Genomic DNA, 60066 nt, shown 5'->3' on the forward strand with positions numbered 1-60066 from the left:
GTACAGATTTCTTGTGGTATACTCCTTTTACCAATGAAGAGAGAATAAGGTAATCACAACCACTTTTCTTTTTAAAAGAGAAGTCAGTTACTGGTTCCTAGAGGAGGAGCTTCCATGGCACTGAAATTCAGAATATTTCTGTTTTACAGAATTCCCACCCTAATGTCTAGTTTCAAAGACAGCAGCTCTCTTTAATGGAATTATCTCTATTTTGCAAATTTCCTGCACATTCAGCTATTTCTGTCATTAAGAAAGAATGCCTGGATTATACTAGGTTATCTTTCAACTGTTTGTCTCCCACCATTGGTGAAACTTAAAACTGTTAGGTAGAATCTAGTGTCTACAGTTTCAAAGATCTGTTTGATTTCATGCTATATATATAAAATATAATTATAATTATACAGACATGTAATAATATAATTTTATATAAAATATATATAATATTTATATTTATATAATTTATATATTTATATAAAATATATACACTTCCCCAAACAGTTCTTTTTGCACTGGTTCTGCCTTATAAATGTAATTGGCAATAAGGTATAGTGAAGTCAACATTGAAATATGTTGGTATTAGGAAAAGGAAAAGGAAAACTTCCAGATTCCAACCACAGTATCACCCATAGAGCTGGTAATAGTAATAAGCTAAAATTAATGGAGCACTGCATTATGTCTTAAATGAATTATAATTTAATTACCGCATCTCAAAAGTAGGAGCTAATATTAATCCTATTTCTCATTTGAGGAAACTAGGGCTGGAAGCTGAGTAACTTGCCTAAGGCTACTACTAAGTATTGCAGCCAGACTTTGAAATTCAGGTAACCATCTCTAGAGCCTCAGCCATTTAACAACTAGGCCAGCCCACCCTCATCAGTGGCGTCTAAAGGGTTCCTCCCAAACCCTTTACAACTGGAAGAATTACTCACTCTTTCCCGCAAGCAGAGGAAGTAACTGGGGCTAAGAAGGAGTGATGAAGATGGCAGGAGAGCAGAGCCTCCTTTGTTCTGTTCTCTCTCCTTTCCTTCCTCTCCAGTGATGGAATTAATGTCCAACTGCCAGACAGTCCACAAACTCCTTACGAGCACAACTGTAGGACTGTATGGTGTTCAGCATTGTATCTCCAGCATCTAGCACAATATGGACACATCATAGGCGCTTAATATTTGTTGAATGAGTGAATGAATGAATCCTTTCAGGGTTGTGTTAAATGAGACAATGCACAGGACATGAAGAGCTTACCGCAATACCTGACACATACTAGATGCTTAACAAACGTTAGTTATTATTATTACATTATTACTATCTACTCTTACTATTATTTGTCTACAAAGTAACTTTAAGCAGATTATAAATTTTTTTTTCCTGAGAAAGTTTCACCCTGAGCTAACATTTGTTGCCAATCTTCCTCTTCCTTTTGCTCGAGGAAGATTCGTCCTAAACTAATACCTGTGCCAGTCTTCCTATATTTTGTATGTGGCTCAACACCGCAGAATGGCTGCAACAAGTGCTGTAGGTTCGTGCCTGGAAACTGAACCCAGGCCGCCCAAGTGGAGCCTGCAGAACTTAACCACTAGGCCATGGGGCCAGCCCCCAGATTATAAATGTTTTATTTCATCACTCTACTATTTATTTAATCGATCCCTTGTTACAGGACCTTTAGATTTTATATTATTCAATTGTATTAATTTTATTATTAAGCCTAGTTAATTCTGTTATTGAGCCTAGTGGTGACCATTTTATTCACCTTGTAAGCAGAAGTGTGAGGATGAGTATTCTCATTTAATCTCAACACACATGGAAAATTATTACTTTTTAATGAATTCTTGGAAGTGGAATTGCTGGGTCAAAGGTATGGAAAATTCTAAGATATTTTTTAATGGTTATTTAAGAGGACCACATTTATAAAATCTCTGATAAAAGCTCACCAATCATGACTCAGAACAGATTTGCCAATTTCTTATCCTGGAGTAAAATGACTCGATAAAAGAAAAATACTATATGCCCAAGGAGGTTTTTTCAACATCTTTTAAAATGTCAAGAAATTCAAAGCTACTAAAATATCCTGCAATAAAGAAATGTTTAAGTAAGTTATTGTAAATCAACATAATCGAATACTATGCAGCCATTAAAATAACAATTTGATGACTATACAGAAATGGGGAAAATATAGAAACGTGGAAATGTTTGACACACAATATTAAATGATTAAGGGGAACAAATAAAGAATGGAAGAGAATTTTCAAATATGATAACAGTAAAGGTGGATCATCTTTTTTCTTTTCCAAAAATAATTAAATGTGAAGAGTGACCACATTCTAGTAAACTTTTTGTTTATGGCAAACAGGAATAGATGACATAAATGGGAAATTACAATTTTAAGCTTCTTTGTTTAAAAAGCTGCCATTAACTTGTACTGGACAGTTAGTCGATATTAAATAAATATTTTTAAGACTGCTTAATACATTTTGCAATGAATTAACAATTTTTAAAAACAGAGTTTTCTACAAATTAGCAAAACTGAATTATGAATTCCTTCCTCTAGTACCTACTGAAATGAGCCTTTTGTGTTAGCACAGCATTTTTCATTAGCACATCATTCAGAAGGTAAAGATGATAGTTATAGGGCAGGCTATTAAAATATTGTATTAATGTAATGCCGAGTGTCTTTGTTCTAATCATTTTTCTTTCTAGGGAATTGCCCACAGCCCACTTGAGTCCTGCTTATCGTGTCCTCGGGGAGGGCAAAGGGATATGAATCCTTCCTCTATTTCCTCCCTTTTCTGTCCCCTAGCCTTATTGTCTATTGCCCAAACCGATTCAAGTCCTGGAAAGAGGCCTGTGAGTCAGTCTTGAAAAGAGCCACTTAAATTCTGACCCCAGAGCCACTCTGAAAGCTGGATCACCTTGGCAATTATCTAGTCTCTCCAAGTCTTCACATCCTCAAATATCAATGAAAATAACAACACCTATATCCTCTAGAGGCTGTGGGTTAAATGAGGAAACAGGGTAAAGAGCCTGCCAAATAGCAGGCAGACCCGTACACGTGCCCTCCCCCTTCTATGCTGCAAGTCTGGAGCAAATGCTCCTCAGTGGCTCTTAATCATTTTCAGATCAAGGACCCTTTGGTAATCTGAGAGGGTCTAAGGACCTACTGCGCAGAGAAAAGCAGGTCCATCCACTCAAGATGTGATAGACAAAGGGCTGGCCCGGTGGCGCAGTGGTTAAGTGCACATGTTCCACTTTGGCAGCCTGGGGTTTGCCGGTGAGGATCCCGGGTGCGGACATGGCTCCGCTTAGCACGCCATGCTGTGGTAGGCGTCCCACATATAAAGTAGAGGAAGATGGGCATGGATGTTAGCTCAGGGCCAGCCTTCCTCAGCAAAAAAAGGAGGATTGGCAGCAGTTAGCTCAGGGCTAACCTTCCCCCCCGCCCCCAAAAAAGATGTGGTAGACCACTTCAGGGGTTTCAAGGACCCTGAGGAAGACTTCCCATGGACTGCCTGGGGCTCCGCAGACCAATGGCTAGGAACTCCTAGGACAGTATAGAATCCCTAAGGAGCAATAGGGAAAGTAAACATGAAAAAGAACAAGAACAAAGAGGTCTGGAGGCTGGAGGATCAAAGGGGTTAAAAATAGCTAAAAGAAAAGCAGTAAATGAACAAAGACAGAAAAAGGAAAGAAGGGGAAACTTGGTTTGGGCAGAGAGAATACGTAAGGAATATGCATCCATTTGTAGCCAATGTCCCCAGCCTAAATTGATAGACTTCTTCGTCGCGCATTTAAGTAATTTGCACAGTGCTTAAATAGTTAATCGTGGCCTTAGAAACATTTGACAACAAACGGTACTCTAATCCTAAATATAATCAAATCATAAAAGCCAAATTGACCTTCCAGATGTCAAGGATGAATAATTCAAGTCAGTCCTTCCCCAGCCTTGCATCCAGCACATTACACTGATGAGGCTTTGCCTTTGTGCTCAGCTTCACCACTTTAGAATTGTGGGACCAGTCTCTGGAGGCTTCTTTGAACCACATTCACAAACAAATTAGCTTAATTATTTACTGCTTTCCCAACTCAGATGAAATGATTCTATTTAAAAAAAAAAAAAGAAAGAAGTGACTCCCAGAAAAGACGATCTCAGAGCCGAGCATGAGAGCTCTCTTCTGGTACTCGTCTCCTTGTTGCTCTGTGTGAGCCCTGATTCAGGGGCAGATTTCTGGCACATCTGCCATTTTGCTTCTCTTCTCTCTTCACTAAGGTTAGCTTCCCAACTAAAGGAAGGGGCCTACTTTAACGTGCATTCTCCAGGCTGGGGGCAAGCAGACCTAAAGGCACTGGAGCATCCCCTCTGGCTCTCACATGGCCTTGCCTCCTGTCTCCAGGCATAAGTAGAATTCTCTATCAGCAAGGCCACCAGGATGGGCTTTTACAAGGTTTATGTTTCAGCCCAGTGGTTCTCCACCAGGGAAGATTTGGACCCTGGGAGTCATTTGGCAATGTCTGGAGATATTTTTGATTGTCACAACTGGTGGGAAAAGGGCGGGGAGTTGTTATTGACATCTACTGAGTAGAGCCCAGGGACGCTGCTAAATATCCCACACTGCACAGACAGCCCTCCACAACAACAAATTATCAGGCCCCAAATGTTAGCAGTGCCAGGGTTGGGAAGCCCTGCTAAAACTCCGAAGTTAGAATATGGAAATTTGAGAGGACTGTTTCCATCTGTGATTCTCTTCACTCCATTCACACCACCACAGAATTTGTCTATGTGTCTTTTTCCTCAACTACACACTCAACTTTCTTATGGACCCAGAAAATCTACTTAAGTGGGCTATCTAGTAGGATGGAGGAAACAACAGAATGCTCCCACTATCCTTACCGAGTCTGGCACCCAGGAAGACAGATGGCTGGACAGAATTCCAGGAAGGAGTCCCAAGTGTACCAGCAAGGGCCACTGACTTTGAAAAGATACTTAACCTCCCTGTAACTGAATTCAGCAGTAAAATGAGAAGAAGAGGATGGATCTTGAAAGGGTGTTTGAATTAAACAATATATGTCTGTGTCTGACCCAGCATTTGCCAAAGCAGGTGCTCAATAAATGCTGTTATTGATACTTAACATCAATGCATCCCAAGCTGTATTGTGCATCATAATTAACCTGGGGAGATTATTAAAATTCACATTTCCAGTCCCATCCCCAGATATTTTGATCTCCTATGTCAGGAGTATTTATCTAGAATGTACAATTTTTAGAAGAGACCAGATTCTGATCTACATGGTCCATGGCCCATGTGTTGAGAAATACTGCTGCCTTGGGGTTGGCATTGGACTTCCTCAAATATTCTGAAGCACACCCTCTGATTCCTTGAGGCTCCAGAGAGGTTCCTTCTTGCCTTCCTCTTCTCTAGAATCTAAATTCTGGGATAATTAACCTGAAGAGCCTCACTTTCCCCAACCTTATGCCCTCCTCTCTGACAGCATCAACCCATTCATGTTTCTATCTCTTATTCTGTAAAAGAAAAAGAATTTTTGGCCAGATGGGACTGTAGATAAAAACTTAGGGGAGAGGAAAAGTGACATGAGCTGACTTACCCTTGGAGAGCATCGTGGAGTCATGGAAAAAATCTGGCTTTAGAGTCAAACAGACTGGAGTTTCGATCTTAGTCCTGCCCTTTGCTTGCCCTCTGAGCCTCAGTATCCACATGTATGAAATGGGAAGGAAAACACGTACTTCCTCCACTAGCAGGTGCTCTGAATGACCTGCTCCACATAGGTTGGTCATTCTGGGATTAACCCCTTTTGTATGTGGCAGACAATACTAGTTACCTATCCATTCTTCCCTTCTTGCTTGCTAACAGAATCTCATCTTTTGGCAGGAAGCAGCAATGCACCCAGATAAAAAGCATCATACTTCACTCTTACTTGCAGCTAGGAATGGCCCTGTGACATAGTTCTGACCAATAAGACCCAAGATGAATTCAGCTAAGGGTTTCTAGGAAAGTATTGCTTCACTTTCTTTTCTCTTCTCTTCATGTTCCTCTTCTTTTTCTTCCTCCTTCTATGAATACACTTTCTCCTAATTGGAATGAATTTGTGAGGCTGGAGGTAGAAGTTTGCGAGTGGAGGTAGACCTCTTGTATCCATGAAGATGAAGGTCTGTGCTAAGGAGGATGGAACAAGAAGCCTAGGTCTTGGTGGGGTCTTTACAGCAGCTCCACCAGCCTTGGACTGTCCACCCCTCAACTTGATGGTACATGATGAAAGTAAGCCCCCTATTTGTTTAAACATCTGTTACTAGAATATTGTGCTACACGCAAGATCCCTACCTAAAGCACTGCTCTGGAACAGAAGTGCTCCATCCCCTCCAGAAGATCGCTGACACCAGCAAGATCCATCCTCTCTAGGTTAAACCTCTGGCTTTTGTAGCTCTCCTCTTTGCTTGAAACTTTCTAACTCAGACCTGTCCTCTGGAATATTCTGCTCCAAGTTGTAGCCTGTTGGGTGACCTTCTGATCTACTTTTTCCCTAAAATCTTTGCTCTAGTTTCCTTTCTTTGATTTTTTCTCCTGGTCTCATTTACCTTCCTGGTTCTGATACCATTCTTCACCCACAATGAAATGGGTGTACCCCCATTAAGGAAACTCTTCTCATCCTCGGGGCTGGGACTAGGACGTGGAGTGAGGTGCACGAGTGCAAAATTTAAGGAGGCATTCACTCACAGGTTGAGCAAGGAAATGGTCAGTATGTTAGAGTAATTACCTCTTAAACGGCCTCACTAGCCTCTTCCAAGTGGCCCTTCCTCCCGCACTTCTCCAGCATGGCCCCTACCACCAGCTTCTGGAAGGTATCTGACTTTCAACTTCAGTGTTTGTCAAAATGCAATTTATGACCACTCTCTTTTAGTTAAATCTCTATAATGGATATGAAATTTTAAAAGATGCCATACGACAGAATAGAAAATACTGGGAAGCATGTATTACATAGAAAGCATCCTTTACAGAGTAAGGGTAAGTATCATTACTTTTGCTGCGGCTATACATATAAATACGTACGTGTGTATGCGTATCACTGGGTCATGACATAAAATGTAATACAGTGGATTGTGGTCCAATAATTTTGAAAAAAAAAAAATTCTGTTCTTTACTCCTGGCTTATTATCCCTCTTGATTCAGGTTTCTCACCTTCTACCTACCACACTAGCTATCTGCTAAATTTCACATGCAAATTTAGCTTATATAAGCTTATAGAATATTTAGCATATATTAGCCACAAGGAACTTATGTATGTGCTATATAATGATTTGCAAAGTCTAAAGTTGTTTAAAATGATGGAGTCCTTCACTAAGGTATGAGCCAACTTCTCAGGAAGATTTAGCTTACCTTCATTCTTTATATTATAAAAGATGGTTTACCTTCTTAAGACAATTAATATTCCCACATGCATTTCTTTGAAGGAGTCAACTTGATCCTTTCTAGGGTTTTGTGATCATAGAGTAGGTGAAGCCCATATTCTTCTATTAGGAGCTTCTGAGAACATCAATCTAGTTTTCCAAAATCCAATTTCTGAAAGAGCCATGCCTCAACACTTTTTCAGCGCACTTAGAAAACATAAAAAGCATCTGTGATTCTTAGAATGATTCATAGTAACAGCGACCTCTATTTCTGCTGTTTATATTGGTGCTAAGTCCTTTTCAAGGGTTTACTAGCTTGTGTGATTTATTCCACCTGAGAAGCTAAGCGTCACAGAAAGCCAATACAGATCTAGGAGACATCTACCATAATTCCATATAATGCATGAAACAAAATATGATATTAACATAAAGGCCTTAAGATTGCAACCAAGACAAGGAAGAAGAAAAATAAGTAATTGCAGTAGATATATCAGAGTTATCCAAATAGCTGATAGAACATAAAGTTCATCACTGGCTTATTTGCAAGATGATGCCTAATTGAGCTAATTTATCACTCTTGCACTTTGGCATTCTATAGCCAACCATGTCCACACAATGTTACAGGGACGAGAAGATACAAAGGATTAGAGAAGATTTTCTTAATTTGGATTTCAGATCTTCAAAGCCCTCCAGGAAAAGTTTTGTCCAGTTCCTAAATAATGACTGCTGGCTGCACTTGGCATAGTGTAGGCTCTCAAAGAATGTGTGTAGAAGGAATGAATGAATGCTTGACCAACGATATGCAAATTTAGATACAGTTTTGATCCTTCATATAGCAGGCTACTTGCAAAACTATTTGAGTCCATAAAAAATTAAAAAATATTTATGAAAGCACCTTTTCCACTCATTTTGAATCATGTGGGAATTCAGAAGATTCAGGTTCACATGTTTTGTATTCACTTATATTAATCCATTAAAATGTTATTGGTAACTAATTGCTCCAGAGAGACTCATTACATTTCAAGCCATTTGAAAAATAAGCCTTTTATCTTTCAAACAAGAAGTTTTGTTTTGCCAAGAGTAAAACTCTTGAACACAAACACATTACAAATGGACTTTTCTTTAATGATGTTCCAAATGTGATTCCTTTGCTTGTGTTATTTCTATTTTCTGCATTTGTATCTAAATTGTACTTTATGGAGTAAGGCACGGGTGGGAGAATTTTTTTCCTTACCCTGTTCAGTGTTTCCCTTCTTTGCTTTCATGTTAGAGAATTTATGAGTATAGATGGTGCAAAAATCATTACCATTGTTTTCAGTAGCGTAGCATGACTATAACATTTAATTCAACAAACATTTATCTAGCATACACTAAGTGCTTCACACATTAATTGGGAACCTATGGTATTCTAGGTGATTCTCAAAACAACCTTAGGAGATGCTTCCTATTGGCCAGTGTTTAAAACTGAATTAGACACCATTCCTACCCTTACAAAGTTCACACTAACTAATCTACCACCACATATGAGCTTTGGGACAAAGTGGTTAAATCTTTTACTGCTTCTGCTATGTTTCCTTGCTTCCAACTGAATATTAAGTAAGTTGCAAGATATTTCATCTTTAGAAACCTGTTCCATTTGTCCCCAGATTGGATGGTTACCATTGTCTTCAAAATGATCTTGGGTTATGATCACACAAGTCCTAACAAGAAATGAGTTCTTCAGAATTGTCAACACATAAAGGCAAGTAATTCTCTGCTCAGTGTCAATGTGTGAAACCTCAAATGAGATTTTTCTAGTTGTCTTGGTTTCAGTTTCCTCCTGTGTAAATGAGGTTAGAGAAGTGATACTGATCACCCCTCCAGCTCTCATTCTGTAGGTCTATTTATGCAGCTTGTTTGGTCACTGGACTCTTGTACATAAGAAGCTATGAAATAAGTTTTCTGGAGCCAAACTTCTAAAAAGTTCCTGTCCTACTACATATTGTCCTGTCTTCCCACTGGCAATTGGAATTCTTTTCTGGTCATAAAAGAATTAATGCTTTCTCCTTCTTGTCCTCGGCAGTTCACATCATCTCTGATGACATTTAAGCTATAAAAACTATCCAAAGATTCCCAGGGAAATATGCCAACTCTTTCAGGGACTGTACAAAAGGCTTAAGTCCCAAATGTGTGGGGGGTTATGTTTATGTCTATTTATCCGTATAAATGTATATGTCTATGTGTATGTCCTTATGCACAGCTGTATATTTGTGCCTTTATGTGCGTATGTATCTATAACTTGTTATGTGCTAAGTGCCAGGGCAGTGTTAAATGCTCTGTGTATTCACATATAATTCTCACAACAAACCTACAAGGTAAATATTTGTTGGCCCATTTTCCAGATTTAAAAAACAAGGTTTAGCGATGGAAGATAATTTGCCCAAAGTCATTGATGAGAAAGTGGCAGAGCTAGAATTCAAAATCCAGTTTATCCAACTCTGAAGGAAGGACGCCAACAACTTATGTTCGTAGAGAGAGAGAGATGTCATGTGGCCTATACATTGTTGGAAACTGAGTTGTCAAAATGATTCCAAAAGATGGTTTATTTCAGTAAGAAAATATACCAATCCTGGAGGCCTAAATTTGCCCCAAAAATGTCACATTGAACTCTAACATCCTTATGCTGATAGAGATGGCATCTCTGCTCAGGTAAGACTAGCCAGAATTGGAATATGTTCATTAGAAATTCACATACGATACATTGCTTACCAATTAATCATTTTCCTCCTAATAGCAAGAATGTCCTAACTAATAAAACAACTGTGATGTCATGGAAGACTAACATCTAGAAAGCATTAACCACAACCTTCAATTATGAGGGTTCCCTCACCCTGTACTTTCTTTAGTAAAATGATAGCAATTCACATTTCACATGTTCGAACACCTATACATGAAATAATGGCAAAATCTAGGTCTTATATGAAGCATCATGCATACATTACTTCTTAGTTATTCTAAAAATATATATTTATACGTACATAATCAAAATTAGTGGATTACTTTGGATAATTGTCTCGTTCACCTCATTTAGTTGGCGTCCCCCAAGTGTCTTTTTTTTTCTTTTTTAAAGATTGGCCCTGAGCTAACATCTGTTGCCAATCTTTTTTTTTCTTTTCTTCTTCTCCCCAAAGCCCCCCAGTACATAGTTGTATATTCTAGTTGTAGGTTCTTCTAGTTGTGCTATGTGGGATGTCGCCTCAGCATGACTTGATGAGTGGTGCAGGTCTGTGACCAGGATCTGAACTGGCGAAACCCTTGTCTGCTGAAGCCGAGCACGTAAACTTAACCACTCGGCTACGAGGCAGGCCCCTCCCCCAAGTATCTTGAGATACTCAAACAATGTTATTAAGTTAACAACGAGCAGATTTGAATTTTGCTATGTAATATTTTATTGCCAACCCAGGATTTCCATACTATCCTGCTCAGAATAAGTGTGCCTATTTATTGTAAGCTCAAGAATTCAATGCAGTTTTAATGTTAGCCTAAGAAATAAACAGTATATTCCATACAACGTCTAATGTGTTTAACTTTCTATGCAGTTGTATTTGTTTGGGTTATTGACAGAGATTTACCTAGCCATAAATATTATATTAGAACATAATATTTTTTTTAAGTTGAATGCTTTACTTTCCAAATTATTGAACTAGTTTCCAAAGGATTTTGCCATTCAGAAGAATAAAATCAAATATTATAAACTTTTAATATGAAGTCTCGTTAACCACAGGGTGCTGTTCCATTTGTTTCTACAATTAGGAAAGTGTTGTCCCTACCAGCTATTATATTAGGTGACCTGTGGAAGGTTGCTCAGTCTTTAGATCAGAATTTCTCAATGAGAGACAGAGATACAGTGGAAATCTGTCACATTGCTATCCATCCCTTCCTAAGCATTTTGGAATCCTGAGTTTGGAGGGAGCAGGCATATATATTTTTAAAATCACATTGAGTATTGTAATAAATGTTTTAAAAGCAAAAAAAAAATCTTCTTCTAATGAAACTACAGACTGGAAAATTGACAAAAATCTCTACTGGGTCAATATTCACAGATAGGTTTTTGGTCTCAACCAGGAGGTGGAGGACATAACATTTCTAGGAGGCCATGACATTTTTGTTTATTTTCAATAGCCAAGGACATACATGGATTTAACAAGAAGAAATAAATTTTTTGAGAAAAATGGCTTCAGATGACTTTTAAGTCATCCCTAAACTTTCTCTGTACCGTGACTTATGTTTGAGGCTCTGCACCTTGACTCCTTAGTATGCTATCAGATGTAGCTGAGCTGCTTTGCTTTTCACCCTCAGAGTTTTGCAGGAACTCTGGGAATGCCAGCCAGATGAGAAAATACACTGACTGGAGATTTCTGAGATGTTTCTAAAACCCTCCTGAAAAAAACCCAGAGCAGTACAGGAGTAGATTCAAAGATAACATCTGCCAGGGGAAAGATCTCCTTGGGACATCCTCTTACTAATAAATCTCTGTTTCATTTGAAAATGAAAGGAAAATAAGATCTGGAAGCCCAAAAAATCACAAATGTTTTGGTAGCTACTATACAGTTGTGTGCTAGGCCTGGGCCAGCTCATGCTAAATTACAAAAGTCTGATATAAACATCTCAATCCAATAGCTTGAAATCAGTCATGATGGGAGTCTTTACATCACAGAAATTAGCAAATGCTACAAATCAGTCTCCTCATTCCCACCTCCGAACATGATTGTTAAACATTTACTAACATCTATGAAGGAGAGAAGGAGGATTGCCTAAGGACCTGTATTTTTGTGTCCTCCATGTAATAAGAATGCCATGGCTTACTGTTTGTTTTAGTCAGTAAGTTTCTCCATAACATTTGTGGTGGGGATTTTGTATTCAACTTGAGTGTGATGGTGTCCCTGCAATGTTTTATGATGATTTAAGGATAGGACCTATATTTTTATGCCTGGCAGAGAAACATCTTATATAATATGAGGTAAGAGTGTTTAACCAAGTAATTACCAGCTGGTTCCATGCTCTTAGCTTTTAATACGAGCAGAGTTTCCCCAGCAGGGGTCCACTATTCATTGAAATGTGGTAGCAACACTCATGCATCCAATCTTCCTCAACTACTTGACCCTTTCTCTTTTGAGATTCATTGCATCCCTTCTCTCATCCTTAGCCACAAAATCATGCATCAAAATCACTTATACAGTTATGAACCTAATAAAGATGTTTCGGTCAACAACGGACTTCATATACGATGGTGTTCCAAAGATTAGTACCATATAGCCTAGATGTGTAGTAGGCTATATCATCTAGGTTTGTGTCAATACACTCTGTGGTGTTCCCACAATGATGAAATTACCTAATGACGCCTTTCTCAGAATGTATTCCCGTCATTAAGTGATGCATGACTGTACATCTCTCTCTTTTTTAACAGCCATACTGAGATATAGTTGATATAGAAAGAACTGCACATATTTGATGTGTACAATTTGATGAGTTTAAATACATGCCATGATACCATGATAATCAAGGTAGTAGACGTATCCAACATCTCCTGAAGTTTCCTTGTGTCCTTTTGTTTTTGTTTTTTGTTGTAAGAACATTTAACATGAGATCATCTGCCCTGCAGCGACTATAGAAAATAGTACGGAGGTTCCTCAAAAATCAAAAGTAGAACTACCATATGATCCAGCAATCCCACTTCTGGGTATATATCCAAAAGAATTGAATCAGGCTCTCAAAGAGATATCTACAATCCCATGTTCATTGCAACATTATTCACAATAACCAAGATAGGAAGACAAACCAAGTATGCATCAATAAATAAAGAGACAAACAAATGTAGTAACATACATACAGTGTAATATTATTCAGCCTTTAAAAAGAAGGAAATCCTGCCATTTGCGACAACATGGATGAACCTGGAGGAAATTATGCTATGTGAAATAAGCCAGCCACAGAAGGACAAATACTGCATGATTCCACTTATGAGACATCTAAAATAGTCAAACTCATAGAAGTAGAGAATATAACAGTGGTTTCCAGGGGCTGAGGGGTGAGGAAATGGGGAGTTGTTCAATGGGTATAAAGTTTCAGTTATGCTAGATGAGTAAGCTCTAGAGATCTGCTGTACAACATGTTACCTGTAGTTAACAATATGGTGTTGCGTACTCATCCATCTCTTATGAAATCACTCAACTTCATTCCTTTTCTGAGGGAATTGTGACTGTGTCCCATCAGGCACAGGGAAAGGACCATTGTGTAATTATTTGGTTAATTTGACTGATCTCTGTAATAGAGGTAGGGAAAAATAATCCTTCTGATCTTTACAGAGTGATGATATTGGACCTGGGAAAAATCAATTCATTCCTGACACATCCAAACTGTACAACAAAAGAAATCTAGAAAAACAAAACTCTACACAACCCTGGGCACATTCAGGAAAGATGTTAGGAACCAATAAGAAAGTTGTGAACTGCCCTCAATCAAAACATGTCTGGAACTCTGTGTGTATTTGTGCGGCTGCCCTCAGGAAAGCCAGTCCAGGGTGGAGAGCATCCAACAGGGACAACCTACCTCATGAAAGACATACACGAGGTACTGGAAGAGGCCTTCTGGGGATTGGACTCAGGAGAGCAAAGAGGAGCAAAGATCTATAGTTCCTACCTTACTAGGGCAAGGAAATAGAAAGAGTAGAAGGAAACCAAATTCAGACAACAGGTAGTAAACTTACAGCAATTTTTAGCTTGCAAGGTGATAAAAGTTGACTCAAAAAGATTTGAATAAATTAAAAAGCTGACAAAGCTACAAAGGAAGAAAATATTTCAAACATACTCTTTCTCTGAGGGGGCATTTAGAATAAATCCATCTTCTTCATAAGCTATGCTTCTCTTGCTGGAACAAACTAGGTCACAGCCCCTATGCATACATTAACTCCCGTGGTATATATGTAGAAAGGTAAGTTCACCCTTTCCTGGAACATAAAACTGAGAAACATTATCCAGAATTAAAAGCAGTCTTTATTACCTTCAGAAATGATAAGAATCTAACACTTATTCACAGGTGAGTAATGCACGATTTTTTTCCCAAAATCAACAATCAACCACAAACCCTTGGCTAGCCTAGGAAAGGTATAAAGGCTTGAGAATATTAGGATAGGCTTATAATAGCAAATGTTCCAGTTCACATGCCCATGCAAAACCAATGTATGCTTTTAGGGAAAACGACCCATACGTTGTCGAGGACAACACTTTATTCTACTTAATCTATTACATAAATCATCTCTCACATCTGTTAAATTATTTACTGTTTCTCTCTCTAAAGTAGCTTAATCTGCATCCTAATATGTCCTATCCATGCTGAGGATCTTTCTGTTCCCATTAAAATCTGACAGAGAACAGAACATACCCGTTTTGAATGAAAGTATGGGGAAAATAACATAAAAGCCCATGGGCTATACGTCTAAGGTCTTAGCCCAGAGATTGCAGAATACGGGAACAGTTAGCTCCTGTCTGTGTATGACAAAGCTAGAGCTAAGTGAGGCCAGGCAACAGAGCCAAAATGTGTACGTGGCTTCCCAAAATCCAGTGCAGCAAAGCAATTTAATGCTCTGGCCCACAGTGTTTCCTGTTGGCCCAACAGCCCACGGCACGTTGTCTACTAGGGTGGCAGCAGGGAAAATGAGTGCCTCCAAGCCTCCATCTGTTGGCAAACATCAAGATTACTACCTTTCCATTCTCCATTTTCATCTACGGTGTGGTCCTCAGGTTCAACTGCACATCGGAATCCCCTGGGGAGTTTTAGAAACTAATGATGGCTCGGCCCCAGCCCCAGAGATTCTGATGGAATTATTCTCAGGATTACCTGGGCATCAGGATTTTTAAAAGCTCCACAGTTGATTATAACAGATGGCTAAAGTTGAGAATCACTGATTTAGAGGAACTACGAGACTGTCTAGGTAGCGCTTCTCAAATTTTAACGCACAAATCACCTGAGGATCTTGTTAAAACGCAAGTTGTGATTTAGGAGGTCTGGAGTGGGGTCTAAGACTCTGCATTCCTAACAAGCTCTCAAGTGATGCTGATGCTGTCTGGGAACCAGACATTGATTAACAGGGCCTTACAGCAGAGATCACAAAGTTCTTCAAGCAGCATCCATATCACCTGGGAACTTGTTCAGAAACGCAAATTCTCGGGCCCAAGCCCAGACCTACTAAATCAGAACCTGGAGGAGAGGGAAGGAGGATGAGCAGCAGTCTGCACTTTAGCAAGCCTGCGGGTGACTGTGATGTGACTAAAGTTTGAAACCACTGGTCAGGTCCTTGCTGTTCAAAGTGTAACAGTTATCCGACCAGCAGCATCAGCATCACCAAGGACTTTGTAAGGCTAATGCAGGATTTCAGACTCCACCTCAGACTTACTGAATGAGATTATACATTTTAGTAACATCCCATGTGATTTCTATGCATTTTAAAGTGTAAGAAGCACCAGACTCTTCACAAATGTCCTCCTTAAGACCGTTCCCCAGAACAATCGATGATAAAACACTTACTTGAAAAAAATTAACAATATTGATTACAATTGTAATAACATGTGGTAGATTTATTTTTAACAATAAACAAATCTTCTCTAAAGTGACAAGTTTTAAAATATGGCAAAGTCTAATCAAGCAAATGGAAACCACACATGATACTACCATGTGGAGAAACCTATTGATAACCCTTTATTCTTCCATCCAAACAATGGTGTTTCAAAAGAGAGAATAAAAATAAATTATTGAAAGAGATGGTTTAATTCTGTTCAAACAGAAACTTGGCAGTGTTTTAACTGAAACTTACACCTATCAGATTTAGCCCAATGTGGCAAAAATATGAGTCTCTTTAGGATAATGTAGGTTACTGAAGGAGGCAATGTTACATCTGGTTCCTATGGTCATCTTGGGAAGATGAAACCTCTTTGCCATGATTCAGAATGTTGAAACCAAGCTATTCTGTTCTGCTTCTAAGTTAGAAGTTCAGAACTCACAACTTAAAAATACCAGCCACTATAAAACACAGGGCGGCCTCATTTAAAGTTACCAGCAGTGAATAAATTCCCAGAAAGCTGAAACACTGATGTGTACTGGTGACCTTTAAATGTATAATGAGGAAATAGTTTGGAAAAAAAAGTAATTCACATGATCTCAAATGGATTTTCTTTCAATCTATAACAGATCAGTTTGTCTTCTGTCAAAGAGGACAGATTGTTAAAATTTTAACAAACTTGGCTGCCTAGAACTGCTACAGCCAGAGCTATCAAATCAGAAACCTAGCAAAAGAAAGGAACTGGAACTTTCACGCAGGAACCAAGATCCGCAGCTTCTTCAGACTAAGCCAGAGCAGCAAAAGTCAAGAACTTAAATTTTTTTTAATGACCTTTCCTTTTTTTTTTGAGGAAGATTAGCCCTGAGCTAACTGCTGCCAATCTTCCTCTTTTTGCTGAGGAATACTGGCCCTGAGCTAACATCCAGGTCCATCTTCCTCTACTTTATACGTGGGATGCCTACCACAGCATGGCTTTTGCCAAGCAATGTAATGGCCCTTCCTTTAGAAGACAGTTAAAGTATTCAACAGGCACTGGCCATTATCTTAAATGACTCCGAACTATCAAAACCTTTCCCTTACCTGTATGAATACATTTGCATCAAACACCAGCATAAGAATGAAACGTTACAGGCTGTCTACCAACATTAGGAGAAGGAGCTGGAGCAACAAGTCATACCGTTTCTGCACCAAAAGAAAAACTGCACACAGTGGTGGAAAGTAGTATAGTTTGAAAACGAAAAGATGGGTAATTTGGGAGGGTTGAGATTGAGCATCATAGTGGGAAGGACATGTCACAGGCAATGCCTCTCAGAGGCAAGACTGGTCATTCTGGCACCTTCAGGAAATGTGTGTGAGACTATGATTATTTTATAGTGAAATACTGGTTGTGCATTTACATATTGGCATCCATAAGATTTTATTAGGAAGCACTTTCCTTATACTTCTTCATGTTCCTTTATATTATGGTAATAAGTATTATTTTAAATTAAATGTATAAGAAGATTTGTATATTCCATGAATTTCATTTCAGACAAGTAAAAGGGGATTACAAAATAGTGTTAGAAAAATAGGTCATTGGGTCTGTTAGAACCTATGAAAGTGATTAATTACCTTATCATTCATATAAATATGATTACATGTGTGACTACTTGATTGTTATTACCTTAATACCAAAAAAAAAAACCCAATGGTAAGTAGTTTTTCCCCAAATTTGGAAGATATGCTTGGGATACTCTAACTGAAAACCAGCCCATGTGAATGTATAATACTCACTCTTGGAAACCAAAACTGGGACAGCGCCAGAAGCTTGGGGATAGCCCAACAGGAAAGAAGTGGCATCAACATAAAATGCTATGAGCCAAAGAAAACATGGTTTCAGTACAAACTGCAAATTAAAAGTCCTAGAGGTAGGTTTTGACTTACAGCTGAGCTCCATCTCACACAGGTAACTTTATCCAGAGAGATTTACAGTTGGTATCAGGGATATACTTATTTACCATGGTTAATATGGAGGTTAGCAAGTATAAAATTAGAGTAGACTGGAAGGGTATATTTTGCAAATCAAACAGAAATATTACTCAAGTTAGTTTCAGAATAGAAAAGAGTTCAACAAGCCCTTTTTATAACTTTGGCTGGGAGGTCCTTTCACCTTGTCACCTTATCCATTTTTGTTTCTTTTCATCACTTATGTGATTAACTACCTTAATCATGCAAAATAACAACAATATGCAAAACAATATCAAACTATGCTCAAAGTCTAAAAGAAATTTTAAAAAGATGTGTCGCAGTACTGCTTTGCTGGCTTTAAGTATCCTGGAGAATATCAATGTGTGTGCCCCCTAATGGCAAACCAGCATGGCGTGGGGAACTCTGACCCACTATGGTGGTACACTTGGTTTGCATTTATATTCCCACAACTTGGCCACCTTAGGACAGGAGAATATTAGAATCTAAATAAGAACTCCTCAGGAACAGGGTCCTTAAGGGTCAAAAGGAGAAATGGAATCATCCCCTACTTTTGACACCCCTAACCCAGTAGCCCACCACATTAGCTCTGAGACACAGAGCAGAAATAGGGATTCTTAAGAGGACTGGAGCAGCAGTTGAGATTTCCAAGGGCCTGCAGTCAGCTACAGTGATGGTAACCACATTTCCTCACCCAGCGGTTCCCAACTTACAGCTACATTAGAATCACCCAGAGAACTTTCAAAATAAAATCTGATGCCCATAAGGAAACCCCAAATCAATTAAATAAAAATCTCTGTGGTTTGCACCCAGACATTTGTATTTTCAAAGTCCCCTAGATGATTCCAGTGTTCACCCAAGGTTGAAAACTACTGCCTGCCATATCCTAGAAATGAAACTCCAAGAACTGTAGTAAACTTGACAAATCACGTGTAATAATTATTATCATTATCACCTAGGGCTATCCAATACTGCTCTCATGTTCAAAATTGGCTGGCTCAGCCATCAGATCAGATGGGAAAAAATCAGCTAAACAAAACACAATTCTTTGATGGAAACTTTGCTTTCTGCCAACTGCATGTTTGAGAATTTGTGGCCCAACTTCAAATGAAAACAGAAAAGTGGTTTTTGTCCTAACTGAATCATGATATTCACAATATACAGCTTGACTGACAGTGCTTGTGGGCAACTGAACAACTTTAGAGATTCCTTTTTGCTTAAAAGTATACTGCCGACATTTATTCTATTCATTTCCAGATAGGACTCTGGAAGCTGGGCTGGATTCTTGCCTTAAACAATCTGTGGGATTTGGAGCACAACTCGAAACTATCTAGATTTTAATTTTGTTGACTCTAACTAAAATAAATTTAGACTGCATGATCTCAAAGATCTTTTCCATCTCTTAATGTTCTGATTCAACAATATATAGTTTTCTTCCTCTTCCCAAGGCATTTGCCCTCAAATCACTTAGATTCATATGGTGATATCATATATTTTTCACTACTTAGGCCACATCTTAATAGCAAAGAGTTGCACAATAACTTGACTGTTTTGTATGGTATACAAGAAGTACCAAAAGAACTAAGCTTTTCACAAAGGACAACACAAAGTTTAAAATCATCCATCTATTAAGTGTGAAGAGACATCGCCAGTAGAGACCAAGAGAATATCTGCTTTCTAATACAAACATCACTTTCCTATAAAAAATTGTTTTAGGAGGCATTCACTTAAGGGAAATTGCTGGCCCTGGAAGCAAAGATGTGATAAGATAATGATTTCTATTCTTCCATTTCAGCCAAATGGTAAATAAATAACTTTGGCACTATTAATTCTCAAAAGCAGATTTAGGCAGAGACTTCAATAAGCCTGAAATCAGCACTTAATTTTTCATTTTCTCTTTTCTGGGAGGCTTCAATGGAACAGTTTCAATTCTAAATTTAAGATATATTGCCAAAGACTGATTGAAAAAACATGGTGCATGAAAAGATATTTAGGTAGTTTTAAAAAAACAAAACAAAACCTGGATATGAACACTGCTTGAAAGGAAAATGACTTTTACACCGTAAGTTTTTATCCTTTTAATAGGAAAAGACTCCTTTCTTTAGACTTTGGAACGACTTTGTACTTAAAAATATATACTTTGTGGTGTTGATTAGATATTTTGAGAAGTGTAAGTCAAAGCTTGGAAGTTTACGAGCTACATTTCAAATGAAAATGGTTTGCATAGTTTCAACATTCTCTTTTCTGTCCCCATTTCCCTTAACTGTATTTGATTTTAAAGTTATGCTACTTTCTGTCTCCATATTCTCAGACATGGAAGTTTTTACTTTTAAATTTAGAAATTCAAAGAAATAATGTTGCAAGTGGTATGTATTTTCCAATCTCTATTCTTCTAAGATTTCAGGAAACCTCTTTGTATTTGACTGGTCAAATTATTTTATCTGGTGTTTCTCGAAATGAAATTACTATTTTAGGCTCAAAATAGATTGATGATATATATATGATAAATTTTTAAGTAAATAATTCTTTTACAGCTACAAGATCTTAAGGTGCCAAAAGAAGAAAACATTCTTCTTCCAATTTATTCCTGTTGTGTATTAAACAGGCTGCTGACTAGAACTGAGACTAGATGAAGAGAAATTGGATCTCCAATGTGAAATGTGATAGTTGTTAAAAGATAAGTTTTAACTGCTCAACCTACTTTGAATCCTTTTGAATCTGGTTTGTTAAAGTTAGAACTGAGTTGAACTAATTTATGTTGGATTAACCCATTTTCACCAATTTTCTCTTGGTCTTAGCCTTGTCCAATGCCTGCCTTTCAAATGAGACATGCCTGGAATGAACTGTCTGTAAGAATAGTACACAGATAGGGAATTTACACAATACGAAAAAGAGGGAAGGAGGTCAATATCAACTATTGTTTTGTAGATAGACTATGTGACTTGAATTCTGGGACCAAAAGTCAAGTCAGGAAAACATGTAACTAGGGCTGACAGAGGCAGGACCAGGGAAGATGAATTGGAAAACGGGGAATCTAAGAGGTGGAAGAAAATGCAAACAGGAAAGTTTTGTAGGCAAAGACTGAGCATCCACTGGGATGTTGTTCTCTGAGCAGCCTAGCTTGGAAAGACCATGGCCAGGCTTTTAAAGCAGTTAAACTAAATATTATCCTTGAATGCAGGCTGGGCAAAGATGTACCGAACAAACAATAGTTTTGAGTACGCTATACAGCCAAATGCTTCCTGTAGGAAATGTGCTGTTTTGTCTGAGATCAATAAAATGGGTGAACGGGACCCTCTTGGTTAGTCCACCACCATGATTATGATGCTGTTAAGAACTGGTGATGGAGAGAAATTAAAAATAAACTCTAACACTACTATCTCCCAATGTGCATGGGAATCAGGAATACATGTGGTTTTTCAAGCATGCTTGATCCAGAAGCATCTGAAATCCATGTTAACCTCAGCAAAGTGAGTCATGACATAGGAAGAATGCCAGTGGCCCTGGCAGTGCAGATGGCCCTTCAATACATGCTGAGTTCTGCGGCTCTTTTAGGGCAGCTCAGGAGCTCTGCCAGGCAATATTGTCACAGGGTCTGTATGGTGGCACCACCATGCCTGTTGTTTTCTCAGCTTGCAGAAGGTCCACCAATACCTCGGCTTCCCTTAGAACTGAGACCTCAAAACCAGTTTAAACCAGTTGTACTATTTTGAGATAAGCCCATCCTGGGTTTGAAATGTTAAACTAAAATAATTAACTTTAGCTAATCCTTAAGAGACAATCCTACAATTGCTGTTGTTCTTGAATGAGTAACTACTTCTGAAGACGTATTGTGGACAATATTGCTGAAATCTTGCCTCAAAGAAGGCAGTCACTAACTCAGAAATGAATGAATCGGAGAAAATAGTCAATGCTTACTTCTCCAGATAGCCTCCTTCCTGACCTTCTCCTACTAAGCAACAGGCCTTATCAATTTTGCCCAGATTTCAAGATCTTTCTAAACCACAATTGTTCTGTGTGTCACTTTCAATATGATGTCTACCATCTGTTGCCTGTTTCTGGAGACTACACGCATGTGGTACTGTTTATACACAACACGTAGGTTTACCACAACAGATTTAGTCAAATGGGAATCAAGGCAAGGTGAAATTTTATTCAAGGACATTTGCTTAATTCAAATCATTTTGCCTATGATATAATCATTGCAGGTTCATCAAATAAAATGATCTCAAGTTATTCCAAGCAAGGAAAAGCTGGGCTTTTCTTTGTTCATTGTTCATATCTCAGTGATATCAATTCCGTTCAAGAAAAGTTTGCTTTTATTTGTTCAGAGAACTAAAAGGAAAACTGATGAATTCCAGCCTTGGTAAAATTATTCATAGATTTTTGAGACCCAAACCAGTCTGCACCACCTGTATTATATAGCCAATAATGAGAAGAAAACTTCATAAATGTGAAATGAAATAAACATTAGGATTTTGTAATATGAATTGGTCCTAGCACAAAAGTGATCTAAACCAGCTTTACAAATTGGGAGGATCTAATGTGTAGAGTGATTTCTCTTGAAAATGGGAGTAAGGGCTAACTAAAATTTAGGGGCTTTTGCTGTTTGTTTCACTTTAGTCTTTCCCTTTCCCCAAAGAAACTAGTACAAAGAAATGCAAATATTTGAGTATGTGTTCAAATAAAGATTGCATCAGTCATATGTTTGGGGAGCTCTCAGGGTCAACTCCGTCTGCCTGGAAGTGATGGGTGGGGTCATGATAGGGAAAATACAAGAGGGGAGCTTCACGGCCAAAACCTCAGGGCTCCGCTCTCCTGAAATCATCCATCTGGGAGTCTTAAAGACCAGAAATCTCCGCCAACACATTCTAGCCTAGGAAGAAGAATTCAGCATGAAGCTCAGGGACTGTTCACAGTGACCCCAGACCAATGAGTCCCAGTTAATCCCTGGATGTTGTCCTCATTTATGATTCTAATCATTTTTATTATATTCTCTAAGCTAACTTACATATTCTATTTTATGACTTCATTTCATTTGCTCTCCTAGGTAATATCATTTGCTTTTTAACTCTACATTTTATTTTCTTTAATCTTTTAGTTCCTAGTTTTTATTGTCTCATCTCTAACTTTCATCATATTTTATTAATTCTTGACTTTTATTTTTGCCACTTTATAGTGCTTATTTTATGCCACCTTATCTTACTGTTTTATTATGTTATCTTGATTATTTTTATCATCTACTTTAAAAGATAGTTCTTATTTTCTTTTGAATGTTACCCAACATTTATAAACGGCAAGCAGAAACATTGGCTAAAAGGAGGCATCTGGGAGGTCGGTCTAGGCCCTAAGAAAGGAATGTTGAAAGATATTTTTTCCTGTTTTGAGTTTTATAACATCTCTTCCAGATCTCTACAGATGATTCCTAAATTTCCTCCCTAGATAAATCTTTTGATTGTGAAATCAGTCTGAAAGGAGAGTCCGACTCCTGTCATGAACCCTTTATGCTAGGTAACTGAACCAACCTACAAGCCAAAAATACACCCTTAGCATAAAGATAATGTGCCTCTATGGACAGCACACAAGAATACCTGAATTACACTGATCTTCTCTCATAAATTAGCCAGTCCATTTAAGGAAACCGTGAGAAAACCTCATGATTTCTGTTCTGCAAAACTGTTGGATTCTAGGTAAATTCTGGGAACAAACCACAGTTTACAGAAGAAAGAAGGTTACAGTCATTGGGACCAGAAGGAAGTTAGGCAGTTCAATTCGAGAGAAACTGGCTCACATTCTCACAGATTAATCTTTTTATCCTTCTATAAAGAAAATGTCTTCATTGTTTTTCTCTTGCTCTTAAATAACATGATCATTTTAAAAATTCAAATGACATAAAGCTCTAAGTAAGACATCACTTGGTATCCCACCCTGAAATGCTCACCATTAACATTAGTGCCAGGGTCAGCCCTGTGGCAAAGTAGTTAAGTTTGCACGGTCTGCTTCAGTGGCCCAGGGTTTCACCGGTTCGGATCTTAGATGCGGACATGGTACCACTCAGCAAGCCATGGTGAGGCAGTGTACCACGTAGCACAACCAGAGGCACTCACAACTAGAATATACAATTATGTACTGTGGGGCTTTGGGGAGGAGAAGCGGGGAACAAAGAAGGCTAGCGAAAGAAAAGAAGACGTTAGCTCAGGTGCCAATCTAAAACAAAAAAACAACATTCAGTGCCCGTCTTTCCAACCTTTTCATGCATCTCCTTGTGCACAAATACCCATAGACATGTCATTGTAGATAAATGACATTATATCCTATATGCTTTTCTTAAAATTTAGTGTGTTGTCTTACTATTTCCTCTTTTCACTTTTTTATCTTACCCTTCCCATTTCATTCTTTTCTCCCAACCTCTGTACACATCATTCCTGACCAGTAACCCATGTTAACAAACTAGTTGATAAACTGCCATGTTTATATATCTGCTCATAAACATATATACACACATGTGCGCACACACATGGACATCATATACATGTTGATTATGCTGCTGTAACAAATGATCCCAAAATATAAATGATGATTTATTTCTTGATCATGATACATTTCCATTTTGGGAAATTCTATTGCAAGTTGTCTATATTCCTAGATCCTTGTTGATGGAGAGGTTGTTAAAATTGTGGTGGCATAAGGAAAAATAATATGGTGACAACACTGAACTATGACCTAGGCAAGAGATATCCTGCCCTAGTCCACACCTCTTAGAAGGCACTAATCTGGCCGTTCCCTGGCCATGTGCTTCCTAATGGGGTGAGCAGGCCAAAGAGCCAAAGAGTCATGCCCCTTCTGAGTCCATGTGCCTCCCCCGACCCCAATCTGGACTGTGCTGCTGGCATTAGGATCTCAGAATTCCTGCCCAAATGGGCTATGTGAGGGCATCTTCCCTGAGTCCATCTCTCTGAGGGCAGACAAGACTGTCAGAGCACGTACCCCTTAAACACAAAAGGCAGCCAAGAATTTGATGTTTATGGGCATGTGGGTAGAGCTTGAAAATGTGGGCTAGTGTTATTCACAAAAATGAGCTCAAGTTCTTCATGGTATGGGACAGATGGAAATGAGGGGTCCTACTTTATTTTATTTCAGGAGGAGAATCAGTGTATAGCACAACTACATAAACCATATATTTCCCTCTGAATTAAAATGCGTTTCTACATATAAAGGGGACTTCTGCTTGATTCTCTGTTCTGTTACACTGATTTATTTTTCTATGTTGATGCCAAAACTACATTGATTTCATAGGCAGTTCTATTCTGTATTCTAGTATCTGGTAAGGCAGCTCCCCTGCCATTATGATTATTATTTTTCTCTTTTTCCAAAATATTACTGGCTATTCTTGGGTATTTTTCCACATAAGTTAAAAAAAATAATTTTATGCAATTTGTTACAGAAAACTATGTTGGGATTCTAATAGGAACTACATTCTGTTTACATACTTATATCAATATAACTATGATATTTTTATGTTACCAATAAGTATTCCTATCCAAGAATATAGTATGCCTTCTACTAATTAAGATTTCTTTATGACCCTTAATAAAATTCTACACGACTGGCTCTGAACCTTTCTGGTTAAGTTACTGCTAAATATTTTTATAGTTTTCATCGCTATTGTGAATAAAATGTTTTCCCATTTCATTTCCACATTTTTATTGCTAGCACATTAAAAAAAAACTACTAGTTTTGCTTATATTCATCCTGTATCCATCCTTACCAAATATATTTATTTTCCAGTGGTGTTTCTTTATAAATATATAATATCAGCAAAAAATAGAAGTTTTAGATCTTATTTCTCAATGTTTTGTTACATTTGCTAGGTCCACCAATACAATGGCAATAGCTGTCAAACTATCAAGTCCCTGATTTTAACTGAAGTATATTTTAGTATTTCACCATGTAGAAAGATGTTGGCTGTTGGTTTCTGGGGAATGGACTTTATTTCATCGAAGTAAATTATTTTTATCCCTTACTTTGAGTACTTTTTCCTAAGAGCCGTGGAACTACAGTCCTACAGTCCTTTTTCTGCATTGTATTCTATCAGGTCAAGTTCAGCTGTGAAGAGCAGATGACAAAGTCACAGTGGATGAAAAGGTATAGAACTTTTCTCTGTTGCATAAAGGTAGTAGCTCAAGGACTGGTATGACAGATCTACAATCATTTGGACTCAGGCTCATTCTCTCCTGTTCTTCTGCCACCTCAACAAGTAGCTGGTGCTGCCGTGGCTGCCTCAGGGCCAATCAGCACATTGTAATTCCAGGCAGAAGGAAGTAGAAAATAGAAAAATAAAGGGCAGGTCCCCTTCCTGTGACAAACCTTGCCAAAAGATGCACACACTACTTTTGCTTGCATTACATTGATCAGAAATTAGTCATATGGCTGTGCCTAAATGCATGGAAGCCTGGGAAATACAGTCTTTCACTCTTTTTTTCTGCCTTTTCTGATTTCAAATGAGCATTTTATAGGATTCCATTTTCTCCCCTTGCTCACCATATCAATTTTTTTTTTTTACTGTTTTTTCAATGGTTGTTCTAAAGTTTGCAATATACATTTATGGCTAACCCAAATCCATTTACAAATAGTACTATACCAATTCACAGGTAGAGTCCTTAGAAGTACAAAATAATCCTAATTTCTCTTACCTGTTCCTTGTATCATTGCTATCCTTCATTTCACTTATATAGGCTTACATAACCATATATATATGCATATACAGATTCACACAAGATCTACATAAGCATACATAATCGAATAAATTGTTGGTATTATTTTGAACAAACTGTTATCTGTTGGATTAATTAAGAATAAGAAAAACAATTTTTTTTTTTTACCTTTGCATATTCCTTCTTCAGTGCTCTTCCTCACTTTATGTAGATCTGAGTTCCCGACATACTATTTTTCTTCTCTCTAAAAAAAATTGACGTTTCTTGCAAGGTAGGTCTACAGGCAACAAATGCCCTCAGTTTTTATTTGTCTGAGAAAGTCTCTATTTCTCGTTCACTTTCGAAGGATAATTTCATGGAATTCTAGATTGGTGGGGTTTTTTTCTCTCAACACTGTTGAATATTTCACTCCACTCTTCTTATTTGCATGGTTTCTGAGAAGAAGTTAGATATTATTCTTATCTTTCTTCCTCCATAGGTAAGGTGTTTTTTTCCTGCAGCTTCTTTAGGACTTTTCTCTTTGATTTTCTGTAGGTTGAAATGATATGATTAAATGTAGTTTTTGGCATTTATTCCGCTTTATGTTCTCTGAGCTTCCTTGATCTATGGTTTGGCGTCTGGCATTAATTTAGGAGAAAATTCTCAGTCATTGTTGTTTCAAATACTTCTTCTGTTCCTGTCTCTCTTTTCCTCTGGTATTCTCATTACATATATTTTACAGCTTTTGTAGTTGCCCCCCAGGCCTTGGATGTTCTATGCTGGTTTTCAATCTTTGTTTCCTTTGCTTTTCTGTTGATATATCCTCTAGTTCAGAGATTCTTTCCTCAGCTGTGTCCACCCTACTAAGTAACCCATCAAAGTCATTCATCATTTCGATTACAGTTTTTTTTCTCTCTAGCATTCCTTTTTGGTTCTTTCTTAGAATTTCCATCTCTTTGCTTATATTGTCCATCTGTTCTTACATGCTGCTTCATCCAGTAGAGCCCTCAGCATATTAATTATAATTATTTTAAATTCCCAACCTGGTAATTCCAACATCCCTGCCATGTCTGGTTCTGATGCTTGCACTGTCTCTTCTAATTGTGTTTTCTGCCTTTTGGCATGCCTTGTAACTTTTTCTTCATAGCTAGACATGATGTACCAGGTAAAAGGAACTGTTGTAAATAGGCCTTTAGTGATGTGGTGGTGAGGTGTGGGGGGAGGGGAAGAAGTCTATCCTCCTTTGATTAGCTCTCCGTCTCTTAGTGAGCCTGTGCCCCTGGACTGTGAACTTCCCAGTGTTTCTGTGTATTTTCTCCCCCTTAGGTGAGACAGGATGGCTAGAGTAGGCCGAAGTTGGATATTTCCCTTCCCCCAGGCCAGTTAGGCTCCAGTTAACCAGTTTCCTGAATGCAGGCCTTCTTAAGAAGAACACAGTGCTCTGGTGTATTTCAAAATGGTTCCTTTTTCCTCCCCGTGCCAAATGCATGACGAGATTTTTCTCCAATATTTTCCATGGGAAGCTGGTTAGCTCCTGGAGGTAAATCTCACAAAAGTGGAGGCATGCCTGTGCCCGGATCCACTTGGAGTGTTTAACTCTTTGAGTTGTCCACACTGAGCCTCCAGCAATTCATCAATTACGGTTCAGGCTTTCTCACCCACACTGGTTCCTACAGCCTTTTCTGCTTGTGAGTCTCCGCTCAGGTAGCAGGGACACCCTGTATTCATTTGCCTGACTCTCCAACCTGGGGGCAGTGGTTTGCCCTTTATTCTCCCCTCTCTTACAGATCCAAGCAGAGTCGTTAATGTTTCAGTCTATTACTTATCAGGATGGAGTGGCAACTTCCAAGGTCCTTACTTGCAGAAACACAAAATGAAAGTTGGAAATACATTCTTTATTCTAGAAATCACGTACCCAGCTGAAATTGGGATTTTTAATATCATTGAAGATATGAACAGGTGTGAGGATAGCCAACAGTTACTTCCACAAGTATGTACTCTATGACATTTGGATTTTTATCCTTTGTTTATTGTAATGAATTATATTGATAGGTTTCCTGATATTAAGTTCTTAGAGTAAAAGTTAGTCATATTATCATTTTCATATTATTTTCAATATATATTCTCAAAAGTATAAAACACAAAATTTATCCCAAGAAGCAGCAGAAAGCATGAATTTACCATTACCAAAAAGATATTATAATACTTGTTAAAGTCCCTCTTTTAAAAAGATACCAGGACCACTTGGTTTTATGACTTAGTTCCATCTCTGCTTCAAAAAGTAAAAAGAGACAATTCAAATGTCATTTAAATCACTTCAGATCGTTAAAAAGGAAATATTCCCAAATCATTTTATAAAGACAGCATTATTTTAATACTAACCTCTTAGAGATTATAAATCTCTATGTGAATAGATCTATCTCACTTGTAAATTTACATGCAAAATTTTTAAGTTAAAATAATCACAACGTCCATAACAGAGATGTCGGTTTGGGAACGAAAGGATGCCCCCACTAGAGATTTGTCAGGTGTACATTAACGTGGTTTAAAAGAAAAGCTAGATCTCCTGAATGCTGGTGGGGTAATTTAAGCCATAGCTACTGATGCAGAGCTGCAGCCTCTCTGAAAACTTTGGAAAAGTGAATCCTATTTCTCAATTTTTTATGATATTAATTGCTGTGAACTTCAATTTCTCCATTTATAATATTGGAATAATAGTGTTCTTGGGACAATTAAATAAGATAATGGTTGTAACGTATGTATCATGTGTTTGGTGTATGATGAGCACTTAATATTAATATTAGTTAAATAATATTAATTAAATTAATTGAATATTAAATAATTAATTAATATTACAAGTGATATTTTCCATTTCTTATAACCCAGAGAAGTAGGGTTTGCAATGCAAAGGCCTTATCATATTAACCTATCTAAAACAATTTGCCAATAAGAAATTGATTCTATTGTATCTTTGTTGTGAGTTTCTTTACTTTTCTGGCTTTATGAATGAAAACCTAGCAAATCGGGATATTTTTTAAATGATTTTTACTTCACTTAAGAATTTATTTCTCACCTTTTTCCCAAAATTATAGACAGCTTTCAAGAGTGCATGAAATACAATATAATAACAAAGTAGACCTGGAAGATTTTTAAAAATAAAAAAGGGACATTAAAAGGATACAATAAAATCATGAATCATGTCAATAAAAACCCTACAATCCATAGAGTTCTATGAGCTTGCTGTGGTTGGGCCATGTACTTCACTGTAACAGTCCTTGCAGTACGTGCTGCAAGACACTAAGCTCCCACGCATTTCAAAACTGAACTTTCTGCTTTGGTTTCTATTTTTTAAAAAAATGACTTTGTATTTCTTAATAGTAAGCCTGTCTTACAAAGGCATATGAAGATTATTTTGATGTCTCGTATCAGTTCAGATTGATATCAAGTCATTGACTTCTTTAAAAAAATTAGAATAGAATATTTAACGGCATTTTCCAAAACTACCACACATAGATGATTTATATGATTTGGGTTTATTATAGGCCATTTTCCTAGGGGTGACTACATGAATTAACTAGAAATCCATTTAGCCAATGAGATTTAGAAATATAACAAATTGTATGGTAACTAACATAAAGTTCAATCAAGTTAAATCAAGAAAAATAGGTTACAGGGGCCAGCCCCGTGGCCGAGTGGTTAAGTTCGCATGCTCTGCTTTGGGGGCCCAGGGTTTTGCCGGTTCAGATCCTGGGCACAGACATGGCGTGGCTTGTCAGGCCACGCTGAGGTGGTGTCCCATATAGCACAACCAGAAGGACCCACAACTAGAATACACAACTGTATACTGGGGGGCTTTGGGGAGAATAAAAAAAAAAGATTGGCAACAGTGGTTCGCTCAGGTGTCAATCTTTAAAAAAAAAATAGGTTACAAAAGGCTTAATCATGAACTTCTCTTTGCTTACTACCATTTTTGATGTATTTCCTAGGCCAGAAAATGACAATTTCTCGTTCAATCTGAACTTTACTAAAGCCACTTCCAAGTCTGGACACAGACTTGCCCAGGTTTTAAGGGTAGAGATGCTGTGGTGGATCAAGAGACTCTCAACAAACTACCTTTGGATGTTCAGTGAATTTTGTTCTGACTTCTTTTGTTTTTTTGTTAGTGAGATTGGCCCTGAGCTAACATCTGTTGCCAATCTTCCTCTTTTTGCTTGAGGAGGATTGTCACTGCACTAACATCTGTGCCAATCTTCCTCCATTTTGTATGTGGAACACTGCCACAGCACAGCTTAATGAGCAGTGTGTAGGTCTGCACCTAGGATCCAAACCCATGAATCCCAGGCCACCGAAGTGGAGCATGCAAACTTAACCACTACGCCACCAGGCTGGCACCTGTTCTGACTTCTTGACAGCAGTTTCGACACTCTCTTGGACGTTTTATATTAGGATCAAGGAGGTTTCTGGTGCAATTACACTATTACTTTACTCTTTCACCATGAAAATTCTGCCTTGTAAGCCTGCTTTCAGCTTTCATTTAACTACTCTTAGCATTGATTACAGGAACAGAATTTGAAAATGGAGCAAGTTATGAGAGCTTAACATAAGATCCGACTATTAACGCATCTATAAAATTTGCATTTTAAAAAATCAGTGCAAGAATGGGTAAGGCAGAAATGGAATCCAAACACTAAACTTTAAAGGTTGTCGTAAGTCCACTTCTTTCCTTAGTTTACAACTTAAAGGACTAATACTCTAATGTTGTTTTAGAGCAGAAGTTGGCAAGTGTTTTCTGTAAAAGGCCACATAACATTTTAGGCTTTGCAGGCAATACTGTCTCTGTTGCAACTACTCAACTCTACCATTGTAACATGAAAGCAACCGTAGGCAATACCTAAGTGAACAGGCGTAGCTGTGTTCCAACAGAATTTTATTACCAACGTGGCAGATTAGATTTGCCAGCAGCAGCTCGTGCACACCTATTTCAGGGAAACTGATCAGTGGGATTTTGATAAGATAGTATTGCCATCCAAAACTGTCAGGTGGCTTGCACAGTTATTTGTCATTAAAATATTATTTAAAATGCTGGCTTACAATTCTAAATTCTCTAGATCCCATGTACTAGCAAGATTACCATTTAACGGTATCTCAAAAACACTGCAAATCATATGACTTTTTAAGAGAGAAATTATACAAGATAATGTTGAAAAAATGAAGAGGCCTAACCCTTCACATTTAGCGACTTAAAGACATATCCATTCTTCTAAAGGAATCTACAGAATGCTTTCCGCATATCAATTTCATTTTAACTTCAATTTCATAGAAAAATGAAAGTAGCTAAATACAGTTACAGAATCCACACATGGCTGAATTAACACTGAATGATGCAGGCTTCCTCTTTAATCTGACTGCTCAGGGTAGAATATTTTATGGAGCTTGTAACTAACATTGGCTGTAGCTATGACTTCTAGTGTGACATGAGAGAAATAGCTTGTAGGTAGACACATGTAAGTTCTAGTAGTATTTTTATTCTGGTGGCTCATTGACTTGCTCCATGATTTTTTGAGCTAGAGTAATAAGCAATCTCAGGGGAGTAATGGTTCACCATAGGGAGCTTCAAGTCTATTGAAAAAAAGGCACATAAATAAATTATTAACAACTCAAGAAAAGTGAAGACACAAAAAAGCCTTTTAATAAAGGCACATGCTGACAGGTATTTCTGATGGTGTGTAAAAATAATGCCTCAGGGGCCGGCCCAGTGGCTCAGTGGTTAAGTGTGCACGTTCCACTTTGGCGGCCCGGGGTTCGCAGGTTCGGATCACGGGTGCGGACATAGCTCCGCTTGGCAAGCCATGCTGTGATAGGCGTCCCACATATAAAGTGGAGGCAGATGGGCACGGATGTTAGCTCAGGGCCAGTCTTCCTCAGCAAAAAGAGGAGGATTGTTAACAGATGTTAGCTCAGGGCTAATCTTCCTCAAAAAAAAAAAAAATAAATAATAATGCCTTATTTATTTCCTTATGTTATACATAACAACACAGGCTTTATCTAGTTATCAAGCATTTTAAAATGCCACTGTCCCCTTCTGTAAACATTCCAGTGTCTTACTGACAATAGCACTGAAACTATATCTCCAAAAAGCTTTTCTATCCATGTGGAATATTTTATGGCTAGATGCCCAATTAATCTGCTATAGTTTAGCTTTGTGAGGCTCAAATGTCTGTTTCACTTAGCTATTATACCTCTAAATGGGCCAGAGCTCTTTAAAATTTAAGAGTTTGAGAAGACATGGGATGTACACAAGGAAAATGCCATGTTCTCTAACATATTGTTGTATTTCAAACCAAAATAATTAATAGAAATAATTACTCATGAAACAAATTTTCTTCTAAATACTTGAACTACATTTTCATTGGTCTTAAATTTATGGCTCTGCTTCAAGTTCCACCATTTTTGCAATGTTCTATGTTAAAGACATGCTCTTTCTCAAGTTCTATGTTTTCATGACATTTATGCCCTGTGAATATTTATAAACTGCTACCATACTCTCAATTCTTTGCCTTTAAACTTGATTCATATTTTCTTGGGTACATGGATGTTCTACAAAGTAGGAGCAATTAAATGACGAAGCACCAAACTGACTCTTTTTTTGTTGACAGGTTCTAAAATTCTTTATCTCATTCCAACAAGAAAGCTCTTAACTCTCTACCAATTTCTAACCACTAACTCTCATCTTTAATTCTTTATCCCTTCAAATACTGACGATTCGTGTACGCTAAGGCAGCTTGGCAGATTTACAACATATAAATAGTGGGAGAATCAGACTCCATGCCAATAGTTGTAAACTGTAGATGCACAGTGATTATTTTCAGAAATGGATGCAGAGAACGTCCACAGATGTTTGGAATTTAGTCTCTTTGAAAATGCTGTATTTGAGTTATGATGGAAATAAACAAATATCAATGCAACTAAGCAATTAAGACATTTTTCTGTTGGTTATGCTGTGTTCCCCAAGATGTGTGTTTTAAGTGTATAATTAGCTCAAAGATCTGACATTGGCCGAAGTAGTAAGTAAAAATGCCACTTTGTGAAAAATAATACCAATATGTTGATTCTTATACCAAAAATAATGCTTGTTCTACGTTTCTAAAATCAGGGAAATGATAGCTTTCATTATCAGAAAATAACTCCACCTGCAATGAACAATGTCCCCTCTGTATTACCCCTCAAAATATAAATGTGAATTAACTACCACTTCTGGGATTCCTAGTATTACATGGATTAAATTTCAAAAACTCAAAATATATACATCACTTTGTCTAACAAATATTTTTATTGGCTAACAATCTACACAAGAGTTGAAGTCAGGTTGTTGAGCTTTTATATGTAGATAAAATTAATTCAATTGTGGTATGCACATGAGATAAAGTATAGTCAAAAATAGGTGCTTAAAGGAAGAAGGACAAGTACTGTTCAGATAATCAGCCTCCAAATAAACTTGATTCTGTTATTTCTATTTTGAAGTCTCAGTTCCGGTAAGTTGCCACTGCAGCTTAAAGGTAGCTAACCTCAGTTATTAGTTTTAGTAGCACTTTTTCATTCCATTGGATTTTCTACATAGTTGGTCATATTTTTTACAAATAGAAAGTTTTACTTCATCCTTTTCAAGCTGAGGCTTTTTGTTTTTGTTTTGCCTTATTGCACCAGGTAAGTGTTTCAGTAAAATCTTGCCTAGAAGTGGTCAGAGTTGGCATCTTTGCCTTGTTTGTGATCTTAGAGGTGGAAGCAGCTAGCCTTCACCTTTAAAAATGATGTTACCTATAGGTTTTTCACAAATGCCTTTATCAGATAGATGAAGTCCCCTTTAATTACAACTTTTCTGGATATTTTTATAAAAATAGGTTTTAAGTTTTATCAAACGCTTTTTCTGCATCTATTGAGATGAACTTTTGGGGTTTTTTTCACCTATAATCTGTTAGTTAGGTGAACTGCATTGATTGATTTTCAAATGTGAAGCCAATCTTGCATTTCTGAGATAAATCCTACTTGGTCATGGTGTATTATTGCATTTACATAGTGCTGGAACCTTTAAGAGTGTTTGTGTCTATGTTCATAAGGACTGTTGGCCTACAGTTTCCTTTTCCTGTATGTCTTTGTCTGGTTACAATATAAGGGGACTGTTGGCTTCCTCTTGTTATCCTTTCTTGTGTCTGTAGGCTCTGTAGTGATTCCCCTTTTTAAAAGTTCTGATATTAGTAGTTTATGTCTTCTCTCATTTTTATCAGTCTCCCTAGATTTTTAACTTTTTTGATCTCTTCAAAGAATATGCTTTGTTTCATTATTTTATCTCTTGTTTTCCTGATTTCAAATTAATTGATCTTGCTTTTTATTATTTCCTCCTTTTACTTATTTTAGATTTAAACAGCTCTTTTATTTTTAGACTATTAAAGTAGGGGGGTAGAGAATTTAATTTACAATTCTTTCTATTCTAATAAGCATTTAAAACTATAAATTTTCTTCTAAGCACTGCTTTAGCTACATCCCACACCTTTTGATATGTTGTGTTTTAGGGTTCATTTGATTCTAGTATTTTCTAATTCTACTAGGGATTTTTTTTAAATGTTGGTCTTGTGTTTTTTATCAAAAGTATTGTTTAATTTCCAAATATTTGAAGATATTTCAGATATCTTTTGGCTATTTGTTTCAATTTAATTGTTGTGATTAGAGAACAAATTGCATGATTTTAACCCTTTTATATATTTTCTAATTATTTTATATATATTAGGACATATTTTATAATCCAATATACACTATATCTTGATAAATTTTGCATGGGCACTTGAAAAATATATATACCTTGCTTTGTTTGGTGGAATGCTTTATAAATGTTAATTAGGCCTAGTTGGCTGTTAATACCCATCAGTTTTCCTACATCCTTACTCATTTTCATTTCACTTATTGTATTAATTACTGAGAAAGAGTATTGAAATATTTTTAAAAAGTAATAGAGTCTCAAAGTAATATAGAGAATTTACCTGATCTTTTTATTTAAAAAATTCAGAGTCTAATAGTAAAGATTAAAATATAAATCTTATTCAAAGAAAAACGTTGATTCCAATTTAGTAATATAAAAATACTACAAAACAGAATATGGAATAAATGAATTGTATACCACTAGTTAATTTTTGGCCTACTTAAAACTTCCTTATACAACATATATGGTTTCCTTGATTTAAGTCTATCCTGAGAACCAAATTAAAATAGTTCAAGGGTAATTCCACCCCAAATTTCAAGGTAATTAACCTACTGCTCTGTTTTTTCTTTTGAGGACTATTTTTATCTTCTACCACGTAGAGTGGAGTTTAACATTTTTTAAATAATTTTTTAAGCTGAGATTTCTTTCTTTACTATATAAGTACTCAACTTGTTATTCTTCCACATATATTCTAACTAAACACCTGAGAGACCCAATTATCCATACTTTGTTTCCAATTAACCTATTTTTTCTAACTTATACTGGATGACATTGACTATGTCAAAGTGAAAATACAGATATATGTAAAAAAAAAGTTTTGAGGAAGATGGAAAAGAAGCAGACTTAATCCAAAATGTCCATTTTTAGCCTTAAAATATTGAGTAGCTTACAAGAAAAAAACTTGTCTTTTTTTCCTTCATAGTGCATAATTTATTTTAACATATTAGAACAATTTAGTTTTGTTGGACTTGCACAGTAACACTGGATTTTTCTGGCTCCTTGATACCTAATTTTTTGTACATGAAGATATTGATGTTGTACAGAAGAGATTCAGATGTCAGGCACTCTGCTATATTGATAATATAGGCAGCTCATGTATAGTTATTCATTGCCATTAATTTACTGCTGAAATATTTTCCCATGCAAATCAATGAATCAAGATGTTATGTGGGCTAAGGTTTCTGCAAGAAAACTGTTTCCTAATCCTTTGACCTCAAGAATGTTCAAGAAAAAAGGCTGCTGTGATGTATGCATGAGATTTACCATGTCTGTTAGATGTATTCTTCAAAAGAAAGAACTGTCAAAACACAAACAAAAATGTAAATGTAGGCAATAATAGATTTTTCTGTAACCCAAATATCAGCTGCACAACACCCCACTAATTTGACTTAGCACTTCACTCTAAACAAGTCCATGCATTTTGGAAATGAAAAATCCTCCCCGTTTCTCAACAAATTCAATAAGGCATGGGAGAGAAGATGAAAATCTTTATTTTTGTGGTTTCTTGATCTAGAATTCTGCTTTCACACTTGGTATCTCTCTTCTATCCCAACCCAAACTTGATATGTATCTTCCTCTTTGCTTTCCACAAAACAAATAAATAATACAACACAGTAAGAATCTGAAGGCATAGTAGACTGCTAAATGATTTCTGGAATAGAGGGCAGAAAAGAGTTTACATTCCAGCCAGAAAATCATCTTGAAATTAAATAATGTGTCATCCATCTTAAAATTTCCCGTGATTATATCACCATTAAGGATTGTCATTGACCTTGCACTTTATGTAATCTCAGTTATCTTCATCTAGTTGGTTTTTCTCTCCATCCTTCTTTCTATACATTCTCTCATCTCCTCTTTCCTTCTCTGAAGAAGTAAGTAATTCTTTCCTGTTCTGTCTTAGGTACAGTCATTGTCTGCGTTTTCCCTGAACCTTGGTGCCAGCCAATACCAAAGTTCCTGGGATCTAACCTCCTACTCAGAGAGCTCTTGAAGTAACATTTTTAGTTTTCTTTCTAAGAATTGTAGAGACAGCTATTATGTTGGGAGATAATTTTTATTTCTATATATATACATATACATGCAATATATATATATAAATTTTCATTTTACTATATTTATAGAAGAAATAAGAGAATATTATTCAACATTGCAGAGCACTACTATTATGGGAGGCTGGGCACAGAGCACTTCTCTTGGTACTATGGTGGAGGCAACTTGACCTGTCATACCTTTAAGAAATTCTAACATTTCATAACATAAAAAAATTTACCATAAATATAAGTTTGGTAAAAGAACATTAAATCTCTAATACCAAATATGGTTAAATACATTTAAGATGTAGCATTTCTATAAAAATGTCTTTTTACCATTAACCTTACTTTCCATCATTATGGACCTGAAACTTCCTTGCTCATTTGGAGGATATGGTGAAATTAGACACCACTCAAATGAAATGTTACAATTTATAAACCCAAAAAGTATTAATTTCTAAGTTTTATTTTCAGTAGCCATGTCGATTGCAAACATGCCATTTTCAAGAATACAACACAGAAAGAAAGTTTAAAATAGTCTCATTTTTCCCTGCAATATGCCCCATGCTAAAAGCCAAATTTGCCATAAAGAATTAAGTAAAAAGAAATTTATATTTCTCCTCTTTTCATGTACCTTTTAAATCATTTCTGCTTTAATAAGGAAAAAAATGACTGAAAATAAATTTTAATTCCATTTTTTTAAACCAGCAGTTGTCAGCCACATCCTTTACCAGGAAATGAGGGTTAGAAGGTTTTAGTGGAGAAGAGAAAGTTACACAGTAGAAGAAATAATCTCTAATCTTAGGAGGATAACATTCATTCAGGAATCCAAAAAAAATCAAGAGCTCATGAGAACGTATTAAAGATTTACTGTACACACGCTATAAAACCCATCTGAATTGTTAAGGCAATGCCAGGGAGCGCTGAGCGTGAGATGAAGTTTGACCTATAGGTTAAGTCTCAAGCTAGAGGCTGAAACTTGAAGATATGTGTGTAACTGAGATATTGAACTAGCATAATTCATGACTTAATTGAAATAAAAATTTGTTTTTATTCCCACAATTATCCTCTAAACTTTATTCGGTAGGGTGGTTTCCTCTACCATCAGATGAAAACTCCCAGGCTCACTCTTAGATAGTCAACAGCCCTACCTTCAGTATAAGACAATCACAAACTCAATGTAGTAATTAGAATGTGTAGTCTGAGACAGTAATCAAAATTTTCAGCTGGGTTTAACATTAAGTCTTCCTTTCTCCACCAGGTTGGGCTTGCTTCTCTCAGTCCACTGGCCTGTTTTTGATCCTTCTAAGGATTGATGGTAAGGAAAGACAACAGGTAAGATTATACTGGGCCCCCTCACTGTTACCAGGCTTCACACCCTCTGGATCTGCAGATTTTTAAAGCTGACTCTCTCAATTGTATTTTGATGGAGTCTTCAAACAGTCTTTGATTAGCTGCTCCAACTGCATTTTTCTTTGCTCTGAGAGGGTATACCCTTGTTCCAAATGGTCATGAACTCTCCATCCTATAGATGGTGAAATCCCCACCCAATACAACCTCTTGCCAGTTTGTCTCTCTCTTTCTCTCCCTGCCCCACCTCCCCCTTCTCTGTCCTTGCAGTGGTAAACTGAAGCCAGCTTCTATAGGCTCACAAGAGCAGATTATGCTCATTTCTTTCCTACTCCATGTCCAGTGATGCCATCTTGATAGCTTGAAATTTGTCATAATGGTGATATTTACACCACAGAAACAAATGCTACAGATTGGGAGTTGGGGAAGCATTTCTTTAATTTTGGGGGTTTTTTTGGAGGATCAGTTTTTCAGCACGACACTGGGTCCTCGGCAAACACTTACACATCCCTTACCCCAGCAAACTATAGAAGTACAGGAAAATTCCAACATTGCCTCTTCTATTGGATCCATTACCAATACAGCAGCTAGCATTGTTTTGTTCTCTAAAAATACCTGGTGGCATCCAAACCATAAAATGCCTCGATTAGGAGTCATGTATTAAGCTTCCGAAGTCCTCATGGATGTCTCCTCACCATCAGGTTTGATGAAGGGAAGCAGGTACTTTGCCACCAAAGGGGTATGGCTCACAGCATAGCTTTCTCCAAAAATGGATCTTCTGCCCAAAATCTACTCCTGTGACCCACACTCTGATTAAGTTCTATATCCTCCAACTGGTAGAGCGCCCAAGAGTTTTGGAAGTGGTGAATTCTACATTTAGGATCTGTCTTTGAAAATTCACATCTATTTTCTCTTAGTGTCTTGTTCAAAACTCAATTTTAGCATCCTGTTTCAAGAAGTAAGCGCACATAATGAAAAAGAGGAGGGAATACCAAACATATATTCTGTATGGAAAAATTACCAGAAACACAGTCAAATGAGAAGATATGCCAATCTCATATTTTGTAATTATAGTTGTTGCTGGCGGGGTGAGGGGGAAGGCAAGTTCATGTGTTAAAACTCATTTCATTTGAAAAGAAGAAAACTACATTAATGGAGCAAAACCCTATGCTAGGCTCTGTGCTAGACTGGGCAGTGCTTCTTATACTTTATGTACAAGGGAATCTCCTGGATTCCTTGTCTTGTTAAAGACAAGGTCATGTTAAAATGCATATTCTGATTCCGTAAGTCTAGGTGGGGCTGAGATTCTGTGCTTCTAACCAGGTTCGAGATAACGCCCATACTACTGGTCTGGAACTTCTTTAAACAGCAAAGAACTAGAAATACACACACACACACACACACACACACACATACATACACCCATACACTCTCATGAAAATTAAAACAATTCAATGAAATGGTTATTGTTCTCTCTATTTTATCAATAAGAAAGCTGAAGCTGAATGAGGTTAACTTGTCCAACTACACAGATAAGTGGCCAAGGGGATCCACAACCACATTTGTCTTCTTCCCTTACTCTTTCCATTGGATGACCAGCATCCTTGAAGTTGTTATTTTGTTATGTTTAAACTATAAACTTTAATTTATTTTCTTCATAGTATGATTGACTTCCCATTTTTAAGTAACTGTTCAGATTCTCCTAATTATTTCATAGCCCCAGAGTTATAACAGATTTAATCAATATCATGTTCCATGCTAGTTAGTAGTATATATAATTTACTTATGGAATGTCTTCTAGATTCTTGGTCTGTGTCTAAATGGTACAAATGTCTGTACTAAAAAATTGTATTTTCTACTCTATAGAGATATATCTGTGAGTCCTCAGGTTATCTCAGGTATACTGTCTAGTGAAGAGATTTTCTAAAGCATATATTGACTCCACCTTTCTCACTTATACTGAATTTGTACAGAATGTTAGCCAAGGGATACAAGAGCTGAGCCCCCCAAAAATGTGATTAATGTGGGCTTCCACATTAAGCAAGGTGGTATTAACAACCTCAACCTACAAATTTCAATTTTAAAAGATAACAACCTTTAAGCCTGGGACTGCTCACAGAATACTGTGGTTACACATAGTACATATGCACAAAATACAAAATTATGGGTTAAATAATGACTCTTTTAATATCAATGTTTATGGATTTATTTTTTTAATTGTTGTCATGGCTGCATAGACTAAATCCTTTGATCTTTTCCTTTAAGCTTGTTTAGAACTAAGTGAAGGAAGGAAGACAGAAGGACGTGAGTCACATGCTAACAAAAATAACAAAACAACCTTGGCCACAGATAATTTCCTGAAATCAGTATGAAAAGGAATAAGCTATGTGAAAGAAAAACATTAGCAAGTTATTTTGTGAAACAGTAAAATTTCCAAATATAATTGAAAAGAGAAAAATCTTTCCAAACTAAATATCCATTTCTGGGCCTGAGGCAATAAATAAATAAATAAAAGGTGGGGAAAGCTCAGCCTTGATATTAAAAACAAAAAAAGTTGTTTGCTTTCCCGATTTACAAGATGATTGAGGAGCTGTTTTAAAAAGCAAAAAGGAACATTTAGGTAAAATTCACTTTTTAAAATATATAATATTATGGTCTCTATGCAAGAGATTTATTAAATTGTTACGTATTTTGGATTTATTGAGTTTTAACTTTGAAAATATCTCTTTGGATAAATGGAGTTTAACAACTGGGAATATTTTCATGTGACATATCATATCAAAAGACCCAAAACAAACACACAAAATGTTTGATTATCTCAACACAGCTGTTAAAAATCATTTTGGTAAAAGTCAGTCCCATTTCTGGTTTTAAATATTTCTTAAAAACTAGAATGAAAAAGCAGTTTATTTACATGCAAAAATATCAATCTGTCTAAAATCAATAGCTATTCTCTTACTAGAGAAACTCTTTTAGGCAGCCCCACACATTAAAATCTAGAATAGACAAAGGATGTTTACAATCCCCACGAACACTTAGAATTTTCCTAGACATTTCAGCTAATGAGATAGAATACAAAGAAAAACTTGAAGTTTTCAGTATTGGAAAACAGGAATAATATTCTACCCGGAATATCGAAGATAATCAATTGAAAATTACTAGAAAGTTCAGTAAATCAGATAGACATGAGATAAAATAGGAAAAGCAGTCACTCCTTGGCAAATCAGCAGAAGCCAGTTAAAAAATAAGATGGAAGAAAGTAGCAGAAAAGAACATAAAATATGCAGAAATAGCCTTTTTAAACACAAGTGCAAGAATCATGAATATCTTTTCTGGGTCATTCATATAAACAACAACTTGAATATATGTTGAAATAGCCCATATTCATGGATGAGGAAACAGAACATTATTAACATGTTAGTTCTTTTAAAATTAATTTATAAATATGATTACATCAAAATTTTAAGAGGAGCTTCTTTTGAAACTAGACAGAATATTTTTGGATTTAATATGAAAGAATAAATGATAAAAAGAGTCAAAGAAAATTTTGAAAAAGAAGAATTCTGAGTGAAGGGAGTTTAACTCTGCCAAATATTAAACCATGTTATGACATTCTAACAATGTGAAGCATGGTACTGTCAAATATGTAAGAATTAAATATGTAATAAATAGGGCATTCCAAAGGAATAAGGAGGAGGGGAAGATTTGTTTGATAAATAGTTCTGAGACAATTCCAGAATGATGAAAGCCAAATGCAAAAAAGACCCAAACTAATAAAAAATTACATCATAAAAAATAATAAAATTTAAGTAAGCAAATTCATCAGTTGTGGGAGAAAGAGAAAAGCTCAGCTTAAAAACAAAGGAACAGATTGCTAGATTTAAAGATCTAAAGGTTTAAAAATGCTGCCAATCAAAAAACCCGTATACTTTGACAGTAAAAAACAATTGGGTAAAATATTTGCAAGATAAATCAACAAAGAGCATGAACTGAACATTGACAAAACTGGAAATACATGGTTAACACTTAAAAATAATGTTCTCCCTCATAATAATCAAAGTAAAAAAAATTGTTAAATAACGTGTTTTTCATCCTTCATCATAGTAGAAATTTTAAACAATAAGAATTGCATACATTGTTCTCACGTTTTCTGAAGTCGGTTTGGAAGTTAACAATTTAGTAAAATGATCTACCATGTTACAATGAAAGCAAATCTCACACAATGTTCTCTCATACTTACAGGCAATTATTTAACAAATATTCAATAACAAACAGGCAAATAAACAACCTATACTGTCGTTTCACTAAAATGCCAGCTCTGTCCTTTCAGCTGGTTAGAACTCCACCTGCATGAAAAATTAACTGAAGCCAGATACAACTACCTTCCAGAAGCAGGACCTAGTACCCTGGTAGTCAACTCCAGACAACCTGAAATCTTAAATCAATGACTGGCCAAGGACCATTTAGGGATCAAGCACTGGGCACCATTTTAAGGGGAGAGTATAGGCCTTGCTGGTTCCTTATACTACATTCATATAAGTGTGCAGAGTGTCTCTAAAATATTTTTAACCAAATCATATTCCTGAAAACTTTCAATTTCATTAACCAGTGAAATTATGCTAATTTATAAGCTGCCACCTTCACCAATAAAAGCCAATCATCATTATGCTAATTCCTATATTGGTTGTCAATCGAGACATTAAAAAAACAGAGCTCCTGTATCAGCCACTGATAGAGTATCAACTTCCTGATCAGAACTCCAGCTGGCTTTTTTTGGACTTTTGCACTGATGATTAGCACCTGGGTTATTGCCTAACCTAATAAAACCTACGTACTCTATATAAAGTGAATTATAGACATTTAATACCGGTATATTTTCTCCCCTTTCATATGATCCCTCTTCTCATTGGATCTTCTATGCATTCTGCGTTACTATCTATGGAGATGATTGGAACTACTGAAGAGTTCAGGTTATATTCAGCTTAGGTCCATCAACACTGATTCTGGTAAGACATTGCAAATGTCAAATTCTTCAAGCCAAAAGGAAATTCACAGTGTATACAGAGTGACAGTCAGTTCTCTTTTTAAAAATTTCTTGCATACCCTGCTGAGAAAAATTATCTTACTTTTAAGTATTTGATGGTAGTCTAATCTTTCACAATCTTGATCTTTTTTCAATAGCCTTACCTCATCACCCTGGGAGGGAAGCAAAGTCAATGCTTGGTCTTTGGCAAGGTATTCTGTGCTGTTTATGATGCCACAGCTATTTGGCAGTGATGCCTGCCCCTCCCCCTATCAATGTCAGGCAGCCTGTATCTCTGCCAGCACCATCAGTGGGGAGAGGAACTAGTACTTCAAAGGTCTCAGTGTGGCTCATAAAAGATGAGGAGGATTGACCCAAGCCAAGATGAAGATTGTACATTTGGCAGTTATGTTTGGATATGATGATGAGATAACCCATAGAAATGCAGGATTAACTGGAAGGAAGTCTGGATTTAATAGCCCTTGAGCAGGCTAAAAATAAATGTCAAAGAGAATTAAAATCCCTGGGGGAAAACACTTGATATCTCACACCCATCAAAGAAGGAGAAGAAAAGGAGGACAAAGCAAATAGCACCACTCAAATAGTACCACTTAGGATTCAAAGAGTTGACTACAGATGATAATAACGTCAAACATCCAGAGAATGAAAATGAAATGAGGGAGGGAAATGAAATACTCAAAAGCCATGATCAGCAAGGTGATGAAGAACTGAAGGCACTGCGAAAGTCTGGGGACAGTGAGCAAGAATAGAGACTCTGAAGGGTTTAAAAGGAACAATTATTGCAGGAAACTAGAAACCAGAAATCATCTGGAAACTCACCACAAGTTTCAAGCTTTTTCAAAGAAGAGGGCAAAACTGAATATGAGTTCAAAGGACAATTAAATATCCAAAGTCCACTGCCAATGCAAGTTGGAACTAACCTCTTTTGCTCCCAGAAGGGAAGACTTTCAATTCCTAGGTATGAAAGTCTTTGACTCCAGTAGCCCGTACCTGGCTGCAGCGAGAGGGGAAGCTATTATCAGACTTCGTGTTTAGTCATACCCTGTTCCAAAAGCCATATAAAGTGTCTTACAAGAAAATAGAAACATTGCAACACGACAATAAAAATTGGAAGAAAGTGAAAGAATTCAGGCAAAAAGAGAACAAAGTAGAGCTTATGAAACAAAAGCAAAAATAAATAACACACAAATCTTTACAATAAAATCTGACAAGAATGGTTTCCAGCATATTTTTAGTATGAAGTTGCTTTTTCTAAAATTAGAAATTTTTACACCCTCAAACTACAATCTGCCCTCCCCCACAGCCATGATAGCTGTAATTTCACAAGTATCCATTGATGAATTATACAACAATAAATTACTATGAATTCAGTTAAGTAAAACTGTACTTTGAGTCAGAAGTGCATCCACATGAAAAGTAGTAATACAAAAATGTGTGATATTATTTAATCTAATGACAATATTTGATATTCCATGGACCCTTCTAAAAAGTCTAATGCCCTGACTTAGCAAATCTATTCATTTTCTAAAGACCTTTGCATTTCATGTGTCCCCCAATACAATGGAAGTTTTATGGGAAATACAATGGATAGTACAATATGGACATTAAGGCCTATAAGAATTACCACCAAAAGGACTTTTCCTTGGGATCTATGGAAAAGGCTTTCTGCAGTCCCCAATCATCTGTTCTCCATTCTTTCTTGACAAATAGCCTCCCCCAACCTCCCCCAATATTAGCAGGTACACAGTCCCACCCAACGGCCTTTAGTCGTGTGACTAAGTTTTAGTCAATGAGATGTACATAGAAATTGTGTTCACAGTCTCCACCAAGGAAGGCTGTGCACCTTGTCTCCATTTTTCTCCTTCCCCCTGGGTGGAATGAAGACAGTACTGACAAGGGCCACACCCTAGGGGTAGCAGAGAAAAAAGCTGGATGGAGCCTGGAGCTTTCAGAATTCATGGAAATTCTATTGTAGGCCTCTGACTACTGGATTTGGTCTGCAGAAGAGAACAAAACTTCTTTTTAAGTTACTTAAGTTTGGTTTTTTGCTGTCACGTGCTTTCAAGTCTAATTCTAATTAATACATTGTCTCTACCTGTCAACAACTTTCAATTCTAATATTTGGCCTACACTTACTCTGAGAAAAATCACACAATCTGAATGAACTTTAACTTATCTTCTACAATTTTGCAACCTCATTTCTTGCCCTTGACCTTAGTTCTTTGTGTCCTCTTCGTCTAACCCCAGGCATTTACTCTGATACAGGCTTGCTGGTCTCTGTCATTCCTATGCCTGGCTGTAATTGGGGCCAATAGCTTTCTAGATCTTCTATATAATTGATATACTAGGATTTGTTTTCAAATTACTCCTGGGTTAATTCTGCAGCATTTTTCCCCCATGTCTTTCAATTTCTTGGTTTTCACCTTTGTTTTGCTCGAGCAAATCTTTAAGTAACCTCCATAGAAAGTTTGGTGTGCTCTGCTTCAGCAGCCCAGGTTTGCAGGTTCAGATCCTGGGTGTGGACCTACACCACTTGTGAGCTATGCTGTGGCGGCAACCCACATATAAAGTGGAGGAAGATTAGCACAGATGTCAGCTCAGGGTTAATCTTCCTCAGCAAAAAATAAAATAAAGTTCCTTTCCATAAATTATCTGTGTTTCCTCTGAAACAAACGTTCTTCTTTGAGTTGTTCTTTCATGCTGCTGGGTTTTAATCATATTTTTTGTGATCTTTGGCTGGCTTTTTATAAAGTACATTGGATTGGGTTGATTTTCTAAGATAAAAACTGTGAGTCTCCTAGTTGTTGTTCATATATTTCAATTTCATGGCTAGGTCTCTCACACAAAGATGATGCTTGACTCAAAGCTTGGTGCATATGGGCAGAACTGGACTACTGGCGGCTTCGTATTAGGGTGGGCAACAGAGGAGAAGGCACTTATGCTGGAGAGAGGACAGAGCTTCCAGTGCCAGAATGAAGGAGGGCTTTATACTGGAAACCTAATTTTATACCTGCAGTTCATTTGATTCTTTAGAGAAGTGGCTTTACGGTTGTTTTGCTGTTACTGTTTTCTCCTTCTTTCCTTGTTTTTGCCTGCAAGTTGTATATTAGGCTGCCTAGAAATGCCTGAGTTCCACCTGTCTTGGGATGTGGAAGGGCAGAGAGGAAGGGGTGTTTCAATCCTACTCTTCATTCAGTGGTCAGCCTTTCAATTAGTCTCCCCCTTTGGCTTCCTTTCTCATTCATGTTTTTATTGGCCCTGGGCTAGGATCATCTCTGGAGCTCTGCTCCGGTCTCTCTTTATTAGTGCATTCCCTCCCAGTGTATTCTTGGCTGTTATGATTTTCTTGCTTTTAATCTGTCAACAGAGTTTAATCTTCCTTACATCTTCTAGAAATTTATTGGAATCTTTTTCAAGAATATTTCTCCCCCCATTCTTTCCATTTTATGAGTTGATTCCTTTACTGTATATTGAGATTTCAAGAGGGAAAGGATGGAAATGCTTGTGCTGAGTCTACCATCCTAGATCAGTTGTATTGTTTAGTGTTAAGTAAAAATGAATCTTACGTGGTCTGGTTAAAATCTATCAAAAATCATTAATTATTAGATTAAAAATTTAGTATCTCTTTTCTATTTCACTCCTTTGCATATACGTGCATTTATATATTTATTTTTTGTACCTTCACTTATTGTATGACTTCTATTTTCTCTTTTGATATTAGCACAGTGAAATAACTGCAACCACCTGAAGTCATTTGGAAACAAGAAGGATGATAAATCAGTAAACATTTTTAAATGAGTTTTGACGTAACTAATTATGTGGAAGTTTTGTTCTTGAATTTATTCTTGTTCCTGGAGGAAAAAAATTGCTTAAACACCTTTTAAGTATACTTTTAAAAATGCTAAGGATGAAGTGAAATAAACAATCCAATAAGAATAACGTATCATCACAGGTATAGTTGCTAATTCACTGACTGCTGATGCCCAACAGCCCAACCATATGAATCCATCCTGAGCCAGAGGAGCAATAGCACATGATGAAACACAAAGAAACCATCCAAGGTCTGTGAGAAAATACTTCAAAACATCAGTCTGCAGATTGACTGTCACATGTTATAGTGAGGAGCATATTTGGGGCTTTGCCGGTTATAAAATTCCATTGGGTTTTCATAAACACACTTTATACTCAAAGCCTTAGAGTAAACTATGTAATGACAGGATTGTCTTGACCTTAATGTAATTTCTTCACGTTGTTTGGACAGGAAAGTTTACTGCAGAAACCATTTTAACTTGATTTCTGCTAAAGGTTATTGTCCGTAAAAGAACAATACTTGTCATTTTTTGAGTGATTTATCAAGACTTTTTTGGGTATAACTGTATTCTGCACAGAAGGAACAAAAACAGAAACAAATATTTAAATTGGTTTCCCATATAATTTCTATGCATAGATACACAAAACCCTGCAGATGTGTTAGTGTTTAATGTAAGTTTACTATCTATTTTAGGCTCCCTCCACCCCCCTAAATTCAATGTGACTCATTTATTTTGGGCAATGACTCATTTTCAGTCACTGATCAGACTGCTCTGAAGAAAATGGTCCTCTTCAGAGTGACTAATAAAAGACTACATCCCTCTTCCCACCCCAGTATATTGCGTCTCTCCCAGACCTTTTCCCTGTCCCTGCAGGATAGGGGAGAAAGGTGGAATCGTGAATTACCCTTTTATGCTTGAATTGATCAAATGAGAAACTTTCTCTTCCTGGGACCTTTAATGAAGGAAACCCAAACTGACTTCATGATGCCCAAAAGACAATCCATCTCTGTCTCTCTCTCTTTCAGGGAGATATAATTCACATACCATAAAATTTACCCTACTGAAGTGTACAAGTCAGTGATTTTTTTGTATATTCACAAAGCTGTGCAATCATCACCACTATCTAATTCCAAAACATTTTCACCACCCCAAAAAGTAGCCCTATACCCATTAGCAGTCCCCTCCCCTATTCTTCCCCCTAAACCCCACCCCTAGCAACTGCTAATCTACTTTCTTTCTCTATGGACTTGCCTATTCTGGACATTTACTCTAAATGGAATCACACAATATTTGGCCTTCCCCGCCCACCCCCCCACCCCCACCCCCGCCCCCGCCCCGCCACGGGAAGATTAGCCCTGAGCTAACTGCTGCCAATCCTCCTCTTTTTGCCATCCTCCTCCACTTTATATGTGAGACGCCTACCACAGCGTGGCGTGCCAAGCAGTGCCATGTCCGCACCCGGGATCCAAACCAGCGAACCCCAGGCCGCCGAAGCAGAACCTGCGCACTTAACCGCTGCACCACCGGGCCGGCCCTGGCCTTTTTTTGAATGGTTTTATTTCATTTAGTATAATGTTTTCAAGGTTCATCATTGTTATAGCAGGTATCAACAGCAGTCCATTCCCTTTTATTGCCTAATAGTAGTTCATTGTAAAAATATACCACATTTTATTTATCCATTCATCAGTTGATGGACAATTTGGGGTGCTTCTACCTTTTGGTTACTATGAATAATGCTGCTTTAAACATTTAATGTACCTTTTGTGTGAACATGTTCTCTTGGGTATAGAGCCAGGACTGGAATTGCTGGGCCATATAATAATTCTATGTTTAACCCTTCGAGAAACCTCTTTAATACATTTTTTTTTACTTTCCTATATCAACTGAATGGAATAATTTTCTTTTGGTAGTAATATTGCCAAAGAGAAAACAATTACAAGCAAAAATAAGTCTCATTAAGACAGAATTTTGCAAAGGATGCTGTTTACTTGATTTTTCTCCAAACTGAACATCAGTATCATGACCACACTATGCAAGTACGGTCCAATCTCTTCAAATATCTATAAATGAGAATACCAGAGTTCTTTTGCATAGGCTTTTATAAGGACAAAAGTAGGATCAGTAGAAAATGCTTAAATCCTTACTTAGACTTAGAAATTGAATATATTAGTTTGAAATATAAAAGATTACATTTTATCATCTGCATATGCTTATTCATCATAAAGTATAAGAAATATACAATGGAATCTTATTGCCAACTTCAATTCTTCCTCACGTGGAACAGGTAATACACCTATGCTAGAAGAACCATAAGATTAGTCTCTGTTCTGTCTGGGTTTTTTTTTTTTCCTAGATTCTACCGATAATTTTCAGTATTTTATGTCTTTCCTGCCCTGAGCCATCTTTCCTGGACACACAACTTGTTTTTCAGAGGTCTTATTCTCTCTGTCTACTTTTTCACTTGCTTGGATTTCACTTGAAGTACCACAAGTTTCTAAAGAGGATCCTTTTTCCAATGAGGCCTACAAAATTCTTGTTAGCATAAGAAAGTCTGCTCACACTGTTAAAATGGCTCTCAAGCTCTGTAAATTCCTCTTCATTGAGGATTCTTTTGTCAGTGGATCTCAGCCTTGGCCATCCTGTGATAAAATGCTGTAGCCTTTTGATGAGAAGAATGGCATACAGAATATGGTCCCACCCGAAAACATATCCTCCACTGTATCAAAATACAGGGCCAAGTGCTTCCCAGGTTACATCATTAAATCCCCTCCCTAGCTATGAAAGCTCAGAGATAGAGTTCCTAGTCGATAATTTTGCACTGAGTTTCTTTTCTCTAGAAGGAGAGAGGAAAGATTACCTTCTCAAGATAACTAAGATTTACAGTTGTTGTTAAAACCAGTGCAGAGGAAAAAACCCATTTAAATGCTTTTAGAATTGAATGCTGTTTTAAACTGTTCTCTCCACCTTCATTCTCCTTTTACAGTCAATGCCAATGTGATTTTTCTTTCATGAGGCATCAACATGCTTAGCTGGAGGACAGTGTCTTAATGGTAAAGGAGAAGAAATGTGCCTTCCGCCCTAAAAGAGACACGTCTCTGAGTAAAGACGGAATGGAGGGAGTTTCCCTCCCTGCTAGAAATTGAAGACTGTTGCTGAGGATGCAGTACTTTCATTGTTTAAGATGAATCACAACTGTGAAATGGAAGGACAATTTGCAAACTGACTGTGAATTGTGATGTTGTTGCTGTGTTGTACAATGTTGTTAATATAACATAGATGGACTTCACAAAATACTGTTTTTTACTTTTTTGTGGGCTTTTTGCCCCACTATCAAATCAAGGATAAAAGAGTCATTTACTTTAGTGACATCTACAGGCACTTTCAGAAAAAAACATTCTCAACTCTCCTTTGTTGAAACACTCCCGTTGACCCAATCAGGCACCTCTGTATGGATTCAGACTGATGGTTAGCGGTCTTCAGTGTAGTACCATATAGAAGGCAGACCTTAGCTCAGATTCACTTGAGTCTTAAAACATATCCATTTATCTCCAAAACCAAACTTCATCAAATGCTTAGTTATCTTGATTTCCACACTCCCATCCCATCCATATTTGTCCAGTGAAAACTTAATACTATCATTTGGGCTTGATACTGTTCTAAAACAATGTAAATGTCCCCAGTTGGGTTTTCTATGCCTCATTCCACTTACACAAACTGTGCCTTTTGCTGGAAAAGGGGGAACTGCTGAGGTCTCACACTGCTGCTCTCACGCTTCCTGAGCAGTAGAAACTTGTGGTCGTGTCCCGAGATACTATAAGTGGAAAAGGCAGTAAACTTTGGAATGGCCTGGATTACCAGGGTCGGAAGACTGTAAAATACCACTGGCTTGAGCAGTCTTTAGAGAGTTTTACCCAAGGCAACTTGTCACTTACCACATCTGAGTGACCCCAGTGCAAGTAAAGCAGTGAAGTGGTGGGTACCACTAGATCAGACAAAGGAAGCAAGATGAAATGGCTTAGCAAGAGAGACAACATCTCCCACAGCAAGAGACTGTGCAGTGTCTAAGGTAGGGAAGAGGCAAGACACCAATGCTACAAAAAACCCCACAATGGTGCCCTATTACAGAAAGAGCCAACACTAGGAGCCTACCATGCCAGAGAGCACTTGACATCTGAGTAAGATCTCCAAACAGCACCAGCTAAGTAAATAAGACACATTTTTGGCCCTTTATGTGGTGCTCCTCTGTCCTACCCAACATTGAAGGATCCAGAGCAAAGGATGGCAAGTCAGGAAGATGCGAAGCAAGAAAGAGGAGACCCACCACAACCCTTCCCAACCTTCTGCATCAGCCCCAAGAGAAAGAGAAAAGCTTTAAACTGGATATGAGAAGTTCAGGTTAGATCAGACTGCTCTTTTACAACCTTAATAATGAAACTGAAAGTTTCCAGAAAATATCATCCAGGTGCAAGGAAGGAATATCTGACAGGCGTTTTCAAAAATGGTTGGAGAAAGATAAAGCTATTTTCTAATTTTATACTACTGAGTCCAGCCCATTCGGTTGATCCAGTTGGGATTTTACTTTCTACTATCTTTTCTTTTTAGCTCGTAAGTTCGCTAGTTTCAGGGAGGGCTTGAATTAAAAAGGGGGATGTTTTTGTCCATGTTCAAAATTCAGGAAAATATCCCAAAGGTTATAGTTATTTTAAAAATATATTTATCTTGCATATTTGTAGTTTTACATTTATATAACCTTGATTTAAATTTTTCTTCTTCATGATAAAACGTTATATAGAATTTTTGCTTCTGTTCTATGAGAATAGGAAGGCAAACTACAGGGACTTCACTTCTAGACTCTTGTTTAGACAGACTTAAACCAGACTTGATTCCCCAAGTCTCCCACTCCTAAAAATGAGGCTTTTAATGTTTGATCTCAATAAATATTAGTATCAGTCTGAAAATGTCTGCTTCCTGTGAAGGCTAATTTTTGTTTGCTGAAGATTCTGAGTTCCCTACGCTTTACCCCCATGAGGAAGTTCCCATGGCAAGAAAGCACTACTGTGTCTCCAAATGGCTTTCTTAGGAGACTGTCTTGCAGACTGACTTATACTGATCAGATGTGAGGATTTTGAAACTTCACAAATATTTATCAAAGGACTTACAGACGCTTAGTTTCTATAACTGCATGTTGATATGACTGCCACATCAACTGCCTAAAAAATAAAATGGATTACTCATCAGATAGGAACGTTAATGATGAAAGACAAAAGACCCACTAGTAATTACATAACCCCCTGTGGACCATGGGACAATGAAGGCAAAGGTCCTGGAGAAGATTTCTCGAATTGTTTTTTCATCCCAGGCAGGATGAATTATGCTGCGCAGGTAAGGGTAATGAAATAGAGGAACAGGGATGGGAGTCTTTCAAGAACCAATTCACTGATAAGAAAGACCAGGAAGTAGTGATATGTGTTGCACAAAGATCCACTTCCTTGTTCCTTGCTACACTTGAGGTCCAGCCACAGCACTGAGTCATCCAGCGACCTCCCAGCTTTCCAACTTCTTCCACTAGAATTCAGGCAACGCTTGAGATTCAAAGACACAGCAGTTGGGGCAGAGATGGACATTTGTGTGGCATTTTCTCCTCCATTTCTCTGAGCAGATCATTGCCCTATGCATCACCACAATGAAGCAGGAAACCAGAAGCCACTCCAGTGCTTGCTGGAGGTGGCAGAGGATAATTAGGGCACAGTTAGACAGCCTGGGAGGTGAAGTGTTAACAATGTGAATAAGCAAATCTGTCCACTCCTGAGAATTTTCTCCTCCCATCCTCCCACTTGGTCCTTCTCCCATCCCAAGAACCTTCTTAAAAAGCCCATCTAGGGGCCGGCCCTCTGGTGTAGTGGCTAAGTTTGGCATGCTCCGCTTCAGTGGCCCAGGTTTGCAGATTCAGATCCTGGGCACAGACCTATACCACTCATCAGCCATGCTGTAGCAGCTACCCACAAATAAAGTAGAAGAAGATTGGCCCAGATGTTAGCTCAGGGCTAATCTAATCTTTCTCAAGCAAATAAAAAAAATAAAACCTCTCCTAGGGGAAAAATAACAATGACAACTCCACCAACTAAACTCATCAAGAGGCTCACCCTCACACACATCACTATCCAAGGTACCTAATGTGCCCTGGGCAACATGAACTCAAAGGGAAGAGCAATGTGATGTCTTAGGAGCACAGTCATTAAAAGAAAAAAATATGTTTACTAAGGCAAAATTAACAGACCAAAAGCAAGACTTTGACAGTAAGCATACAAAATATCCTCAAAGAGTCAGAGACAATACTGGAAAGAAGAAACATGGGAAGAGGGGATTCATAAAAAAACAAACAAACAAAAAACAAGTGGAGATGCTGCCTTGAAAAACAAAAGATTTCTAAAAAAATAATTTAATAGATTGATTGACTATGACGATAGGTACAGCTGAAGAACTGGAAGATAAAGTGGAGGAACTTGCCCAACCAAAGGTGGCTACAATATATTCCCCAAAATATTGCTAGTCCACTTTAAATAATTCTCTGTCCATTACAATCTAATACAATCTTCTCTTTTCAGAAAACCATTTCTTCTTTCTATTCAAGTCATAGTCAAATGAACTTCGCCTTTATTCACATTACTAAACTGAAAAAATAACATAGCAGGACCCAGTAATCTGCATTCAGACAGATTACGTCAGCGGTGGTTTTATTTCAGATTTTGGATTGGTGGTGGATACCTGACTATATTTGTATAAATAAAGTGTCAGTCATGGTGATTGTCCCCAATCCAAGATGGTTTGGCCTCTGACATTTTCACTTCCAGGAACTGAAATTGCCAGTGACCTATACTCTCCATCCTGCCTTGCCCCCCAAAAGATGGCAAATACATTGCTAAATGGACTGAAAAAAAAATTAAATCCCTTTTCACTGGTACCCTTGAGAATTTGAAATATAATTTTTAATATCAGTCTCATGAATAAATTTGAACACACATCCAAATTTACATATTCTTTTGGTTTGGAGGAAACCAATTTGGACTAGGACCACACCCAAGTTCTACATGTAGCCTCAATGCTGGTTTGGGATGCCATAAAAGGCAGGGTCTCTCAACACCCACCTCACCACCTACTACTATAAATATTGTGAAGAATAGCTATTTGAATTAAAAAGTATTTTTCCTGAGACCACAGAATTTGAAGTTATGACTCTAAAATTGTGGCATCAGATAAAATACATAACATGAATTCCCAGATCAAAAGTGGCACATTCATTCATTTATACTACAAGAGTTTATTCGACTCCTATAATGAGCCAGACATTTTTTTTCACACAGTAAAGAAAAATCCCCATGCTCACGAAAATAATTTAGGTTTTTGGAAGAATGATTTTAGAGGAAGAAAATCATTTATGTTAATTGTTTTAAAATCACAACTACAAATATGACAGCATTGGCTTTAAATGTATTAACTGTAGCAGTCCCTAACCCAGAGATAGATAATGATAGCACCTTAAGCATAGAAATGTCTTCCCCCAGAAGAAACTCTGAAATGTATTGGAAAAGTACTGAAACACATGTCTCGTATAAGTAAGTAACAGGAAATGCTGTGATCTGACTCAGATTTAAATGCTGTCCTTCTGCTTCTTTTTACTGTAAAATATAATTTACAATCCATGTATAAAATACTGTTTTTGCTATATATGGATAAGTGGGTGGAAGAAACTACTTGGTCATATGATGTCCCTAACAATAAGGCCTACAAAATATGTGTATACTCTATTTTAATGATTTATACAATTTTGGAAAGAGAAGAAAAGAGATAGAAAAATAAGGATTTAATTAGCTGGTGGGTTGAGTAACATCCAAGGGCTAATACCTCTCCTTGCAGAAAGAGATAATTTTCTGATGACATCATCCATTACAACATGCAGGATATAAAAAGAAAACACTGCAGAGTCCTTAGCCATGCCCTATAAAGTGGAGAAACAAGTGTTTGCTTCATTTGTTCATCATCAAGTTTTGGCCTTTAGTTAAAGACATTCAAAACCAACTATTTAAGGCATTTACCATTACACACTTGACCTCAAATCCCCTCAGTTGGCTTAAAAATCTTAAATTTCTTCTTCCTGGTAACTAAAAACGTTAAGAGATGAAAAAAGTGAAGAAAATTTTTAAAAGGGAAAAATTTAGATACAGTATTAGCATTCCTGGACTGTGTTTATAAAACATGAAAATGACAGAAGAAGAAAGAAAGAAGAAGAAGAAAAACAATTCATGTCTGATAGTGGTAATATCATTTCCCTCTACAGTTACCTAGCTCCACTACTTGAGTAAACTATAAACCACACCTGCCAAGAAGAAACAAAAGCACATGCTCTGAAGCAATACACTTACAATCAGACCACAGAGAATTCATTAAATCAAGGACCATGACTTCAAAGTCAAACATCACAATGCAAACAAAGAAATGGGGCAGCATGAGTGAGAATTATCAGAAGTAATAGCAGAATTAGATGTCCAAAAACTTCAGATATTGGAATGATCTGACACCAAATACAAAATAAGTGTGTTTCATGTTTGCAGAAATAATGTATAATTAAGAGTAGAATAACCAGGGAGTTCTGACACAGAAATGCATAAAACTTCTAGAAATGAAAAAATATATATTTAAATATAAAAACTCAATGTATAGGTTAAACAATAAAGTAGAACTAGAAGATGAGAACACAAGTGAACTGATAGAAAAATCTGAAGAAATTGTCCGGAATATAGAATGAGATAGAAAATACGGTAACAAGTTAAAGATTGTGAGTGATAAAATGAGAAGGCCTAATATCTATGAATATCAGAGTTCCAGTAACACAAAAAAGAGAAAATAGACTAGAAGGTAGTATTCAAAAAGATGATGGATAAGAATTTTGCAGAATTTTTGGAGAGTTTTAGATTCAGGAATCCCAATGAATTGTAAGCAGGATAAATAATAATATAGAACATTGAAGCAAAGAAAAGATATGCATGCAGAAATGGAATAATATTCAGCAATGAAAAGAAGCGAACATGCTACAAAATGGATGAACGTCAAAAAATTATGTTGAGTCAAAAAAACCACATGCAAATGACTGCATTTATATTAAATGTCCAAAATGGCAAATTTACAGAAAGAAAATGCAGATCAGTTGCGAGCTGGGAACGGGTGCAGAAATTAACTGCAAATGGTCATGAAGGAAATTTTTGGGGTCATAAAAATATTCCAAAACCAGATTGTTGTGATGGATGTACAACTCTATAAATTTACTGAAATCATTGAATTGTACCATTTTTAAAAAACGATAAAGTGAGCTCTAAAAGTAAGAGAATAGAAAAAGATATAACAGGCAAACATAAGCCAAAAGAAAGGTGGATTCGCTAAATTAATGTAAAATAAAACACAGAGTAAGATAAAACATTACTAGAATAGATCTGGTCACGATATAATAAATCACTAGGTTCTACAAAAGTTCTAAACTTGCATTCGATTAATAATATAGATCAAAATACATAAAGCAAGAATTTATAGAACTATAAAATGATAATTAATAAATCCATCACTACAGTGGGAGATTTTTTAAAATCCTCAATAATTAATAGATCAAGCAGACAAAAATATTAATAAATCTACAGAAGATTTGAACTGCATAATTACTTATTTTCATCTAATGGACATATAAAATGCATTATACCTAATAAATTTTTCATGCATAAAGAAAAAAATATAGAAGTTGCTAGAAAGTAAGCGCCAAAAAAACTTTAAAGGATTTATACCATGCAGACAGCATTACCTGACTTGAATCCAATAATTGAGAGATAATTAAAAACTATCATACACTTGGAAATTAAAAACATACTTCAAATAAATAAAAATCCTAATACAAATTTTTAAAACATTTAGAACTGAAAGATAATGAAATATAGTAGTACATATCAAAACTTGTAGAACGGAGCTAAAGCAGTATGTAGAGAAACATTGATTGCCTTAAGAAATTTTATAATGTAAAATTCTGAAAAGCAATAAACTGAGCATTCAACTTAACATAACAGACCAAATCCAAAGAAAGTAGTAAAAAGAAACCAAGAAAAACAGAAATGAGTAAAAATTAAATAGAAAACAAAGATACAATAGAGATATCAAATGTCTAAAAGTTGTTTAAAAAAAGACAAATAAAAAACTCTGCTAAGATTAAGAAAAAGAAAATTCACAAACATTGGAAATGAAAAGGAGGTGATAATAACAGGGATTAAAATGTTATTAAGAGGATATTCCAAATAAACATATCACTAAATCTGAAAACTTAGATGAAATGAATAAATTTTTAAAAATAATTTAACAAAATAAATTCAAGGAGAAATGAAAATATTGAAACACTAAAATTAATAAAATTGATCAATATTTTACAGTCATCTCACAAGGAAAACACCAAGACTAAATCATGTGACAGGCAAGGTCTAACAATCATTTTAAGGTCCATAAATGTGAATCCTACAAACATTAATCCAGAAAACAGACAAAGAACACGACCCAACTCATTTTCCGAAACTACTAGAAATTTAAGACCAAAACCAGAGAAGGTCCCTAACTGAAAGGAAAATTAGAGGCCAAACTCACTCTTGAACATATATACAGCAAAATAAAATGCTAGCAAACCGAATCCAGCAATGAATACAACACTTTAAACATCGTGACCAATTTGTGTTTATCCCAGGAGTGGAAGGTTAGCACAATATTAGAAAAATCAATGATTCAACACATAAACAGATTATAGGAGAGAAATCTAATCATCCCAATAGGTGCAGAAAGAGCATTCGATGAAAGTTAGTAGTATCCACGATTTACAAAGTGTAAGCACCCCAGGAATAGAAAGAAACCCGATAAAGTGTGTCCACAGAAGCTTATTGCCACTACGGTGCTCGATGCAAAATGTGAATGAACAACATTTGTCCCACAGAGTTAACAAATGCGCAGAGCTGATCTTGTACCAAGCAGGCTCTCTACATACTTTGCATTTAGGCAATGGATCGAGATTTGGTGAGGCTCAAGATCCCAATGTTAATATCGTTTCTCAACCTTGCAAGTAGCAACTGACAAATATTCTGGTGACATGAAAAAATACTATTCATGTCTCTAGAAAAGCTGCTTCAAGGAAGGGACAACACCCTCTCAAGAGTCTCTGCAGTGCAAAGTGAACCTTGTTTATTGTGCAAGATTAGGCAATGCAGTAATTCTGATGAGATAACAATTTGAACTCTTTGGAATTATACTGCCTCCTTTTTCTGAAAACAGCGATAGCAATCTACTTTACAGCAGAAGACTGAGAAAACAATTTGTCTGTGTGTGGTCAGTGCCCCCTCATCCTTTAAGGAAAAACAGCATAAACACACTGAAGTATTGTACCTCCTATTTAACAGTATCTTTAAAAGGATCTTAGAGGTCAAATGTAAACACAACTGGTTAAATCTAAGACAGCCAAAGGATCAGTCTAATTTTTTACGACATTCCACTGCCTGCCTAGCCCCAGAATATAAGGAAGACTGATTAAAAATAAAAAAGAAAATGCAAAGAATGATTCAATGAGCTAAGGAAAACTAAACAAATATTTTTCTTCATTTTATTTAACCCTTTATAAGGTGTGATATTACAGATGCTGAGGAATGTCTCATATTCAGTTTGTTTCAATAAACATGAGCTGAGCACCTATGATACATCAGGCACAGTGCTGGGCACTGGGCACAGAGATGAAAAGGCAGGGACCATTCCCTCAAGGGAATTTGAGTTTAGTGGAAATTGGAAGGATATGTGTACCCCTCCAGGCAACTAAAAAGGTGTTTTACAGATATCTGAGCACAGATCAAGATACACTTGGAAAAACACTATGAATACTGTACGTAAAAAGTTTAACACCAAACTGAATTTTTAGTCAATATTGATATGATAAACCTATGCCTGGTTCCTGATAAAAAGAAATGTAAAGAAAAACAATCAGACAACAATACAAATTAATAATTTGAAGAAATAAAGATAAAAATATGACTAATTTTTTTAGTAGAAGTAGAAGTGGAAAAACATACCTATATTCACTTGGTCTTTTTTGTGAATATATGATGCGATGTCATAGGAGGATGCCTTTTCTAAAAAGCTAGATGTTTTGTTTTGTGATCAACATTTTCCAAGCTCAGCTGCACATATTGGTGATTTGAACCTGAGCTTAGCAATGCAGGCTCTGACCAAAGGGAGCCGTCATGCCTAAAAGGATAGTCAGTGACCACAGGAATAATGAAGGGATGTCCACAGTGGGTTTGCTGCCCAACCTCACAGAAAGAAAATCTGAAGAAGTCAGAGAACTTACTGTTTTAAGTCTAAAATAGTAATAACAG

General features: G+C 36.8%; 1 long non-coding RNA gene across 4 annotated transcripts; it reads left to right on the forward strand.

The window, feature by feature from the left end:
- The first annotated feature begins 19807 nt into the window (after nt 1–19807).
- LOC139045266 (uncharacterized) lies at nt 19808–52539 on the forward strand. 4 transcript variants are annotated; one of them, XR_011503301.1, is made up of 5 exons: nt 19808–20013; nt 26047–26096; nt 38688–38761; nt 47773–47881; nt 50616–52539. It is a non-coding gene; the product is annotated as an uncharacterized lncRNA (long non-coding RNA). The 4 variants fall into 4 exon arrangements; XR_011503300.1 differs by lacking the exon at nt 26047–26096; XR_011503302.1 differs by lacking the exon at nt 26047–26096 and having other exon boundaries at nt 38688–38744.
- The last annotated feature ends 7527 nt before the right edge of the window (nt 52540–60066 follow it).

Source organism: Equus asinus, chromosome 1 (genome assembly GCF_041296235.1).
Source record: "Equus asinus isolate D_3611 breed Donkey chromosome 1, EquAss-T2T_v2, whole genome shotgun sequence".
Taxonomy (NCBI): domain Eukaryota; kingdom Metazoa; phylum Chordata; class Mammalia; order Perissodactyla; family Equidae; genus Equus; species Equus asinus.